The sequence below is a fragment of the Mchenga conophoros genome, linkage group LG6 (assembly GCF_057382185.1).
Source record: "Mchenga conophoros isolate Kocher_MC1m ecotype Shallow Benthic linkage group LG6, M_conophoros_male_GT1.1, whole genome shotgun sequence".
In the NCBI taxonomy this organism is placed as follows: Eukaryota; Metazoa; Chordata; class Actinopteri; order Cichliformes; family Cichlidae; genus Mchenga; species Mchenga conophoros.
This window is the reverse complement of record NC_140531.1, coordinates 13,647,140-13,718,418: the sequence shown is the minus strand read 5'-3', so window position 1 is coordinate 13,718,418 and position 71,279 is coordinate 13,647,140. Positions and strand designations below refer to the sequence as shown.

General features: G+C 41.9%; 1 protein-coding gene, 2 long non-coding RNA genes and 3 pseudogenes across 4 annotated transcripts in view; 2 read left to right on the top strand and 4 right to left on the bottom strand.

The window, feature by feature from the left end:
- Positions 1–7,389, bottom strand: part of LOC146572267 (perforin-1-like) — an 11,219-nt gene extending 3,830 nt beyond the window's left edge. Inside the window, exons 1-7 of the mRNA XM_085278620.1 lie at positions 6,993–7,389; positions 3,573–3,859; positions 3,407–3,486; positions 3,024–3,069; positions 2,530–2,654; positions 1,385–1,523; positions 1,207–1,287 (exon numbers count right to left, since the gene is read on the bottom strand). Coding sequence (XP_085134746.1) covers positions 1,207–1,287; positions 1,385–1,523; positions 2,530–2,654; positions 3,024–3,069; positions 3,407–3,486; positions 3,573–3,842 — 741 coding nt within the window. The 5' untranslated portion in view covers positions 3,843–3,859; positions 6,993–7,389. The remainder of the gene's footprint in view (positions 1–1,206; positions 1,288–1,384; positions 1,524–2,529; positions 2,655–3,023; positions 3,070–3,406; positions 3,487–3,572; positions 3,860–6,992) is intronic.
- A 24,908-nt stretch (positions 7,390–32,297) lies between these two features.
- LOC146572265 (perforin-1-like) lies at positions 32,298–51,953 on the top strand (annotated as a pseudogene). The gene is made up of 9 exons (XR_014892685.1): positions 32,298–33,841; positions 33,936–34,015; positions 34,210–34,255; positions 39,602–39,738; positions 39,823–39,961; positions 43,080–43,160; positions 43,258–43,754; positions 50,636–50,729; positions 51,050–51,953. The product of XR_014892685.1 is annotated as a perforin-1-like (transcript).
- On the bottom strand, positions 36,847–38,060 carry LOC146572266 (uncharacterized; annotated as a pseudogene).
- Positions 51,954–59,780: 7,827 nt separating the features above from the next.
- Positions 59,781–60,552, bottom strand: LOC146572264 (uncharacterized). The gene is made up of 2 exons (XR_014892911.1): positions 60,060–60,552; positions 59,781–59,978 (listed from the first exon to the last, which is right to left on the bottom strand). It is a non-coding gene; the product is annotated as an uncharacterized LOC146572264 (long non-coding RNA).
- A 5,549-nt stretch (positions 60,553–66,101) lies between these two features.
- Positions 66,102–68,303, bottom strand: LOC146572263 (uncharacterized). Its single transcript, XR_014892910.1, has 3 exons — positions 67,867–68,303; positions 66,895–66,975; positions 66,102–66,404 (listed from the first exon to the last, which is right to left on the bottom strand). It is a non-coding gene; the product is annotated as an uncharacterized LOC146572263 (long non-coding RNA).
- A 715-nt stretch (positions 68,304–69,018) lies between these two features.
- LOC146572262 (perforin-1-like) overlaps positions 69,019–71,279 on the top strand; it is a 3,600-nt pseudogene continuing 1,339 nt past the window's right edge.

Genomic DNA, 71,279 nt, shown 5'->3' with positions numbered 1-71,279 from the left:
CATCAAGATGTGTGCCACATGTATGTCAATTTTAACTCTAAAGACTGTTCTACTTACTTCTCTGTTTTCTATTGTCTTGTGTAAAGTCATCCATTTGAGCATTAATCTAAATTTTGGCAGCATTATGTAATGTTATGTCTCAAAAATTGGGTTAATTAGCCCTGCGTTAGGCTGACAACCTATGACCCTATGATAGCTGTGACTCTTATAAGGATAAGTGGAAGAGAACGGAAGGATGGATGGACAGAAAATTATGGTGACGAAATATGTAGGCTACAAATTATGTCACTAAGATATTAATCATAGCTTTATTGATCGAATACTTAATTACAGAATCAGTAAGAGTCTGGACTAAAGAAAAACTGAAGTTTCTAATAACTAAGATAATATTGGACTATAGAAGTTTATGTAAAACAAAGCAAAAACAACAACAAAAAATCATTGGCATTATTGTTCAGTATGGCACAACTTTAACAGGGTTAACTTTGGCCTTTCATGACAGAGGTACTGCCCTGTATGTATAGAAATATGTAGTCTGGTAACTGCAGGCACATGAGCCAACATACTATACAGAGCACGTGTCTCGCTATGCAAAACCCACACACACGGTTTTAGATGCAAAATTCAACTTTAAGTCTAATTTACTAAGCCCAAAATTAACCCAGGCAGTCTAGAGGCACTACAGCGGGCCAACGAACTCAGCTCGGAGTCTAACCGGCGAAAGAACTTAGCCCCACTGTCAGGCAGACTGTCAACTGTAACAGTTGACAATCTCAGCTCAGAATCGAGCCAGCAAAAGAACTTGGGCCCACTCCCATACAGGCTGTCACCTGTGGTGAATTTAACTACTCAATTTCAATCGAGATGCAACCTCGCACTTTCACATACACACGCACAGCCTAGAGGCGCTGCCCCCTTCGCACAGAATCTAGCCGGCGGAGAAAATTGGGCGGCCCCCTTTCATGTAAGCCTTTCAACTGTGGCAGGGATCCCACACCCTGTCTGGTTCTTTAGGATGTCCTCAGTTCCCAGGTTACCACCCCAGTCCTCCCTTCCCATGGGTCTCGCCCTCGCGTCCGCGAGCGAGTGGGGCAGCCAAGCCCAGAACAATTAGTCTTACTCTTACATTTTCAGTCGCTATTTTTGAGATAAAATTATTTGAAGTGCCTCAGTAATGCTATGCTTTTAATAAGTGTTATAAAGTACCTCATTTGAGGACAGTCCATTCAGTGAGGACAGACAGGTTCGTGCAGCTGTGACTCGCCTCAGTCGACCACCAAGGTGAATCTGCAATGTGGTGCAAAGTCGGTGTTATAAATCATTTTTTTGAAGAAATATAATAATAATAAGGAATAATAAGAAAATTCACAGCATGTGCTTTAACCTGGCGGATGTAGTGTGTGCCGTAGGTGTGTATAAGCTCACTGTACTGAGCTCTGGTGGAGCTGTTGTAGAAATGTGGTAGCTTGGTTAAATCCTTACTGAACTCAGAGCTGAGAGACGGACTGTTTGATACTCGGTAACTGGACACAAAGAGACAGATTAGTAAATGATCTCAACAGAAGCTTTTCAAACAAAGATTGATTGATTGATTGATTGAATCTTTATTTTGAACATGTTGAAAAAGTTTAAAAAAATAGAATTAAAAGAGACAAATGAACAAAGCAAACAAAAGGAAAACGAGCAACCACAACTCCAAATAACGTCCATGTTCAAAAAGGAGCAGGAAGAAGCATAAGCTTATTTAATCCCACCCCTTTTCCACTATCTAGTATCAATAGACTACAGAAATACCTCCTTGCAATTACATTATATGTTATGTGTAATTTTTTTTTAAAAAAATATATACACATATATGTTTCTATCTATCCATACATACGTATATACACACATACGCACATATACACATTTTCAAACACACATACGCACATATACACATTTTCAATAACCCCATTAACACCTCAAGGATACACAGCCTACAATTATATATATATATATATATATATATATATATATATATATATATATATATATATATATATATATATATATATTTATATACATACCCATACCAACAAACCCGTGCATGCGCACACACATGAAAATATTCGACAAGAACACCCTATCAAATCTCTACCTTTTCCCTGTACCCTGTAAAAACCATATCCTTAAACCGCTTTTTAAACTGCGCCATGCTTGGACATTGCTTCATATCTTTACTTAGTCTGTTCCACAGCTTCACTCCACACACAGAGATGCAAAAACTTTTTAATGTTGTACGGATACGAGGATGTTTTAAATTTAATTCCCCCCTCAAATTGTATCCCCGTTCCCTTTTAGAAAACATTTTTAGAATATTGTCAGGAAGCAGGTTATTTATTGCTTTATATATAATTTGTGCTGTGAGAAAATGAACCAGATCTGTGAATTTTAGAATTTTTGATTTTAAGAATAGTGGATTTGTATGATCTCTGTAACCAGCAACATAACCCAAATTTATATGACTATTCTGAGTTATTCACAGCCTACCTGTAATGGTTGCAGGTGACCCTGTGTGTGCTGAAGATGTGGCGGTCCTCTGCGGCCCTTTTTGATGCAAAGTTATACACAGCAGATTGCTTTCCTCCCACAAATATCCCTAAATCTAGGCCAGTCTGTTATGAAAGATAAGAAAAAGAATAAATAAATTAGTGTGTTCAACTGATTGATTTTTTTTTTTGCCAGCCAATAATGAGACATTATTTGATCTATCTGTCCCAAATTACAGATCTCGATTTATGTTCAAACATGGCCTCAGTTTCAAAGTGCAAAACACATGTTGGTGGTGGGACCATTATTCAAAAATCTGAAAAAGTATTTAAAATATGAGTTTAAAACTTCCTAATAAGACTTAAGACCATATACTTTAAAAAAAAAAAATCTATCTATATTGACATGTTTATCATTATTGTAACATTGACATTATTTGATAATACCAAAATATGTTAATTTTATGTAAATAACTGTTGTGAAATGTGCCCTACCTTCCAGTCAGTACTGTCCTGGGAGGTGTAGGTGTCAACCAGAGAGCTGTGAATACAATTCACAGTAAAGAATCACAGATAAATTTCAGTTTGATTTCAAAAATGATTTCCATTATTTTAAACAGTTAGTATTTACAGATGAGGACCTGTTTTTGTAATTAGATTAGCTCTGAATAATATGATGAAGAGAATAAAGATAATTTATACATCAGAAAAGGTGTCTAGCAGTAAAAATCCTTGAATTTCATCACTGCCAGAGACTGAACTAATCAGATATAGATTTTTAGATAGCGACTCAACTGTCACACAACATTTAACCTTCTCTCAGTAAGACACTAACTGTGAAGCAATCATAATAATATAACATAATAATAAGGCTATACCTAACAGAGGTGTGGATGCTGCTGTAAATATCGGCACTGCATCGGCTGAATGCACGCCAGTCCACTGCAGAGACTGGCAGCTGAAAATGAAGACAGATCATGAACATGTACACATAAAGTGTGTGCTACTGTTCAAATGGCTCTTTGTTGTTGCATCTTTATTTACTTTCTGCAGCATGTTGCCTTGAAGCGGGTTGGAGCAGAGAGTACATGTTTCACTTGGTGTGAGGTAGGTATTCACATCAATCACGTAGGCTCCCTTTCGTCGCAGAGTGACCACATCAAATCCCTCCCCCACCAGGTTGTGACCTGGTATAAAAGGAGCAGCCTTACACTGGCTGTAGTTTCCAGTCTGACAGGAAAGAACAGCGGAGTTGCAGGACAGAAAGAGAAGGAGGCTCAGGTAGAGAGGAGGTGGGGTTAAATAAGACAGCATAGCTGCAGTGAAAAAGACTGATATTTTGGAGAGAGAGAGAGAGAGAGAGAGAGAGAGAGAGAGAGAGAGAGAGAGAGAGAGAGAGAGAGAGAGAGAGATAAGTGATCGTCATTAAAGTTCTCAGTAAAGTAAAGAACACCAAATTTTTGCAAACATGCAGCCTCACCTGACTGCAGGTTTCCCCAACCTTATAAACAGTACAGGGCACAACAGTGTGCGTATTAGTGATTTGCATAATATTATAAGCTTGAGTAAACCTGCAGTCAGCTGAGGCTCGATGGGTGAGGAAATGTTTCTCCCACTTAAAATTCTGTGACTGGATGAACAGAATCAACTCTCTGTGATTCCTTACCTGTATTTAAAAACATTAATTAAGATAGTGTGCTTTTAAAAAAAAAAAAAATCTGGATACCTCTTTCGCAGTTTTTCCATGGCAGAGATTTCTGAAATTTGTTTTAATCATCACTGCTCAAAAATGTAATTTTCCTTTTTATTAAAATGCTGTGCTCACACACAATTTTATGTGCAGTTTCTCTTTTGTAATATGGTTTCAATATCATATACTGTAGTATCTTGTGTGAGAAGCTGTAGTCAATAAAGTATTGTTAGTTGACTCAAGTCAACATTTTTCATATTGACTTGACTCACATGTAAAATGATCTTGACTTAAAAGAAGATAAGAAAAAAAAATCACTAAATTGAAATGCAAGCACACATACATAAACAAATAAAAGGAGAGGCTTTCTTTAAACACTGTATCTCTGTCTGTCTTATTAAAATAAAGTTAACAATAACTTTGTGTACCATTAAAAATGTTTCTACCTTTTCCAAATACTGTTGAAGTTGCTGTTCCTCTGTCAGTGATGCAATTCAGACAAAAGCAGGACAATGAGCCATTGACTTGTTCAAAAACAGACAGAGAAGCACAGCTTATAAAGAATAAGATGGGTACACGTGCTACAAATCAACAAAGATAAGGATCGTTAAACAAACCAACAATGGCTTTTTGGACCCTGGATTAAGGAAGTGTCCTTGGAATAACTTCCTTGTCAATGCTGAGAAGCTGTTTGAGATTATGTGCCCTCTTAACAATAGATGTAACTGTATATGTGTCATGGTCCTGGGCCATGTTGGCCCAGTATTCTTAGTTTTCTTGTATGTTTGTATTTTTTTCCCTATTTAGGCCATGTTTCCTGAGTCGCCCTGTTATGTTGTTCCCTGTGTGCTTTCCCTTTGTGACTCTCACCTCCTGTGTGCCCCTCTATGTATTCATGAGCCCTTGTCCCCTTTCGTGTTTAATTCCATGTTTTCCCCAGCCTGTTATGTCTGTGTTCTCCCCGTGCTCTCTCCTCCTGCCTGAACCTCTGTGTACTTCCTGTTTGACTCTGCCCGTCTCCCGTCAGTGTTATGTTCACCCCGCCCTGTCTCGTTATGGTTATCTGTGTCAGCTGTGTTCCCCGTGTGTTCCCACTTTCCTCGTTAACCCTCTGTGTATTTCTGTCTGCGTCTTCCTCTGTTCGGCGTCGCGTTCTCCCTCATGTTGTGTGTAATTCTCCCCGTGGTTCGGTTCCTTGTACAGCTCATGCTTTAGTTTTCCCAGTTTTAGGTTATTTTGTATTACTTCTCGTGGCCAGCAATAAAGCTGTGTTTTTTGAGTTTATCCCTGTGTCTGTGAGTCTGCATCTTGGGTCCTTCTCCTGCCTGCCACACAGCAAACCATGACAATATGTGTAAGAGAAAGCGGGCTGTCAGCCCCCAAACCACAAAATTCCAACAACAGAGATGCCACACATGCACATTTGGTTCAAATATCAAAAATGATTTGGACCATGTATATTTTTATCTTCATTGCCAAATCTATTTATTAAAAAAAAAATTAAATAACTAACACAATTAACAATATAATTAAATAATAAACAGACTGGCGACCTGTGCCCCAACTGTACCCATATGGCACCTTGGATACGCTCCATCCCTCAGCCCTGCGACCGTGATAAAGATAAGCAGAAGAGAATGGATGAATGGATGCCAAATTTAATAATAAATGTTTAGGTAACAGAGGCGTTATCAGTGTTGTACTGCTGGCTCTGTAGTCACTAGATATAAAGTCTGTCTTCATTCTGGGTAAATGTGTCACGTTTATTATTGCGGCTCTGATTGTTTTCCCTGTTTCACTCCTTTCTTCAGTTGTTTTTCTTACACCCACAGGTGCCCTTGGACTTTAATTGCTCCTAGTGTCACTCACGTGTTTGGCATTACCTGAAGCAGCTTTGTGTGTAAACATACCTGAAATCTTTTACTAGTTGTTTTCAGCAGTGAAATGAATACATTACCTATAAATCAACTTCCTTTTGCACATTTGTATTTTTCATTTGTAAACTTGTTATGTTATTCACTATAAAACATGTTCCATCACTACCTAGGCTTACAATTTCAATTAATATCCAGACCTTTAAGTAGTCGGGCTATTCATTTTCAAACTGTAAAAACATTGCACACAGACAAAGTCTCACAAAGAGACTCTCAAAAGAGACTTAGTGTTGTGTTTGAAGTAGTATACCTTGCCTGTAGAGGTAAACACAAAGATCATTAAGCATGCATGTTATTAAAGTATCTTCCCCCCTTTCAGCTGCTCAATGGATTCATACCATGGATAATCCTCTATTTTAAGGTACAGTATGGCCAAGATTTTTTTTAACAGTTTTTACAGAATTAAATTTCATCTCTGTAATATTCTGAATATTTATAATTGAGCTATTTGTATATAGTAGAGCTATTTCCCAATTTTGTGAACTTTGTAATATATTGTATTATTTAATTTAATTCAGTCTGTTACTGTTCTTATTGTCTTGGAGCAACTGTAACCACATAATTTCCTCAGAGTTTAATAAAGCATTCTGAATCTGCTGAATCTGATGATGAGACAGCTTTGAGCTGATAGGAAGGTGACAATAACTCGCATAACCACTCATTAAAACCAGGATGCTGTCAGGGTTCCTGGGCCGTTGACCCGGTATTTTCAGTTTGTGTTCATTGTTCATTCTCTGCATGTTCTACTTCCTGTTTTATTGTGTTAGCCTTACTCTGTGCATTATGTTCTAGTTCTCTTCCCATTTATCATTAGTTCATTATGTTCAGCTGTTCACTCACCTGTCTCTAATCACTCATCATTCCGCCTGTGTATTTATGTTCCCCAGTTCCACCAGTCCAGTGCCGTGTCATTGATGTTGATGTTGCCATTATTGTCGTTCCCGTCTGTATTCAGTTATTCAGCCAGCCAGCCATTCAGTCAGTCAGTTAGTCTTGCCGTTCCTGCTTTGTTCATTCACCCGCTCCAATAAATCCTCGTCATTCTGCACCGTGAGTCCAGCGTTTGGGTCATCTCTTCCTCGCCTCCACACACCACAACCCCTGACAGGTACACAGAAGAGCATCTCTGAGCAAACAACATGCTGAACTTGCGGATGAGCACACCAGTCATGCACTACTGCAAGCTAACCCGCTATGCCAAATGAGTACTACTGAATACCTGAGTATCGTTGCCGCCCATGTCTATCTGTTTTTGATCCCAGTGTACCCATCTTATGAAGGCTGCCTCCACAATAATGTGTTGTCTCACAAAATTCAATTCATCTCAAGCTGGTTTCTTGCACATGATAATGATTTATCTTTACTCAAATGGTCTCCACAGTCACCAGATCTCAATCCACTAGAGCCTGATGGGATGTGGTGGAACAGGAGATTCACATCATTGATGTGCTGCAACTTTGTGATGCTGTCATGTCAGTATGAACCAAAAACCTCTGAGGAACATTTCCAGCACCCTGTTTAACCAATAAGAGCCAAGACCCATTTTTACTGTCAGGAAAACTGGGAGAGTCAATTTTGAAACTTCAACAGAACCTTTCCTCAATGTGTACAGGGGCATGGGTTCTTATGGGTAAATCTATGCCACGAATGATTAAGGTAGTTCTGGGATCCAGGCTATTATTAGCAAATTGTACCTAATAAAGTGAGTATAAACAATGGAAATGAGTGTCTTTGTTAAATCCAATCCAGCTGTATGCGCTAAAAGTACATTTTAGCATGATAATCTAATCTGATACCTGCTAAATATTAACTTATTACTACTGCCTTTACAATTATCATGCTAACTCACTTTACCTTTCTTTACTTTGCATGATTTATTCCAGACATGTCTCACAAATCTATTCTGGGCTTCAGACCAGATTTTATAACAATATCACCACTAATTTGTTGGGTTATTGGAGCAGCTCATGGTGTCCTTTTCTTCATTTTGGATTAATTTAGTCTTGTTATGTTTTTACTTGAACTGTGATTGTCAGTAAGTGACTTTAATTGAGAGCAGCTACAAAGCTCGCTACCATAGAGAGTATAAAAGCTTGACTATTGTGATGTCACATCCACAAATGTGAATTTGTGATTTTGCTGAAATAGAGACTCAGTGTGGTTGCAGCTTGTTGCTATGTCAGCTTACATCAGTCATGAGATTTGGAGGTGCAGCGTGTCCGTGGACCACGGAGGGTTAACATCCAACCACCTGTGTAAAATCCGAAATTCCCATGGTGTTGTTCAAAATGTGCTTTGGCACAATCATAAGCATCGCTTGTTACTGAAAACAAGAAAAAAGCTGGTCCTGCTATGGGCTGAACCATTTGTTACTGGTGCAGGGGGAAACACTATGCAATATATTCAGTTTTAGCATTTATATTCACTGTTGACTGTAACTACGCTCAAACTGTTAATGCTACCTTATTTTAATAAACAACACTGTCATATGCAAAACTGGGGTGGCACTTGGGGTGGCAAGGGAGCATTTTAGGGTGGCACTTGCCACCCCATGCCACCCTTCTAGATCCGCCCCTGGATCTAAGGGGAAAGGAGTCCAGGTCGGCATCAGCTTTCAAGCTCTGCAAAGCAGCCTGTACAGGAGCACAAGGGGATGCACAAACTGTGCGTGAACAGGGAAATGATTTGTTCTCCGTGTTATACGGAAGAGGCGCTGAGGTGGACACCGCGTCAGCCTCCCTTCCTTTCTCTCTTTCATTAACATGCACTTCTCTAGGCAATTCTTTCAAAGCTGCTTTCGTTTCCCTCCTTTCTGCTTCTATCATCCACATTTTCAAACATTCTTTCTCCTTGCTTACCCTACACAAATCTACCGTCTTAACTTTCCCTTTCTTTAACAGCTTTTCTTCCTCTTCCCGCAACTGTTCCTCTACTTTCTTTAACTGGTTAAAACTCAGCGTGTCACGGTTCTGGGTCCGTTGGACCCAGTATTTTGAGTTCATTATGTTTTGGTACTTTTGCATCATGGATTTTCCTTTATGTTTCTCTGGTACTTGGTGTTTCAGTTATCTTGGTGTTTTTCTATATTATGATTTATGATCTGATACTGTTGTGATTATGATTATCATTTAGTAGCCTTTGGTCAGTGTCAAGTCTGTCTCTGTCTAGTCTGTAAAGTGTGTTTTGTTTCCTGTTTTACTTTGAGGGTTCTTGTTCCTGTCTGATGTTAGTGTGTGCAGCTTTGTTCCCCCTGTCTCGTTAGCCCTGATCTCTCCCAGCTGTGTCTCCCTCCTGTTGCCGATTCCCCCGTTACTACCCTGTGTATATAAGCCCTGTGTTTTCCCATGCTCGGTGTCGCGTCGTACCATCAGATTATGCCTGTGTGTCCTTGGTCTCAGTGTTCCATCATCACTTCATGTTTGTTTTCCTGCCAGCAATAAAGCTGAGGTTTTTGAGTTTCAATTCTGTGTTCGAGTCCTGCATTTGGATCCTCATCTCTGCCTGCCCGCTGTTAAGGTTCAAAATATTGGGGATGGAGACAAGAGAAAAAACCACAATAACAACACTGGTCCGGCCGGGTTGAGTCAAACGATGATTTAATGATCACACACGTGGGAGATGGACACTGATGCAGACAGCCTCAAAATCTCAAAATGGTGGAGCATTGCTCAAACTTTTATAACCTCTGGTGCCTCCACCTTATCATAAAAAGCCTAAACATTCACATGCTCTCTCTCACACAGCGCCTAAGCTACGACCTTGGCTCCCTGTTTATCTGCTCCTGCTGAAATGGGGCAGAAAACTCCAGCACACTCTGTTCTCTTCTACTCAGACAAATTAGACAATAACCTTCTGCGAACAGTATTTCTTATAACTCAGCAATATAATGCATCATAAAACAATATCATTCATTCACAACAAGTCAGCAATTTAATGTAATGCAAATCAGTTTAACTAATGCAATAGTTATCAGCTTCTTCTAATTCAGGAGAATAATGCAAACTAAAACTACATAATAATTCACAATCTTTAATTAGGGGTATAACATGGCATAAAATAATATCATAATTTTACACCGCACACAGAGCCCTGACACAGTGATTCTTTTTCAGGAAACCCGTTTTCTTTTTGCCACTTAACAACATATTTCATACACCCAAACCCACATTTCTAAACCATACTGTCAAGTATTAAGTTTTGTCCCTGGCCGCCCGGTGGAATGTCTGCCGCCTTACTGGATCTAGATCCCATATTTACATTCAGAGCGTCCCCTCCAATGGGCTTCTTCCCTTCCCAGCAGAAAAGTAATAAAAAACCATCACTTCACGCACTGTAGTATGCAGAAATAATTATCAACAGTGGACTCAAACCACTGTCCCCTGTGATGGACCAGAACCAAACACAGGCCTGGGGACTTGAACCCCAGGATTTTCCCTTCGGAGACTCGAACTCTGGAGTCAGCAGCTGCTTCCCCCTCGGCCAGGCACAAAACTCTCGTGACTTGTATATAGGGTAGATACAGCTCACTGTTCTGCAGGAGTTTCCCCTCGATTTGTCAAGATGATCTTGGTGGTCTCTGAAACACGGCCCTGCAACTCCGCCTTTTTCTTTGCTTTAACCAGCCGGCAGGACCGAAGCGTTTAGCTATCTCGGGGTGATCAGCCGTCCCAGAGCCGTCCTTCAGTGAGAACACTGGACCATCCTGTTCGTGATGTCACTGAACTGTTGTGGAAGTTCACTAACAAAGCCTCCAGACATGATGAGCCATTAAAAAAAACAACACCTTTATTTCCCATGCATGAGGAGAGACTTCAGTCAGGGGGCACTGAGAGTCGTCTCAGTCAATGAACAGTTCAAGTACTCTTTTAAAACCGTTGCAGTACAAAAGCTTTCACAGTTGTCTTTCACACCTTGAGTCTAACATTTATTTTGTTTCTCACAATAAATCAGTTTATAAAGTAAAACATAGAGAGAAAAGAATGCAGTGTTTACTGTAATAACCACACGGGTTAATAGCTTTTTGGGGGGCACAGTCTGATTTGTTTTTTGCTTACAGCCCTGACACTTTGTGTGTGTTTGGTTGACTTTTAAGATTTCTGGCAGTTTTTGTCAGGAGGTTTGTTCCACACACTATCTAGCAAAGTTAGAAACTATAACAGTTCATTTCATCTTTGAATGATCCTCTGCTGAGCAGCCTCTGAACCATGAAAAAACTTTCCCTGAACTTTATCTTGTAGCACTGAAATTTTGTTTTACTCTGACTGTACAGATTGGTGTTTGTCAATTCAATGCTGGGCTGTGCTAAAATAGTTATCCTCGGTCAGAAGGAGAGGCTGACATCCAGGGAGAAGATTGTAAGAGGTGTGGTTTATTTACATTCAGATTGATGGTACAAGGAGGTATGGCATAGTGTAGAAGGATGTGATGGGGTGGTGTGGTTTCTGTGATCAAGAACAGGAAACACTTAGATCGTGAATAAAGATTTAAGGCTATATCGCTAGCATGGAATTCCTTCACTACAAACCTGCTAAGGAATTGCATCAATCTACAGTTTTTCTGAAATGATAAAACACTAAATCCCATTGTAAAAACTAAACTGTAAACTACCAAAACTCGTTCATCAAATCAATCCCACAGTTGTTAAAATTTTAAACACTATTCATCTGGTTAGGACACAATTTGCAAATCTGAATCTCCCATTTACCAAAACTCTAAACACATTCTCAAACACAAAACACATTTAGCAGTGTGGTGCACTTGTACCCAGAATGGTGCACACAGGCTACAGAAGTTTAACACAACTAACACACTGTTTTCATCATTTACACACTACCACTCAAAATTGAAAACACGTGTCCAATCAGTGAACTCAATTAGTAAACAGTATATAAGCCTAGTAAAATGCAAATTCAACTGTCAGAGATCATGTTCTGGTGCATGGTATGACTATAAGGGAGGCAGGGCAACGTATGCAACCAAACCTAAGCAGGTTCTCCGTGGCTACTATAATCTGGACCTTCAGAGAAGAAAACAGGTAAAAAGTATACTTGTCTCAGTAAGGGGACAATGAAAAATAATTTCTCCATGGTACTGCTTGAAAACATTTACTGAAAACATAGGTGTGTGTGTGTGTACTTATAACTAAATAATGCAATTCGACTGCGTGAATTTCAAGCTTAACCGGCCTCTGTGCTGCTGTAGCTTAAAGAGCAACCAGCCATATGATGTTGATTAACCTTCTGTCCACAAGGTGTCACTGTTAGGCTTCCCAACATGGATGGTAATGGACAGATTCAAGGTTTTCGATGGTTACAGCCTCGTGCAATAAGAAGGATGCTCTGGATTGAATATGAATTCTGACTGCATGGAAATTTATCAGAAAATGACCACTTGAAATAGTGACAACAGTAAGTAAGGAAACTTACTGTTGTTGATGTGTTTATGGTCTCAAATACTAGTTTCAAGTGTCCATCAGTAGAATATAATGCTTTTTTTAAAATGTTGTCTCTAATGTTAGGTGTCATAGTATTTTCTACTCAAACTATGTGTGTGTGTGTGTGTGTGTGTGTGTGTGTGTGTGTGTGTGTGTGTGTGTGTGTGTTTTATGTACATGTACTGATGGTTCTGCAGTAAATATTGAATATAAATTCAAATTAAACAGGCTTGACCTCTTTCACAAGCTGTTTTCTCCCTTGAAAATAACAAATTATAACTGTTCCCTTTACATATTTAAGCATGCATTACAACATGTAATCTTCTTTACTACTTTTAACTAGCATAGGCCTAAAATTTAAAATGAGGTCCAAAGATAGTATTTTTTTCTAACTGATCAGGCCATTGAAAACCATTACATACAGAGGCTTAGAGGCTGAAATGGTTTGTTGTATCAGACTGTATATAAAAGATATAAAAGATAGAATTAAAGCACACATTTCAGATCTGAAACACGAAACCACTGAAAATGTCTTAAATCTGCATTTTGCTTCCTACAAGGGCGTCCTCTGGATGTAGGTGGAGGATTTACATTTTTATGCTTTGTGGTTCCTCTGTGCAGCTAACTAGTGGATTAACTTTTGTTATGTCTGTTGTTGATCCATCACTCAGCTCTCCAGCCCCGAACCTGCAGACCACAGGGAAAAAACACACATCTACTGTATCTGCTGTCTGTTGTCAATGTTTTCTTGAAATTCTTTTACTTTTTTGTTTGATAAGTTTATTATTCATTTATTTACAAATCTTAATAGTGCTCTTAAAGTAGGGTGACCATATTTTGATTTCCAAAAAAGAGGACACTTGGTCCAGTCATGAAGAACTTTAATAATACTGTTTACTTAAAGAAAACTTTACCATATTTAAACAATGCCTTCTCTGTGCACTTCATGAATTCATTCATTCATTCATGAATGGTGAAATAAAAAATGTCATATAGGCTTTTACAAGTCAACAAGTGCAAAAAAAGAGGACGGTTGGTCACCCTATCATAAACAGACTAGTTGATTTATATTGTATATTAATCTACAGAGGATTAGAGTTCATAAGAGTTCATAATAAAATGTTTTCATTTGGAAATAATGAAATATTTCCATTTGTATAGTTATTTTTTATGAAGAAATTTTAAAAAGTCAGTATGAAAGAGTTGATCTATGCTACACATCAATCTTGAGGATGTGTTGACTTTTTGAAAATGCAGTTTACCAGTTTACCTACAGCTTTTATTTCTTCTCTGCACTGGTGGGTGTGCTGATTTATGACTGGCTTGACTTTAAATTAAAATAACTACAGAGCATTTTCAGTTGACCATTTCAAACTCAAAAACTTTTAGAACAGAAATTGTAAAAATTTTTACACAATTACAACAACTGCAAAACTCCATAAGCGGTGAATTGGAGGCCTAAATACAGGTTCAAAGCTGGAAACAAAACATAGTGGTGTCAATAGGTGTATTGACCACCCTAAAAAAATTCTGTTTAAAATAGTGCATAAAAATGGCTGTAATTCATCAACACTTATTAAAATATACAGCCTGTCAAATTACAGCTGCACCTCAGCTACTCTACGAGCTAAAATTATGAAAACTGAGTCATTGTCCAAACTTTTCTCAGCTGTATGAGTAGTAAAGTAGTAGTAACATACCCTGCACAGTATGTACCACCGGCAGATAGAGGAAGTGGCTGACATCCAGAAATCCTACCAGTGGCTGGACAAAGCTGGACTGAAAGACAGCACAGACGCACTAATCATGGCAGCACAGGAACAAGCTCTGAGCACAAGATCCCATTCATAACCTCGCACCTCCTTACCTTTCTGACCTGTTAAGCACTACCTTTTCTGCCCACCCACTTTGATCTTCTTCTTCTATCCAGCTTTCTGGGAATTTATTATTATCATTATTATTATTATCCATAGAAGCTGGGGTCCTTCCCACTAGGCAAGACCCGAGGTGCAGGCTGTGTAAAGATGCCCCTGAGACAATCTAGCTCATAACAGTCGGGTGCAAGATGCTAGCAGGCAGGGCATACATGGAACGCCATAACCAAGTGGCCGACATAGTATTCAGAAACATCTGTGCCGAGTATGGCCTGGAAGTCCCGAGGTACAAACAGGAGACGCCCCCAAGGGTTGTCGAGAATGACCGAGCTAAGATCCTGTGCGACTTCCAGATACAGATGGACAAAATGGTGGTGGCTAACCAACCGGACATAGCAGTGGTAGACAAGAAGAGGACGATAACCGTAGTTATAGACGTAGCGATGCCGAATGACAGCAACATCAGGAAGAAGGAACACAAGAAGCTGGAGAAGTACCAAAGGCTCAGAGAAGATCCTGAGAAGATGTGGAGGGTGAAGGTAACAGTGGTCCCAGTGGTAATGCGAGCACTCGGTGCAGTGACTCCCAAGATAGCCGAGTGGCTCCAGCAGATCCCAGGAACAATATCCGAGATTTCTGTCCAGAAGAGCAAGACCGCACTCCTAGGAACAGCTAAGATACTGCGCAGGACCCTCAAGCGCCCAGGCCTCTGCTGGAGGACCCAAGCTTGAAGGATAGACCGCCTGCAGTTCCTGGTCAAAATTGACCGGTCTGTTTTAACAGCTCTTAAATTAGCATAACAAACATTTTTCACAACCAAATTCAGTTCAGTGGGTCGTTCAGTGGTCTTTCAGTGGGCCATTCAGTGTGTCGTTCAGTAGGTGGTAAAGTGGGTCTTTCATTTGGTCATTCAAATTACCAAATGAAAGATGTCAATTTGGCGACATTTGGGCAATCATGGCTCAAGAGTTGGGTGCTCGTCTTGTAATCGGAAGGTTGCCGGTTCGAGCCTCGGCTCGGACAGTCTCAGTTGTTGTGTCCTTGGGCAAGACACTTCACCTACCGCCTACTGATGTTGGCCAGAGGGGCCGATGGCGCGATATGGCAGCCTCGCCTCTGTCAGTCTGCCCCAGGGCAGCTGTGGCTACAACTGTAGCTGCCTCCACCAGTATATGAATGTGAGAGTGAATGAATAGTGGTATTGTAAAGTGCTTTGAGGGGTCCCGAAAAGCGCTATATAAATGCAATCCATTATTATTATTATTATTATTCAGGGGGTCAGAGGCCAAAGGGTGGTATGGGGGGGTGGATTCCCATTCATTTCCTATGGTGGTCACTTTTGACCGAGAACACCACAGGGTACACACAACACAAGGTTGACTAAAACACTCAAAATTGAATGAAAACAAGTGCTCATCACTTTTGTATGTTCAAGTGCATAGTGTGGAGGATGTCCTAAGGCCTTGGGGCAATCGGATGTAAAACACAATATTTATGAGTGTTTTAAGTTGTAAATCGGACAGATTTGCCCTGGGCAGGGATCACACCAGCAACCCTCAGATTAGTAGATTACCTGTTCTATCTCCTGAACTACAGCCATCCCATCTGCAATTGTCTTGTACAAATGCAATAACTTCTGGAAGGAATAACTCAGTGCATTATTAATCTGAAAATTCAGGGATTCAAACAAGAACTTGTTATGTATGTATGTAGTGTACTGTAAACTGTACTGTGCGTAAAACATTTTCACTTTCTTTTTTTCATGCAGACACACCTGTCTCAATGGTTAGATAAGGTTTAACTTGCCAGTCAAGAATCTTAGTAACTCCTTTGTTATTTAATTCAAAAGAGAATTAACAATAGAATACAAGGGCGTAGATTTGGTTTTGACATTGGTGGGGACTGATGATTCAACCAACGAACCCTGCCCTACTTCTTATTTTTTTTTCCCTTTTGTCTTTGCTGCTTGATTAAAAAAAGGAGAAATATACTTGCCTACATATGCTATTAAATTACTATTAAACAAATGACTGACTAAGTATTTTAGACCAGCGGTCCCCAACCCCCGGGCCTCGGACCCTGAGTTGTTTGATACCGGGCTGCGAGACTTGAGGCTCAGGTGTGTTATGAATAAATCTTCTTTTTTTCGGTACCGGTACTAGTTTTATTTTGTTGTATTTATCCGCGACACATTAAAGGCCGGTCTGTGAAAATATTGTCGGGCATAAACCGGTCCGTGGCGCAAAAAAGGTTGGAGACCGCTGTTTTAGACTTTAGTTTACTTCAGCCATATTCCATATAAAAAGTGAGACATGTCAATTCAGATTCTTTGTCAAATTACATCAGAAGCCCAACAGTTGTCATGATAATAAATACTAGTTAATCAATAGTACCAAATCATGAGTCAGTCACCTGTGACCTTGCCTCTTCACCTCTGTCCGAGCTACAACATGGCAGAGCTTACTTGGCTTTAAGTGACTTGCAGGTTTCTTTGAAAAATACTTTCTTATATCCCGGTTCTTCCTTTGTGCTGCCATCCTCCAGCGCAGGCTTGCCGCTGCTAAAACTAAACAGAACTCCCTGAAAGGCTCAGCCAATCACATTGGCCATATTTGTCACATGAGGTAGGACTCCAGTAGAGAACTTATTTATCTCTTTCTGCACCGCTGGGTGAATGAGACGTTGAAAGATAGTTTTTTTTTTCTCTCTATCGGGTTTGTTTTTCTTTACTCGAAGAGACCAAATTATTGGTGGCGACAATTCAATAATCGCTGGATATTGGTGGGGACATGTCCCTTCTGTCCATGCTAAATCTACGCCTTTGATAGAATACATAGAAATCATTTCTTTAACCAGGCTACTACAACCCTAAAACTAATTTAGCTTTGCTAAAGTAACATTAAGACAACTAATGTCTGTAAGCATGGAACAGAAGCTCATTAACCACAGGTCCTAACAGACTGACTGGATGGGTCACTTTATAACAGGTACATTCATTTGTAGAATTCCTCATTCAACAGTCATTTTGAGGAGACCAGCTCCTACAAATATTACACACATTATAACAACATGAGTGTGCTCAGTCATACGTTACATCTTTGCTTAAATGGGACCTAGGCTCTTTTCACTGTTAACCTGACAATCCGTTAAATTCTGTTAATTCTATGTACTGTCTTACTCAACTCGTAAACACAACTTTTTGTCAAAGGAGGCTTGCAGCCTGCAGTGCACATATAGGATATTCCTCTTAGCCTACAGTAATATCACCAACCTGAGATAAACACTCTAACGCAAAAGTTAGCACAGGCTTTTACAGTGTTTCTCTAAAAAATATGATTGGAACAGCAAAATATTTGCCATTCTTGCAATGGACAACATTTCACGCATCATATACAAAAACTAAGAGCACACTGAAGAAGTATTTGTCAAATAGATATAGTTGATTTTGAAATGTCATGTAAACAAAAAACAATTCTATTTTTTCACTGAAAGTATCACAGGGCGGTCATCATGTGAGCCCTTTTCATGGAATGACATTTATGTCATAACAAACATCCTCTGTGATACAAATGTACCCTAGGATTCCACAGCTTTTAAGATGGTTTTCAGTATCTCCATTTTGGATTTTCACAGGATGTCAAAGCATTTTAGTTGCCAGCCACTGAGCAGTCCCACATTATATTTATTATATATTTCTGAAAAGTGAAAGTCATGAGGCCACCCAAACTAGCTGAAAGCTAATAAATGTCAAACAAAGATCTAACTAAGATTTTATATTATATAAAAGGTTTCAAAAAATGGCTATAGATACATGTGTGTTTATGTTTTAGGTCAGATGTAGAAGCCTTTTGAAGACGCCCTTCTTTGCTCTCAAAGTGGGAGAGATGAGTGGTCCTGTCTTTACTGACTCTGGAGTCCACATCATCTTGACAGGAAGACTTCACATGTTGTAATTTTCTATTTCATCATCAAGCGCACACAAAGAAAGTCCTTTATTCCATTTACATTATTGGTGTCCACCACCCTAATAAACAAAGCTTCAAGCCTGCATTGCATTATTATTTTATAAATTGACACTTAAATTGAAAAAGTATTCCATATTATTCTTTAAGACCATAAGCTCTTATTAACCGTTGAAGCAATCGTGCCAATGAAACAGTTTCATATGACTGAGGTTTAATTTAAAAAAAAAAATCTTGTTGGTATGTGCATCTCTTCAAAAGGACTACTATCTTTAAGTTTTCCTATAAGATTTTCTGTTTATATTATTTGTGTGCCAAAGCATAATGTTATTGTATTGGAGAACAGATTAAATGATTCTTCTTAAGATAGCAGCGCTCAACAGATAGAGAAAGCTCAGTGGTGCCAAATTTTTTAAAACATGTTTTATTTCATAATTGTAACAACTTAATTGTTTTTTTTCCATAATTTAGTAAGTTTTAAAAGATGAGTCAGAGTTATCACACCTTCACAGTCTTACAGCTTGAAGGTTAATCATTAGAAGCTCTTAAGCAATTACAAGCAGTAACTGTCTTATCTATTTAAACCCCTGACTTCTGCAATCACTTCTATGGTTAAAAACATAGCTTCACAAATTAAGTCAAGAACCCTGTCAAGGAAATGGGACTATCATTGTTAAGGTCTACAATCAAAATAATTATTCATAAATTTGACTGGAAAGTGCAAACCACTGGTTCCACTGAAGAACAAGAAGGCCAAATTAGAATTTGCCAGAAACATCTGAAAGAGTCTGCGCTGTTCTGGAAATCTTTTTTGGACAGATTAAACTAAAATTAGAATGATGGGAAGAGGCAATTATGGAAAAAGTGACAAACAGCTCATGATCTGAAGCATACCACATCAACTGTTAGATGTGGTGGAGGCAATGATATAGCATGAGCATGTATGGCTGCCAGTAAACCTGTGTCTGGTTGCTTGTTGATGGTGTGGCGGCAGGGTGTACAGGGCTATACTCTCTGCTCAGATTCAGCCAAATGCTGCAAAACTGATTGGACTGGGCTTCACAGTGCAAATGGATAATGCCATAAAGCAAACTGCAAAAGCAACCCAAGAGTATCTCAAGGGAAAGATGTGGCCAACAGAAGAGAGGAGCGTCATAACAGTTAAACAAACCTGAAGAATATATCATAGCTAGCATGAAGATTACAAACAGAATACTGAACTGTACAACTGCAAGCCCACGGTGTAGTGACTTGTATGTTGAGTAGCACTGGTTCACTGATTCTACGACAACATGAAGCATCTTGTTGAACAGGTTAAAGATTTAATGACATTCTAATTGACCTGCAGGCTTATGCACAAAAGAGAGAAAAAGAAAGTGAAACTGTGTGACTCAATTTGTCTTATATAATTACTCTTTGAGACAAAACAATGTACGCTTTGTCAGGATGACAGTTTCCAGTGTATCTTTTTAGTTTTAGCAGGAACAGTTTTGTTAGTTGAACAGTTTCAATTGGGAAGAAGACTAATCTAGGTGTGCTGGATAACCTCACTTCTCACACTGTGTTAAAACTCACCCTGCAGTGTGCTTAATTTAACTATCACTGCTTTACTAATTTTAATCATAGTAGCTGATGTGTCATCTACTGCCCCTTTTAAGCTGGAACAAAGCTTTCATCCAAGTAAAATTACCTGCAAATATCCACTTCTTGCTTTTTCAACTACAGTTTAAACACATATCCAAGCAATATATTTGGTGGTATTACTGTTGTTAATAGCTACAATGTCAAATAAAGATCTGCACACCAAGCTTTATGCTTTTAATTCTTTTGCCAATAAATTGTGAAAGTCGGATGTGAGACATTTACAAAATGAAAGAAATATATATATTACTGTGAAAAACTCACATTTGGGACCATTGCTGTTTTGACATATGTCAGGTTTAAGTGTTTTAGCATAATTGTCAATGCATTTAAAATAAATTTAAACTTTAATAAGTCAGACATGCTGACAAGCACTGCCTGATTTGTGCAAAAATAAAACCACACTGTCATAGTCCCAGATTTGTTGTGATTATTTTGAGTTTTGATTGTTTTTTCTTGTCTTCCCTGTGTCTCCCTGCCGTTGCCTTTCTTTGTCATCAGTGTGTTTGTTGAGTCCTCTTCCTGGTTTTTATTTGTAGTTGCTTTCCCTGGCCATTTCTGCCTGTTTCTCAACTTCTCATTTTATTTTCCCTACTTTGTTATCGCCTTTGTGCCACTGTCACTTGTATGTGTGTCAGTTATTGTCAATTTAACAAATGCAATAATAATAATAAACTGACATAACATTGGCATGTATGGCTGCCAGTGAACCTGGGACTGGTGGAATTTCAAAAACAACCCAAAAGTTTCTCAAGGGAAAGTCGTGGCCAACAGAGCAGCATCATAACAGTTAAACAAACATGAAGAAAATATCATAGCCAGCATGAAGATTACTAACAGAATACTCAACAGTGCAACTGCAAGCCCACAGTGTATTAACCTGTATATTGAGTGGGACAGTTTCACTGATTCTACAACAACGTGAAGCATCTTGTTGGACAGGTTGAAGATTTAATGAGGTGAACAGACCTACAGGCACACAAGAGTGAAAAAGAAAGTGAAACTGTGTGACCCAAATTCCTTATATAATTACTCTATGTGACAAAACAGCTTACACCTTTTCAGCACGACAGTTTCAGTGTATCTTCATAGAAGCAGTTTTAGTAGGAACATTTTTGTTAGTTCAGTTTTATTAGTTCAATAATAAAAAATAAAAACAAAATTAGGGGAAAAATACATTCAATAGAAATTTAACAAAGTTTCAGGTACCTACTTACATTAGCGTTCTTATAAAGTTCTTTTGAAGTGATACAGGTCACATCTGCATGTAAAGGATAAAGGTCTCTCTTTCGAGGATGCCAATGTTCACATTTTGGACAGAGAAGACATATGTTTTGAAAGAGGAGTAAAAGAAGCCATTTATGTCCACACTGAACAACCATCCTTGAAACGAGGGGGTAGCGTACGACACCAACTGTCCACCACCTATAATCCAGTTTTGAGATCCCTTCCCAGATGCCTCAACGCCCACTCAGACCATGTGTCAGCTCATCTCAATAAGTCACATGACAGAGTGAGGCAAGGTCTTGTAGGTTTCAGCTGAAGCTGTTGCGGTACTGGGTCTGTGACCCAGTGTTTTGCTTGTTGATTAATTTATATTCTTTGATTTAATGTTATTCATGGTTTTGGCTCTCCTTATTGTTATCCATGTGTTATATTCTTAGTGCCTAGTCTTTAGGTTTCTGTTACTATGTTTAATCATGCTTGTCTCCATATTCCCTCTTTCTCTTGGTCTCTTGGTTCCTGTTTTACTTTGAAAGTCTCGTGTCCCATGCACAGTGTTTTCAGTTTTGCTTCCTCCCTGTGTCGTTTTGTCTTATTAGTCCCAGCTGTGGTTCCCTCCTTTTTCCCCATCCACTCGTTGCTCCCTTTTGTATTTAAGCCCTGTGTTTTCCTCTGTCTGTTGTCGCTTTGTATTACCCCATGTTGCTGTGTGTTCAGGTGTTAGTGTTACTGTTATCTCTGAGCTTCTCGTTTCCCTCTCACTATTCCTACCTCCTAGTGTCTTGTTTTGGTCCCAGTCTCTAGTTTTCAGTATGTAGTGTTTAGTGGTTGGTTCTTGCATGTACAGCAATAAAGCTGCCTCCTTGAGTTTACTTTTCCATTTACGAGTCATGCAATTTAGGTCCTTCATTCTGCCTGCTGTATCACTGACCTTGACAGAAACCTCTGCTGATAATAACCCACACCCATTTTCACACCTTGGCTCGTGTGATTAGGCACCCAATCAACAGTGGGTCAACGACCCTCTTAAGGGACCACTCCCAATAGGGCTTAAAATCTGTGACTCTTCTCCCACTTGGTCATAAGATACAAAAAGCTTCTCGGATGCACTGCAAAAAAAGGATTTTCAAGAAAAAAAACAACAACAAAAACAAAACAAAACAACCACACAAACAAACAAAACCCTTGTTTCTTGTCTGAAAAGAAAACACAGGCAGAGGCATGGCAAATCAATTTCATAAAAAAAAGTTTATTAAAATAACTACAAATAATATAGAGCTGAAGAAAAGAAAATTAGGGGGCAGGACTTGCAGTACATAACCTTTAATTAAAACACTTTAGTAACAAACATTGCTTAAAAGAATGAGATTCACTGCCACTATGTTGCTCTAGTTAAAAAGAAAAAAGGGAAAAAAAGCACTTCAATAAAATAGTTAAGCAATATGGCTACGGAAGGAATGAGTGCCAAATGCCAGGAGTCACTGAGTAGGCCACAGCTGCTCCTTAGAACCAGCTTCTGATTAGACAGCTAAGGGAAGAGTAAATGTTCATGCTGCGTTCACAGACACCATGCATGAACAGAACATCTCCTACAAAATCTAATCCACTATACAAGTTGTGACATCATGACCAGAGCCTGAAACGATGCAGGGGCGTTAGTGAGTCCAAATGGCATGACCAGGTACTCAAAATATCTGAGGTGAGTGTTAAAGTCCATTTTCCATTCCCCTTCCTTATCCTGACTAGATGTTATGAGTTCTGTAAATCAAGTTTGAGTTACTACAAGGACCCACGGTGTTCACCAAAGGCTGAAGACAACAGCAGCAGGGGCTACTTGTTTTTAACAGTGATCTTGTTTAGCCCTTGAAAGTCAATACAGAGATTGAGAGGCTTGTCTTTCTTCTCTATATGGAAGCCAACACTGAGTGGGAAGTGGACGGACAAATTATCCCAGCAGCCAGGGAGTCTGTAATGCAACATTTCATAATCTCCCTCTCTGGCTCTTTTTCATCTGCTGGCTCGCTTCCTCCTGGACTCCGTTCCCTTGAAGTGGCTCGAACGCTCGATGAGAATCCCCCACTAGGCTGCTGTTAGCCGTAGTTTGGTTTGCCATATTCATGCATGTGGTCATCCATTCTAATGCACATGGACATTAGAGAACTAGGTAAATTCTTGACAGTTAACTCACGACTTAAGACGTGAGTTAGGCTATGAAGTAAAAGCCCCCCAAAGGGCTTTCTCCTCCTTCCCTGTCTCCCAATCTAATCCAAAAACCAATGGAGAAGTCAGATATGCGCCTCTTACCTTGCTTGAGAGTAAACATCTTGTGTGCTGCTGCGTGGGGTTACAAGCTTTATCAAGAACAGTGGAATTTTGTTAGAAAATCATCATATGACTAGTCAGGGTGAGCTTTTAATACCGCTTGTGCTCATTTTATTGGCATCCAGTCAGTAGCTCCACTATGAAGGAAATCTTTTCACTGTCGGATGAATAGTGCTTGCTGTGCTGGTGAAAAACAAGTGGAAATTGGGTAAGAAATCCTCCACTTGTATCTAACTCAGCGGTCCCCAACCTTTTTTGCGCCACGGACCGGTTTATGCCCGACATTATTTTTACGGTGTCGCGGATAAATACAACAAAATAAAACTAGTACCGGTACCAAAAAAAAGAAGATTTATTCACATGAAAAGACCCAGGAAAACCGAGTTAACAATAAAAACGATAACAAAATAACGCCGAAAACCGATAAAAACCCTGAAAACCATACATTTCACACCTGAGCCTCAACTCTCGCGGCCCGGTACCAAACGACTCACGGACCGGTACCGGTCCGAGGCCCGGGGGTTGGGGACCGCTGATCTAACTCACCTGCAAACTTCTCTGGGGTAGGTGGCAATGGAGGAAGACGGCTGGCGGCAACGACGGCACTAAGAGACAGAGGAGCTGGATAGTGTAGTGGTAAGACTATACACCTTTGGAACCGGATTCGCAAGTTTGATTCCCACTCGGTGTCCAGTAAGGGTCCTGCCCATATGGAAAAGAAATAGTAAAAACTTATATGTGATTACTCATGAAAGTGGCCACTTTCATGAGTAAATCATATAAGGCTTATATGATTTACTCATGAAAGTGGCCACTTTCTCATTACTTTCATACATTCTTTTAGTAAGTATCCAAAACATACAAGTTTCATCATATAATTTTTCATGGGATCTTATGTCTGTTTTCACTCTTATATGCTTATCATACAAGTTTCACACAAGACAGATACAAACTTTATAAGATTGATAATTATCTTTTCCATATGGGTGGCTAGATGCTCAAAAAAACAAAAAACAACAACACAACAAGCCCAATGCGGTTACATCTACTGCCTGTCCGCAGCTCAGACACAGGCACTCACACTTTCACTACATGTTGTACTCTGTGTATGTGACAAATAAAGGTTGTTGTTGTTAAGGGTGTGCAGGCCTGTAACATACCTTTCATTTCCATGAAGCAGCAAGCTCTGTTCCTTGGAAATGTGCTGGAGCATTCCTTTGTGGCGCTCTAGTTGGTCCCCCTGCAGCGACAGAAGGCACTGAACAGGGCTAGGGCTGGGTCTGTATCTGGCTGGATTGTTTGGTCAGGTTTACAGGAAAACAGGACCTGAACACAGGACGTCCTGAGGTCCAAAGAGGTTTCTTCTGTGGCGATTTCCCAACTTGTGTAAACTGTTGTGTGTGTTGTAACTGTGTTTTCAATAAAAGGCAACGAGCGGAGGCCTAAGTCGGGGTCATTTTGTGATAGGATTCGAAGTGGGGCCTCCCTTGTGCAAGTACAAACAATCGATCACTGATTGTCTTGCTTTCTTCATGAGGAATAAGTTTCTAAACTAGCGGGGCCTGTGGAAGCGCAGACCCAACACTTGGTAAGCTGCTAGCATATGAGTTCAGTCATGTGGCCTCATCCAAAAGCACACAATGTTCTGGTTATCTGCATTATTTTGTTCATTGTCTTGTAATTCAAACAATAAAGGGATAACTAGACAACTAGAAAGATTCTTGACTGACATGTAAACTCGTTTTCTTTCTGAATGGTCTAGTAGCAGTACAGTGCGTATTGTTGTGTAAGGATGTCATTCATCACCTTTTACAGTAACTTCCTGTTTTCTTCAAACTCCCAACATCTTGAATGCCTGAGATTTCAGATAAATGAAGCACTGTTCTTGCCTGTCCAGATTCCATTTGCATTTATCATGTGACTTTCAGTCCTAATGATACTGTTTTGGTATATTCAGAGAGAGGGTTTTAACCACAGCACAAAGTTTATTAATTTAAGAGGATTGCTTCGTAGCTATCTGTTCTCTGGAGTTATTATCAGTTTTCTACAGAACTTATGTTGTGATTTGCATAAATATATAGTTGCATTGTAGCTTTCAACAAAAAGTAATGGATTAATGTATACTTTATTGATCCCCGTGGGGGAATTTCCCCTCTCCATTCACTCAGTGAAGCAGTGGGCAGCCGATTGAGATACTATAAATTCTTTTTCCACTCTCAGTTTCCCAAAGAACAAATGTTGAGCCCCTAGCTAGTGTATTGAAGGCTAAAGCTTAATCTAATCTAGATCTAAAGCATAGTAAGTTCAAAGGCTTGCCTCTCTATCACTGCTTATGACAAAATCTTAGTATAAACTTTGCCATTGCTTTATTTTATCATAATTTTCAGAGGGCAATGTATTTGGACTCCACACCAAAAAATGTATTTTGTAATTGTCTTTTCATGCCTTCATCTACAGTTAGGGTCATAATTTGTTGGACAAAAAAACAGTTTCTCTTGTTTTGCCTGCAGTGCAGACTTTCAGCTTTAATTCAAAGGATTTTTAAAAAAGTATTACATTAAAAGTTCAGTAATTACGGCCATTTGTATACGTACTCCTCAATTTTCAGACTCAACATTATGTGGATAAGTGGACAGTAAAACAGGTTCATGGACAGGTGGGGCTTGTTCCCTTGTTACTCAATGATAAATGACAGTTTTATACCTTTTTACTGTAATTTTAAATATGAGGCCCAAAGAGACATCAGTGTGTGACCATGTTTGACATTGGCTCTACCATGGACATATATGGCTGCCAGTGTAATGAGATTTTACTGCTGATATAAGTACCAGGATGGCTCTGAAGCATGCAGAGCCATACTGTCAGCTGAGATTCAGCCAAATACAGCAAAACTGAAGCAAGGTTCATCTTTAAGGCTAAACTTCCAGTGGTTCATCAGACAACCAATAATATGCCTGACAATAAGATGACTGTAAAATGGCAGAAAAGATTGACAACTTCTCTTCTGTCACACATCACTGTGAACCTGCTCTTGATGATGGACACCTTGAAATGTAAATAATAGGTTGATGTGCGCTCGAGAAAAAAATGCGTCAATGCAAGTTTGTTCCCTGCCTAAAACAACTTTCGTTTTCTGTTTTGCTGTTGGTTTCTGCTTTTGAATGTATTGTAAATCTTTTCATGCTAAATAAGAAGAAAACATGGAGTATACACCTGCCCACACACACATACTGTTTTTATTATTATTCAGCAGATGCATTTATTAAAACAAAGAGACTGATATATATTCAGTATTACATTATTCTTATTATTATTTGTGTATGTATTATTTTAATGGTTTAAGCTGAAATAATTTAAAGTATTAAAGTAGTATTTAGGCTAAAGTTGATCATCCATCCATCCATTTTCTTCTGCTTATCTGGAGCAGGGACAGCAGCCTAAGCAGAGAAGCCCAGACCTCTCAGTCCCTGGTCACCTCCTCCAGCTTGTCCAGGGGAACACCCAGGCATTCCGAGACCAACCGAGAGATATGATCTCTCCAGTCCTGGGTCTTCCCCGGGGCCTCCTCCCGGTGGGACATGCCCAGAAGACCTCACCCAGGAGGCGCCCAGGAGGCATCTTTGTCAGATGCCCGAACCACCTCAACTGGCTTCTTTAGATGTGGAGGAGCAGCGGCTCTACTCTGAGCCCGTCCTGGATGGCCAAACTCCTCACCCTATCTCTAAGGGAAAGTCAATCTCCCACTCACCTCACTCGTGAGCAAGACCCTGAGATACCAAGGTATCTGAGGTTTGACTAACAGACAGACTCTCCTTTCCAGCATGCTGGCATAGACTTTCCCGGGGAGGCTGAAGAGTGTAATTCCCCCATAGTTATAACATCCCCCTCCTCAAATATGGGAACCATCACCCTGGTCTGCCAATCCAAAGGTACCGTTTCTGATCTCCTCACAACATTGCAGAGGCGTGTCAACCAATACAGCATTACAACATCCAGAGCACTCAGTCTTCCCAAAAGAATGTAACTCCCCTGGCAGTTCAGAGTTTTATATGAGAATGTGCAATATCTAACCGATTAAAACTGGTGGGGAGAAGCTGCTTGTTTTGTAGGCACTGAGCTAAGAGGTGGCTGTGACTGACATCAGGTGCAAGTTTTCGTGTCTACAGCTGCCCATGCACATTTCTTTATACTGGTATAGCTGCAGGTTTCTAAGTAATTATTCAATCAGTAAGAAACTAAAGTTTCTATTAATTCCAAATTAAAATCAAACCCAACACTCTCCAAACTCCGACCATATCAGAGTTTTTGCTTTAGCCTTTGCCCAAGCTGCGTTCCACTTGACCTGTTGGTAATTATTGGCTGCCTCCGAAGTCCCACAGGCTAACCAAGCCCGATAGGACTCTTTCTTCAGCTTGAAGGTTCCCTTAAAATCTGGTGTCCAACATCTGGTTCGGGTATTACCACCATGGCAGGCACCAACCACCTTGCAGCCGCAGCTCAATCCAGCAGCTTTAGCAATGGAGGTGCTGAACATGGTCTATTCAGACTTAATATCCCCCAGTCTCCCTTGGAATGCTGCCAAAGCTTTACCGGAGGTGGGAGTATGCTGCAATAGGCATAGGCTACTGGGGGACTCCCATGATGCATTGAGTTTTTCCTTTCCAGTCACCTATCTCACTCACTATGTGCTAATACACCTCTCTGCATTGAATCGTACCTGATATTAATCTCTGTCTCTCTTCCACAGCATGTCTTTATCCTGTTTTCCTTCTCTCACCCTAACCAGTCGCCACCTCTCCTTGAGCCTGGTTCTGCCGGAGGTCTCTTCCCGTTAAAGGCGAGTTTTTCCTTCCCACTGTCGCCACGATCTTGATCGTGGCTCAAGAGTTGGCAGTTCGTCTTGCAATTGGAAGGTTGCTGGTTCAAGCCCCGGCTCCAACAGTCGTTGTGTCCTTGGGCAAGACACTTCACCCGTTGCCTACTGGTCGCGCCAGTGTCCGGCAGCCTCGTCTCTGTCAGTGCGCTCCAGGGCAGCTGTGGCTACAATGTAGCTTGCCATCACCAGTGTGTGGATGACTGAATGTAGTGTAAAGTGCTTTGGGGTCCTTAGGGACTAAGTAAAGCGCTATACAAATACAGGCCATTTACCATTTACCATGCCAAAGTGCTTGCTCATAGGGGGTCATATGATTGTTGGGTTTTTCCTCTGTATCTATTATTGTAGGATCTACTGTACAATATAAAGCACCTTGAGGCGACTATTGTTGTGATTTGGTGCTATATAAATAAAATTGAATTGAATTGAATTGAATTGAATTAGAGATCTAGCCCATACCTCTCAACCTCACACACCAAGTCAGGCTCCTTCCCCACCAGATAGGTGACATTCCAATTCGCTAGTCTTGGTAGCCGGGGATTGGTATGCCAGGGTCTCCACCCCTGGCCACCGCCCAAAACACATTGCACCCGGCCCCTACAGTTTCCCCTGTGTATGGTGGGCCTAGAGGAGTATGGGCCCATGCCCCCTTTTCAGGCTGTGCCCGGCCAGACCCAATGGACTAAGGCCTGGCCACCAGATGCTTGCCCTCAGGCACCCTTTGTGGGCTCCAGGGTGGGGCCCCAGTAACCCTGGATTACCCTGGCAGGGGTAGCTGTTCCCTAGTTCTTGCACACACAGGGGTTTTTGAATCTCTCTGTCTGGTCCTACATCCAGGGCCAATTTACCATGGGAGACCATATTAGGGGATAAAAAGCCCCAAAATACATAGCCCCTGGGATCCCTGGGACACTCAAACCCCTTCACCATGATAAGGTGAATGCAATAAAATTAATTACCTCTCAATTTTGTAGCTATGATAATGTGGAAAAAAAAGAGAGAGCGAGAGAGATGCCAGAAGGTCAACAAGCGTAATGGTGGTCTAAGGAGCTTGGAAAGAAAAGCGTCTATACTTCTTTAAGTTGCTTGAAGACGTTTCACCTCTCATCCAAGAAGTTTCTTCAGTTCTAGGGTCAAATGGAGGAGAGTCCCAGATTTAAGCCCTGTGGGAGTATTCCCCCAACGAGGGACAATGGACCCCCTAATGATCCTCTACCTAATCACATGTTAACTTTGACAACACTAACATCTAATTTAAAAACAGTAACAAAGTATTTGTATGTCTACTTCAGGTTTAGTGAAATTCCGGTCTGAAAAGTTCTTCACCCATTTTTCCTGTCTGTCCTCAGGTGTGTGTTCTTCTCTGAGGAGTGAATGTTTTTGATAGCAAAGTGGCTGTGCCATGGGCTCCCCGGTGTCACCTATTGTAGCCAACCTTTACATGGAGGAAGTGGAAAGAAAGGCTCTTGGCTCTTTTAAAGGGAAAGTACCTAACGACTGGTACAGATATGTAGACAACGCCTGGGTCAAAATCAAAACAGAAGAAGTCAAATCCTTCACTGCTCACATTAACACTGTGGATAAAAACATCAAGTTCACCAGGGAAGACACAAAGGACAACTGGTTGCCTTTCCTGGACTGTTTTGTGTGCATTGAAGAGAGTGGAAACCTCAACAATGAAGTTTACCGGCAGCTCACACACATGGACCAGTACCTCCTCTTTGACTCCCACCACCTTCTGGAACACAAAATTGGAGTAATCAGGACCCTACAAAACCGGGCAGAAAATGTTTCCTCTAAGCTGAAGGGAAAAGAAGGAACACACACATGTAAAGGAAGCACTTAAAACATCCTAATTGGGCTTTCAGCAAGTCAGCAAAGAGGCACAGAAATAAAGATCAGACACCAGCTAGGGAGGATAAGAAAAACAAATGCAACAACATTGTCATCCCCTATGTAGCTGGTGTATCAGAAAAACTCAGGAGGGTTTTCTCCAAGCACGACATCCCAGTTTACTTCAGACCCAGCAACACGCTCAGACAGAAACTGGTTCATCCCAAAGACAAAACTCCTAAACACAAACTTAATAATGTAGTGTATACTGTACAGTGTAGCGAGGAATGCCCAGACATCTACATTGGAGAGACCAAACAGCCACTTCATAAACGCATGGCACAACATAGAAGAGCCACCTCCACAGGACAAGACTCGGCTGTCCATCTGCATCTAAAGTACAAAGGTCACTCTTTCGAGAATGCCAATGTACACATTTTGGACAAAGAAGACAGATGGTTTGAAAGAGGGGTAAAAGAAGCCATTTATGTCGACTGTGAGCGACCATCTTTGAACAGAGGCGGTGGCTTACGACACCAACTGTCTGCCATCTATAATCCAGTTTTGAGATCCCCTCCCAGACGCCTTAACGCCCACTCACATCCTGGGCCATCTGACCTCAGGAAATCACATGATAGGGTGGTACCAGGTTTCACAATGAGCTCACCCAAAACCTTGGCTGATTGTGACCAACACCTGTTTTCACACCTTGGCTCAGGCGATTAGGTAGAGGATCATTAGGGGGTCCATTGTCCCTCATGGGGGGGGGGACACTCACACAGGGCTTAAATCTGGGACCATTTGACCCTAGAACGGAAGAAGCTTCTCAGATGAGAGGTGAAACATATTCAAGAAACTTAAAGAAGTCCAGACACTTTTCTTTCCAAGCTCCTTAGACTACAATGACCTGGATGACTGAGAACCTTCACAGACAAGAGTAATAGTGTTTAACCTGTTGGATTGTTTCATTTCCTGTAAGTCATTTGAATGCCAAGAATTTAGCTGATGTATTGCCTCGGGTGAATGTGAAATCTCATTTTCTTTTTCTTATATGAGAGAGTCTTTCCAGCTCCGTGACAATACAGTTCTTTCTTTTTTACTGTCACCATGTCTTGTGCACCTTCTGATTTTCACATAAAGATCACAAAAATATTTTTTAACAAAAATATAGTATTGGGAATCAAAACTCATATCATGTTATCATGTATTTATAATGTGTGATCAAAATGCTAATTTTTTTGTTTTTAAGTAATAAAGCATTATTTTTCAGAGCTCCAAAATCACAAATATGTTTGTGTTCATAGCATGCTGTTTCTCAGCATCCATGCTTTATGTGTTAAAAAACAAAACAAAAACTGTCGCGTGTAGGTCACATGACCTGGGACAAAGAATAAAAGTGCTGTTGCCTGAACAGTCACAGGACATCCTCAGATGATACCCTCACCATCTCCATCTCTTGACACATTCACTGCTGAGGTTTAAACAGGTAATCTGATGTTTTTTATTTAAAAAATATTTAACACATATTTTAAATCAAATCAAAGAATGAATCTTATATTATTTACAGTAAACTTATGAATGATCCTGCTGATTTTTTGCCACCTCAGGCTGAACAAATTAATTTAATAAATTTATCTAAATTACTGATTGTGTGTGAAGTAACATAACTAGCAGAAACACATTAAATGTTGGTACTACGCAACCAATGCCAAACATCATTTTGATTTGTTAGCACAGGTAAATAAATATAAATATAAATATAAATAAATATCACAAATGTAGCTTTTTGAGCTGTTGATCTAATGAAACAAGCCTTTCAATGGAATGATGGACCCTTTCAACATGGAATGCAGTATTCTGAGTATATATAAGATAAGATAAGATAAGATAAGATAAAACTTTATTAATCCCTCGGGTGGGTTCCTCTGGGAAATTCGGTTTCCAATTGCACAGCACCGACAGAAGTTACAGAACGTAAGCAGAATATTATATACATACACATATATCAATACAGAGACATATATAAATAAAATATATAAAAGGGATAAATAGAATAAATAGAAATAAGAATACAAGGGAATTGCACATTTCAAGTATTGAAGTCTATTGCACCGTTGACTATTAACAAAACGTATTGCACAGTGAAGTGAAGAGGCACTTGTTCCCCCCTCCTTTGTCCTCCTGTTTCCCCTCCCTCTCCCCTCCAGAGAGGAGTTAAACAGTCTGATGGCGTGTGGGACAAAGGAGTTTTTAAGTCTGTTGGTTCTTGTCTTTGGGAAAAGCAACCTGTCACTGAACAGACTCCTCTGGTTGTTTATGGCCGTGTGCAGAGGATGCCCAGCATTGTTCATAATGTCCAGCAGTTTTTTTAGTGTCCTTTTCTCTGCCACTGTCACCAGAGTGTTCAGCTTCATGCCGACCACAGAGCTAGCCTTCCTGATCAGTTTCTCCAGCCTGGATGAGTCCTTCTTTGCTGTGCTGCTCCCCCAGCACACCACAGCATAGAAAAGTACTCCAGCAACCACTGACTGGTAAAACATCCTCAGGAGCTTCCTGCAGATGTTAAAAGACCTCAGCCTCCTGAGGAAGTACAGTCAGCTTTGGGCTTTTTTATACAGGTGCTCTGTGTTGCATGACCAGTGCAGTTTGTTGTCCACCCACAGCCCGAGGTACTTGTACTTGTTGACCACCTCCACCTCCTCCCCCTCTATCTGAACCGGCAGTGGACCTTCTCTGGACCTCCCGAAGTCCACAACCAGTTCCTTGGTCTTTGAGGTGTTGAGTTGCAGGTGGTTTGTGTGACTCCATGTGACGAAGTTCCTCACCAGACTTCTGTACTCCTCTTCCTGATTATCCCAGATACACCCTATGATGGCTGTGTCGTCTGCAAACTTCTGAATATGGCATAATTCAGAGATGTAGCAGAAGTCAGAGGTGTACAGGGTGAAGAGAAGAGGGGACAGCACAGTTCCCGGTGGTGCTCCTGTGCTGCTGACCACAGTGTCAGACATGATGTCCTTCAGCCTGACGTACTGTGGTCTGTCAGTTGTTAGTGATTGTTAAAAAACAAACAAACAAAAAACCAGCGGCATATTAATAAAGTTCTATCTTATCTTATCTTAGCCGGGTCATATCTACTTAAGAGAGATGAATGATTAAAAAAAACCCAAATAAAACAAAAATAGTATTTCTTGCATTTTCTTTTTGATACATTACATTACAGCTTAAAATAAAGCAACTGTTCTCCCTTCTCCCAGCCATGCTCTCCTTTTCAACTCCCACCACTCTCTACCTGAGCCTCCTCCTCCTCTTTCTGTTGTGCCTCTCCCCTGCTCTTTCTTGTCAGACTGGGACTCAGAGCCAGTGTATGTCTGCTCCCTGGTTATGACCTGGCAGGGGAGGGCTTTGATGTTGTTACACTTAAGCGAAAAGGAGCTTATGTGATTGATGTGAAGACCTACCTCACTCCAAGCAAAACCTGTACACTCTGCACCAACCCTCATAAAGGCGGCCAACTGCAGAAAGTAACTAAATATTATAGTAATTAATAAAAAACATGTCAAAAATTACTTTGGCATACCATTAACATGCTAAACCTGTTATTAATTATATTTCCAGCTACCAGTCTCTACTTTGGACTGGCGTACATTCAACCGCTGCAGTTTTCGTCTCGAGGACAGTGAACACACCTCCATCAGGTATTCTAGGACTTAGAAACATAATCACTCATTGTGCCCTGACAGGTTTCATACATTACTTTACATATTCATAGATGTCATCCCACCCACATGGCATACATTAATTAATTTTATCAAACAATCATTTAATAATTGCAAATCATTTTTTCCTACTGGAATATTTTGGGGAATTAAGCAAAATAATTTCTCTACAGTTCACTGGTCAGCACATACACCGACCAGAGCAGCATCGACTGGAAGGTAGGAAACATTCATGTTGAGTGAAACATGGATATAATGTTACTATTACTGCAAACTGTTGATCTAGTCCTGTAATCATTCCTAGCTCCATGTTTTAAAAAGTCCTATGACTGAGCATTGTAAGGACATTATTTAAAGAAAAAAAGAGAAGAGAAATACAGTAACAAGGCATATAAACATCATACAGTGTGGAACCCCTCTGTTTATTGAGGAAAATCATCCCACTTTTGCTTTAATATGTAGCTCTAGGTAAGAAAGAATTGCCTGCAATAACATACACACACACCACGCACAGTAATACACAGTAACAGAAGGTTGTGAGAACAGTGTCTATGTATAACCTATAAAAGTAACGAGAAGGTGTTCTAACTTGTAGAAGGATCTTAAAAAAGAAACATTTCGTTCTCCCAAAAATCCCGTTTCCTTGTGAGGTGTTTCTCAAGAGTCCTTAGAGTGAGACTAGTACTTCTCCTAGTTTTTTTTTTTATTATAACAATCAATAATTTAAATGCTATGACTATAATTCCCTCGAAGCAAGGCAGACGCAAGTGGTTTTCCGTCACTGGTTTATTTGAAGACTTCTCTCCAAAGTCACCGTGAAAACTACACACCATTAACAAAATAAAAACTCAATGTAAGACACAGCACCTAAAATAACACTGTACAACAAAACGAGATATATCAATAAATACCTCGTTGGCTGCATGCTGCAAAAAGGGAATTAGTCACCATTCTTCTGAAGTTTCCTTATAAGTGTGTATTTAAAGCCCATTCCACTTAGTGTGACTTTCACTAAAGAACGGCCTCATTCTTGCTCCGCGCTTACAGGTGGTTTTCTCCTTTTTTCTCCCAAAAAGGAAACAGCGCGACTTGTAAGCAAGCTTGACTTTCAAAATAAAAGCACAATAAGTTTAACTACATAAAATAGCATAGCATAAATAATGTAAAGCTTAAACAATTTACAACGATGACATGGACCTTGAGAAGATAAAGAAATAATTCAAATGATATAAACAATGTCATCATGCCAACAACAACATGACCATGCATTGTTTGGACATGGACAATAAGCTGGTCTAAGCTGGCACTACTTCCAAGAACTTTGCAACTTGTTCTCCAATGTGAGCCTTTCTCTTCTTATTGTAAATATTCCTCTTGACTGTATATATTTCTCTTGTTTGTTATTTATTCCTGCTGTCTTATTACAGTGTTTCTCAAATGCTAAAACACATGTCACACAGCAAATTCAAAAGTGTTAAATGTGTTGGTGTTAATAGTCTTCTTGCAAAAGTAGAGTTAATTTTACTCTAAGCAGAGTCACATTCTTTTAATGTAACTCTGAGGTGTAAAATGATAGTAGTTAAAATCGAGTGTTAAAAATGAGTGTTTCTCTGTCAAATCTGGAGGTGTTACAATGGAAACATTAACTCTTGACCTCTTAACTCTGAACTCCTAGAGGGGCTATGACACCAATAGAGTAAATTCACAGACTCCGCCCCCAGCACGGCTCCAATCGAAGCTGAAGTGAAGCCGTTTCAGAACATTTTGCACTACATATTTGAGTTGTTTGCCATGCTTGGTAAGTCATTCTTTCAAAGATTGTTTCAATTATTATTATGAGCTTTTACTTCTGTGGCTCTTTGGAGTTGAGACAAAGCTGTGTGAAAGGCATTAGCCATGTTGCTCGCTGATAGCATAATATTCTGTTTTAGCTAGCTGAAAGGTATTGTTTGCAGGCAAATACCACAGCCTTGAAAAAAAGCTTGCATGTGAATTTTCAGTCAAACTTTTGGTCAAATACACCTAAAACAATGTGTAGAATGTGAAATGTTGGTATAATGGTGCTACTTGAAGCCTGAAAACGATCGCCCATAAAAAACAAAAAAACAAAAAAAACCCCAAACACGAGCAAACAGCAGTAGCAGGCGTCCTGACTGGGTTCTACGTTAGCATAGATCCCTCCAGAGTTTTGTGCACACAGTTTAAGTAATAATTAAAAAGGTTGAGGTTTTACATTTAGTTCAGTATTACCTGTTGCCTGCGTCCTTGTCTTTTGGGAAAATACTTTACACAAGTAATGGCTCAAAAAGGATTCCTTTTCTTTTTTTCTACTGTGCTGCAATTGTTTACTGGATTATTTGTGCCATTAATTAGTGTCAACTAATTTTTATTCAATCTCCGCACAGGATATGCTTGTGAAGATGGAATATGGGGGAGAGCAGAAGTGCGTTGAAGTTCCACAAAGGGATGAATGAAGGACATACATATTGTATTGAAGAAATAAATGATGAGAATGCTGTTATTTGCATTTACCATGTCAGACCTTTTGATAAACAAAATTCTAATGAAAGTGAGAACATGTATACTGTTACATCTTTCAGAAAATGTTTTGAAATTGTGGTGCACAATTCAGAATAAATGTTTTTCAAAAACCATTGCATCTTTTTAGTAAATGTTTATTTCCAAAAGAAATTTCTAGAAGTTCAGAACAGTAAAATTCCCGCTTTTTAGAATGAATTAGAAGATAACTCTTACGTAGTTAAACTAAAATACTCTTTGAGAGTTAATATATAAACTCTTAACACCAAGTGTTAAATTATCAACTCGCAAATCGGGAAAAACGCCCTGGAATGGCGAATCCATCCCTGGAAGGCCTCCACTGGGATGTCAGCACAGGCCAGCTCCATTGCCCGTACGAGGTTCTCTCTTGTGTATGGCTGTCTGTCATACACCTTCCATCTCCATGATGAGAAGAACTCCTCTATAGGGTTCAGGAAAGGGGAGTAGGGTGGCAGACAGACGTTTAAAAAGTGGTCACTGTTGGTGGTGAACCACTCTCTGATTTGGTGTGTTTTGTGGAAGCGGACGTTGTCCCAAATGATCACATACATGTGATGTGCTAGCCTAGGATGGTGTTGTTGACGGTCCAGGAGGATGTCTTTTAGCTCATCTAGGAAGGTGAGGAGACGTTGTTTGTTGTAAGACCAAAGGACAGCATGCCAGTGGACAAGCCCCTCCGTACCCATAGCTGCACAAAGAGTAATATTACCCCCCCCCCCCCCCGTTGGCCAGGAACCTCAATGATGGCTCTTTGGCCAATGATGTTACGGCCTCTTCGCCTTCGTTTCTGGAGGTTGAAGCCAGCCTCATCCAGGAAGAGGTACTCATGGGGTCTGGCCATTTTGTGAACATGGAAAAGCATACAGGTGTTTAGAACGGTCAATCAGGTAGCACAGTATTGTCCAGAAGTAATGTAGGCCACTAAGCAACACAGTATGTCCACTAACTGTACTGTGGACATGGATGTATACGTACTTGCACATACTCGTAACGTTGTTCTATGTGTCGCGCAGAGTTGCGCTCAAAGGGAACCCTGTAGACCTGTTTCATCCTCATCTGTTGGCGCCGGAGAACTCGGTCTATTGTGGACAGCATCAATGTTCTCAAAGTTTACATTATCTGCAATGACTTTGTCTCTGATCTCTCGGAGTCTAATGCAGTTGTTCTCACGGACCATATCTGCAATGAGGGTTTCTTGTGCCGCTGTGAATATGGCAACCCTCCCACCTCTATGTGGCATTCTTTCAGCTCTAAAGAAAGAAACATGTGTTGTCAATTGACTGATTTATATGTAAAACTACTGTACATGTAAAGTAACAGACCACTTTCACAGGCCTGTAAAACTGTAGTGTGACAAAGAAAGCAATAGCGTACTATACCTGTTGTGTTGTCTAAATGCCTTGATAATGGTGGCCACAGTGAACCTACTCAGGTTTGGATGTACTCTTCGTCCCGCTTCAGCCATTGTCATGCCATGGACAATGACATGATCAATTACTGTTGCTCGCATATCATCTGTTATGATGGTGCGAGGTTGTCTTCTTCTCCCACCTGGACCTTCTCCTCTCTCTTGTTGGCCTCCTTCTCTTCCTCCTCTACTCCGAACTCCTCTTCTTCTTAGGCCTTCACCTCTTCCTCCTCTGATCTCAACCCCTCTTCCTCTTTGGCCTGCAGCTCTTCTCCTTCCGCACGCTCGAATGCCTTCATCCATTGTGATTGTTCGGCATCTTCACCAAACTATGCTTTTATAGGTGGGGTGACATCATTAGCAACAGGTGTCTTCAATTTTGAGTCGTTGTGTGTAGTGACTGACGCCAGGTGTGTTCCCTGTGTTCAAAGATTGGTGACTGTGGCAAGCATTTTGCATCACATGGGCTTTCATTTGTGAATATGAGCAGAGTTGTTTTGCAACATGTGTTTTAGCAAGGACAAATGTGTTTAGATTTATGAGTACAGAGGGTTGTGTTTTGTGAATTGTGTCTTCATGTGACATGTGTTTATGGTACTGGAATATGGTGGCTACATTTAGTAAATGTGTTTAGACTACTGGTCATTTGGGTTACAGGATTGGCTTTTGTGTTTTAACATTTGAGAAAAACTGTATTTATATTTTATTTGTGCACAGTTGGTGTGGAGCACACACAATTTCATTGTACATTCTACAATGACAATAAAGGACTACACACCCATTGCTCAACAACTTGTTAATTACAAGTCAGTCACTGAGTGTCTGGTTTACAATCAGCACACTTCAAAATGAGACTTCATAAACCAACATATGACATCACAATAGCTACATGCATCTTTTATACTCTCTATGGTAACAAGCTTTTTAGCTGCTTTCAATTAAAGGTACTTTTAAGGCCTATTGCAAATAAAAGTTGAACAACAGGTGAGTTGTCATCTTAATTCAATGTGGTCCTATAATTCACTCACTAACAATCACACTTCAATCAAAATATAAATACGGAATTATTTCTGACATGTCTCACAAATCACATAATATTAGCTGCGCCAAATGACTGTTCTGGGGTTCAGACCATATTTTATAACAATATATCCAAAAACTGTCAAGATATTTCAGTCCTCAATAAATCTACTCACAGCAAAGTCTGTGGGTAATTTTCACACAAACTAGTGAGTTTTAAAAAATTAAATGCGGTTGATCGTTATTGTATATCAGTGAAATATTGAATTAATGATATCACCATTAATATGTTGGGGGGTTAGGGTTAGGGTTAGTTAATATTGCAAATTAGAAAAAGTATAGTATAGTATGCTAGTTCCAATTAAAAACAGTTGTTTACAAAGGCAACAGAAATCAGTTAATATTTAGCAAGTATAATATATTTACCATGACCACACCTTACATTATCATGCTAAAATGTGCTTTAGCATTCAATATAAAAGTACAGCTGACAGCCATTTTAATGTTTTGGCTGCTAGTTTCAAGGAAATATCTATTATGCTGGGAAATCACGTAGCTCATGCCTTCATTTCTCTTAGGTTGGACTGGATATTGAGAAGCTTGGCAACCTGGAGTTTGGAGGAACAAGATCTACAGCATACAACTTTGCTGTAACCAAGAAGAGAGAGGACCGCTACACCTTCAGCACACATATAATCACCTGTAAACATTATAGGTAGAGTTTAAAGACTACTACAACATCTAATTTTTTAAATTTAAGTTTGATGTCTATTAATCTGTATTTTTTTTGTGTGTTTAGTTACCGTGTGTCCAACAGCCCTCCTCTCAGTGCTGAGTTCAGTAAAGATGTGGCCAGACTCCCAGCTACCTACAGCAATGCAACCAAAGCCCAGTACAGACACTTCATAGACACATACGGCACACATTATATTCGCCAGGTGATAAAATTAATATACACATCCCTTTAATTTTTTTTATACCATTCAGAAGTCATTAAACCCATCCATCCATCCATCCATCCATCCATCCATCCATCTTCATCCGCTTTATCCGGGGCAGCAGCCTAAGCAAAGAGGCCCAGACCTCCCTCTCCCCAGCCACCTCCTCCAGCTTATCCGGGGGAATACCAAGGCGTTCCCAGGCCAGCCGAGAGATATAATCTCTCCAGCGTATCCTGGGTCTGCCCCGGGGCCTCCTCCCGGTGGGACATGCCTGGAACACCTCACCCAGGAGGCGCCCAGGGGGCATCCTTGTCAGATGCCCGAACCACCTCAGCTGGCTCCTTTCGATGTGGAGCAGCAGCTGCTCTACTCTGAGCCCCTCCCGGATGGCCGAACTTCTCACCCTATCTCTAAGGGAGAGGCCAGCCACCCTTCGGAGGAAGCTCATTTCTGCCGCTTGTATCCGCGATCTCGTTCTTTCGGTCACTACCCACAGCTCGTGGCCATAGGTGAGGGTAGGGACGTAGATCGACCGGTAAATTGAGAGCTTCGCTTTTACACTCAGCTCCCTCTTCACCACGATGGACCGGTGCAGCGTCTGCATTACTGCAGCTGCAGCCCCAATCCGTCTGTTGATCTCCGGCTCCCTTCTCCCATCACTCGCGAACAAGACCCCGAGATACTTGAACTCCTCCACTTGGGGCAGGAACTCATCCCCGACCCGGAGTGGGCACTCCACCCTTTTCCGGCTGAGAACCATGGCCTCAGATTTGGAGGTGCTGATCCTCATTCTCGCTGCTTCACACTCGGCTGCGAACCGTTACAGTGCGAGCTGGAGGCCCTCAACCGATGAAGCCAACAGAACCACATCATCTGCAAAAATCAGAGATGAGATTCTGAGGCCACCAAAGCGAAAGCCCTCCGCCACTTGGCTGCGCCTAGAAATCCTGTCCATAAAAATTATGAACAGAACCGGAGACAAAGGGCAGCCCTGGCGGAGCCCATCACCCACCGGGAACGAGTCCGACTTATTGCCGGCAATGCGAACCAAGCTCTTGCAACGGTTGTATAGGGATCGAATGGCCCGTAGCAATGGGCCAGACACCCCATACTCCCGCAACACCTCCCACAGGACACCCCGAGGGACACGGTCGAATGCCTTCTCCAAGTCCACAAAACACATGTAGACTGGTTGGGCAAATTCCCATGCACCCTCAAGTATCCTCGAGAGGATAAAGAGCTGGTCCAGGACGAAAACCGCATTGTTCCTCCTGTATCCGAGGTTCGACTAGCGGACGTGATCCCCCTGTAGTTGGAACACACCCTCCGGTCCCCTTTCTTAAAGATGGGGATCACCACCCCGGTCTGCCAGTCCACAGGTACTGCCCCTGATCTCCACGCAACATTGCAGAGCCGTGTCAACCAGGACAGCCCTACAACGTCCAGAGCCTTCAGGAACTCGGGGCGGACCTCATCAACACCAGGGGCTCTGCCACCAAGGAGTTGTTTAACTGCCTCAGTGACCTCGCCCCCGGAAATTGGCGGGTCATTCCCCTCATCCCCAGACTCTGCTTGCTCTTCGGAAGACGTGTCAGTGGGATTAAGGAGGTCCTCGAAGTATCCCTTCCACCGCCTGACAATCTTCTCAGTCAACGTCAGCAGCGCTCCGCCAGCACTATACACAGTGCAGGTAGAGCACCGCTTTCCCCTCCTGAGATGCCTGACGGTTTGCCAGAATCTCTTCGAGGCAGTCCGAAAGTCTTTTTCCATGGCCTCTCTGAACTCCTCCCACACCCGAGTTTTTGCTTCAGCCACTGCCCGAGCCGCATTCCGCTTGGCCTGTCGATACCTGTCGGCTGCCTCGGGAGTCCCACAGGCTAACCAAGCCCGATAGGACTCCTTCTTCAGCCTGGTGGCTCCCTTCACCTCTGGTGTCCACCATTTGGTTCGGGGATTACCACCACGGCAGGCACCAACCACCTTGTGGCCGCAGCTCAATGCAGCAGCTTCGGCAATGGAGACGCTGAACATGGTCCATTCGGACTCAATGTCCCCAGTCTCCCTCGGAATGCTGTTGAAGCTCTGCGGGAGGTGTGCGTTGAAGATCTCGCGGACTGGGTCCTCTGCTAGACGTTCCCAGCACACCCTCACTACGCGTTTAGGTGCACCAGGTCTGTCCAGCGTCCTCCTGCGCCACCTGATCCAACTCACCACCAGGTGGTGATCAGTTGACAGCTCAGCCCCTCTCTTTACCCGAGTGTCCAGAACATATGGTCGCAGGTCTGCTGATACGATTACAAAATCGATCATCGACCTACGGCCTAGAGCGTCCTGGTGCCACGTGCACTTATGGACAGTCTTATGTTTGAACAGGGTGTTCGTTATGGCCAAACTGTGATTAGCACAGAAGTCCAATAACAAAGCACCGCTCGGGTTCAGATCAGGGAGGCCGTTCCTCCCCGTTCGAGGTCTCGCTGTCGTTACCCGCGTGAGCATTGAAGTCTCCCAGCAGGATAACAGAGTCTCCAGGCGGAGCACCCTCCAGCACCCCCCCAGGGACTCTAAGAAGGCTGGGTACTCTGAACTGCCACTCGGTGCATAAGCGCATATGACAGTCAGGACCCATTCCCCGACCCTAAGGCGCAGGGAACAAACCCTCTCGTCCACCGGGAAAAACCCCAACGTACCGGCAGCAAGCCGAGGGGATATTAGAATACCCACCCCAGCCCGCCGCCTCTCACCAGGGGCAACTCCAGACTGAGACAGAGTCCAGCCCCTCTCCAGGAGACCGGTTCCAGAGCCCAAGCCATGTGTAGAGGTGAGCCCGACTATATCTAGCCGGTACCTCTCAACCTCACGCACTAACTCAGGCTCCTTCCCCACCAGAGAGGTGACATTCCATGTCCCTATTGCCAGTCTTGGCAGCCGGGGGTCAGTCCGCCAGGGCCTCCGCTCCTGGCCGCCACCCGGCACACAATGCACCCGACCCCTATGGCGCCTCCTGCGGGTGGTGGGCCTGCGGGAGGATGGGCCCATGTCTCCTCTTCGGGCTGTGCCCGGCCGGGCCCCATGGACTAAACCCTTTTTTAAAAATGTTTAATAAATGTTTTTTCAGGTTGATCTTGGAGGGCAGTTCAGGCGAGTCACGTCTACACGTACCTGCTTGTCCAGTCTGAATCATCTTACTTCATCCCAGGTATGTGTAGCACATATATCTGGTTAAAGCAGTGAACATATGTACATACACTTTGTACCAACAAAAGCAATATCCAGTGTTACCTCCTTTCACACAGGTACACGACTGCTTGTCATTGGGTGTCAAGGTAGGCCTGGGGAATGTTAATCTGGGTCCTTCTTTTAACTTATGCGCCTCAGTCCTAAACAACCAAGGTGTCTCTGTTATGTACGCCTCTGGTCTTCACGGTCATTATTCAGAAGTGGTAGGAGGCAGAGGCTGGACTGGGGAGTTTTCACTCACCAGAAATGACTCACTGGGCTACCAGAATTGGCTAAAAACCCTCATAGATCAACCTGATGTGGTTTGCTACTCTCTAAGACCACTGTATGAACTGGTGCAAACGTCAGCACGGAATAAAGGACTAAAGGCTGCAATAGAGCAGTACTTAAAAGACAACAGCATCAGTCGATCAAACACACAGTCGTACTGTAGCAGCAGTGGTCCCAACCTGGATTCCAACTGTTGTCCTAAAGAGATTCAGAAAGGAACACTAAGGATAACAATGATCCAAGCCTCTGGTCTGAAAGGAGATTTTTGGGACAAGACTGACGGGTGAGTAGTGAACAAGATAAGCTTCAAAGGAAAGCCACTGTAAACATAACAGATGAATCATAGACATTAACACAAGGAGGGATATTATACCCCTTATGTCAAACAGAGTGATTTGTGGCCCCAATAAATGATTTGTGACCCTAGGAAGTAATAAAGGAAGTAATAAAACATATGGTACCCATAAAATTATTATATTCATGAAAATTATGATATTCATAAATTTGTGATATTCATCAAAATATGCTAGTTCATAGCTCATTAATTTTTCCCCAAAAATAAATGATTTGATTATTAAAAAAAAGTTTTTTATATCAAATAGCATCCTTTATTTTTAAGCATAAAAAGTTTTTACTTTTTATGCTCTTTGAGTGAGGGTTTATGTGGGTTAAAACGGCATGTAAAACCTTATTCACACTTGCCACCTGCTCCCCCTCCTCGCTTTCTTCCTGCTGGTAGTCGCGCTCATCATGTGATCTCTCACTCTGTCCCTCTTCACGCACAGCGAGGAGCCTTAGTGTTATTTGCTTGCTTTCATCTACTTTTTGTCTCTCTAGTATGAGATACTTTTGTAAAAGCATGTGATAGGTTTGTAGCTTGAACCCATCCGCTGGAACGTTGAAGACAATATAATTACACTGCTAAGCAAGACACAAGTAGGCAAACTTCTTCATGGTACTCGTGCACGGGAGAGAACCGGAAAGGCACCGTTCCTTCGCTTGACCCCAGTAGCTCTCGTCCGTTCTCCCATACACTGTCCTTTTATTGAGGTTACATGAATATGCATAGGTTCATTAACATACGACGTCTACATACAAACAAAGAGTACCATGCCTGTGTGTGTGTGTGTGTGTGTGTGTGTGTGTGTATGTGTGTGTGTGTGTGTGTGTGTGTGGACTGCTGATCAAAGGGTCAAACATCCTTGGTCAGGAAGAGGGTAGACTAGACCCCCCCCCGGTGAGGAAGTCCAGCAGTTCATCTAAACAGAAAAGCACTTAGACTAGAACAGACGTAGCTACGTTAATCCTACCATAAAACAATTAAGACAAGATGCGACCTCTTCCCGTGCTCCCAGGATGTAGGTGTGCATTCTAGTGTGGAATGCACACCAAGCCTCTGTAGCCTGTTAAAGATCACACAACTTATCACTACACAATTGATTATACACCTCTAAGCATCTATGGTTAAATATTTCTAAGCATAAATGACAATCAACAATACAAACTCTAACAGCATGTTATACTTTTTTTATTTTCTCATCGGGGTTTAGACCCTGAGTCTCCAATACACGTCTCATTTGACTGTCCAGTTCATCCTCGGCTTTGTATCTGATGCTTGGTCGAGAAGCATTTGCATGCGTTTCATGTAAGCATTTGATCTGCTCAGGCGAGATCAGATACATTTTCTGCATTTTTATTTGCGAATGGCGCCTATAGCTAAATCAGCTACGATGGGTAAGACTGTTGTGAGTAGTGGTAAGAGGAAGCCGCCTTTTTGAGTCATTACCTTCTTTTTCTTCCTGACACGTCACGTCTGTTGGCCATTTGTCTGATTTTCTCTTATGTCATTTCAACTTCTTATGTTGGCATTGTGTGATTGGAATATTTCCACACAGCTGTTCTGATGGTAGTATCCCGGATCTCAGTCTGAGTTGCTCTGGAGAGGTGGGGGTTAAACCTATCAATAAATATCCGTGTGGTTCTCTCGTGGCTTCTTCAAAACTCTCCAAGATGAAATGCAGACGTCCTGGACATATTTGTCTAGCTAGTGTATTAACTTGTAATTTATCGTGAGGTTTTTAAATAACACTGTTCAGACTGATCGTCCTGCTGTGTTTACCTTGTAGAAACACATTTTGGCTCAACATCATCACACTCATATTTTTATGGTGTCTGTACTGTGTGAAAATCCGGACCACTTTTGGATGATTTGCTGCTTGAAAAATAACATCATCCAGTACAATGAGATGACTCTGGTGTGAGGGAAACAAGCTCTCATCGTCAAAAGAATCAGGGAGACCTTCAATGAATTTAATGCTTTTATTTTTCTCTTGAAGCTCAGAATACAGAGGCTGAAAGGATGTATAAACCCACACAACATTGTCAACAAACTTGTTCGAAACGTACACAATTTTCCAATACAGATTTCACGAAAAAGGTCTTTCCCCTCTTGGTTGTTCATTTCAGCACAAGTGCGACAGAGAAGCTTGCCTGACTTTGTTTTATAGGGTAAAACGGGAAAATAGAGTCCTCTGGGTGGGTATACAACCGCTTTGATAAACCCAAAGTAGTTTTTAGGGTGCTGAAAATTTCGAAAAATTACTTGAGGATGGCCTAAGGGGTAACGACAGGTGCTATTTACAAACGGATACAACGAGGTGACATCCACATAACTAATTTTCTCACCAGGCGCTACACTGCAACGCAACTGTGCTGGGCTTGTACGGCCTCCGAAGAGGGCATGGCGAGGATTCAAAGGCTCTGGTGGATCATAACGTCTGAGGAAGTTGATTACACTCTCATCAGTACGTTTTAACTTGGTCCACTCATGCTGCCAGATTATAACAGGACACACATTATGTTCAGCTCTCAATCTAGCGAGCCTGTCTTGAGCGGCAAGGTTACTGTCTGAAAAAGAGGCCCCTAACAGAGGGTTAACATCGGCCTGATTTGAAAAACACGTAACACACCCATGGAAGTAGCAACCCAAAAATTCCCACAGGTATGTTTTACCGTTAATCTGACCATACCCATCCACATAATAACTAGTGAGCTGTTTTTCCCCTTGATTGAGTGCATGTCTGATAAAAACACCTTGTGTGTAAGAGAGATATTCGAGCCATTGAATTGAGGATGAGGAAAATGATTTGACCTGATTATGGTAATATAGAGGGCACGGTATTGCTAAAGAATTCATTGGCATGAAGTCTGTTAAATAGGTTTTAGGCACGCGCTAGCAAGGGTGTTGCGGCTGAAAGGATCTACTCCTGTCTCTTCAATAAATCCGTTTCTGAACAATGTGCAACCCCGAGCTAGAATTTCAACATCGTTTTCACAGTATAAAAGGGCCTCTTTCATGAAATTGAAGGTGCCGGAGCTGACTGAATCATACCATTTGTAAAATTCTTTCCTGCCCTGTGTTGTCATACGCTCGAGACTATAGGCGGAGGGGGAGGATAAGTGATGTTTGTTTCGAACTGAAACAATGGGGGGAAAGCCTTTAATGCTGTCTGAAAACCCCATTCCTTTTGGGATACCTGACAACGGCATCGGAAGGAAACAGCACGAGTCCATATAGCGCTGGTTTAAGTCTGTGTCTGTAAAGCTGATCAATTTCGAGCCTTGACTGATTAACTTTGGTTTTAAGCTTTGCTTAACCATAGCCCTGAGAATAATGTAAGCATCAAAACTCTTGGCATTATGAGCGATAAAGATAGATAGATAAAGATTTCTGCCAAGGCTGCTAAAGCCTGATTAAGCGCTATAAACGGATCGGATGAGGAAATGTTTTGTGTCAGACTCAGTTGAGAATGAGCCACGTCTGACTCTGTTTGGATCTCACCATGCTCAACACTCAAACATTGAGAGCTATTTTGCGAGACACTTTCACTAGGCGCTAATCGGGCTAGAGCTAAATTAAGCATTTCTAAAGGGTCATTATTATTATTATTGATCACATCAGGTTGCTCACCGCTTTGTGGAGGTGTATTCTGTGAATGAACAGTATTTTGATTTAACCTAGCTAACGCTAGAAGCAAGAAATGGGTCTGTAATATCATGTTCCTGGTTATCCATTTTTATTGAGTGACAAGAATATCTAAAAGCACAGTTGTTGAAAAAGTAAAGAAAAAAAACAGCTTTTTATATGATGAGCGAATTAATTCAGCAATGAGACATACTGCTCGAAGAGCGATAGAAGAGCTGGTGTCGTCTGCGCTTTGTCCTTGTGCTCCTTATCCTTCTGGTCCTGCTGCTTGTTCTGTTGCTCCTGAGATGTTTAAGTAGACCTAACAATTTGAGGATAACCCCCCCCCCAAAAAAAACAAACAAACAAACAGTGAGTTATGTTAAATACAAAAGGATAGTTTTTATAAAATTAGAAAAAAAGTGAGAACATAGAGAGACTGACCGTGTTTAGCTCGCAAAAGCAGGCGCCGTGAATTTCGTCTGCCTGATGGGGGAGAAGAAGCGTTGGTGGGGATGGTGCTCCGGGAGCCAGGAGCATGAGGACCGACCGCGGAGAGCAAATCTTGGTGGACAGACGAATATTTTTCCAGGAGTTTTTCAGGAGTTTTTACCCTGTTATCGAATATAAGTTTTGGGAATAGAGGGTTCCCCCTAACAAGTTATTCCTGGGGGGGTTTTTTGCGCGTGTTTTGGATAAAAATACGGAGGGTTTTTTCTGGAGGTTTCCTGCTTGTTTGCCTAAGGGTTGGGTGGGAGCCGCGGTGAGCTTATGCTTGGGGGGGATAGCGAGAGTTTTATCGAGTTATTCTAGGGGGGGGGGGGGGGTTTGCTGTTGTTGTGCGTTTTTGGAGAAAGACGGAGGGTTTTTCAGGAGGTTTTTGCTGGGAGCCGCGGTGCGCTTATGCTTGGGGTGGTTTTTTGGGGGGATCTCCAGCATTTGTGAATCAGACTTGGATTCTCATTTTCCTTGTTCGGATTAAACAAATGCAAATAAATTGAAATAAAGTTTTCCAACGAGGGATGCAGCGGGTCCAGATGGCATCAGCTCGAGGGTCGTCAGGTCCTGCGCGGACCAACTGTGTGGGGTGATGGAGCACCTCTTCAACCTGAGCCTGAGGTTGGGAAGAGTCCCACAGCTCTGGAAAACCTCCTGTGTTGTACCAGTGCCAATGACTTCACGCCCCAAGGACCTCAATAGCTACAGGCCGGTGGCTCTGACATCCCACCTGATGAAGACCCTGGAGCGGTTGGTCCTGGCTCAGCTTCGGCGCCTAACAAGCTCATCACTGGACCCACTTCAGTTTGCCTACCAGCCTGGCATTGGAGCGGATGATGCCGTCATTCACCTCCTACATCGTTCCCTCGCTCACCTGGAGACCGCTGGAAGCACTGTGAGAATCATGTTCTTTGATTTCTCCAGTGCCTTCAACACTATTCTTCCCTCGGTTCTGAAGGACAAGCTGGAGAACTCTGGAGTGGACCATCACCTCACTACCTGGATTTTGGACTACCTCACCGACCGACCACAGTATGTGAGGACTCAGGGCTGTGTGTCGGACAGGGTCGTCTGCAGTACGGGGGCCCCACAAGGAACGGTTCTGGCTCCGTTCCTCTTCACCATCTACACTGCAGACTTCTCCCACAATTCCACCCAGTGCTTCCTGCAGAAGTTCTCTGATGACTCTGCAATAGTCGGCCTCATCACTGATGGGGACGACAAGGAGTACAGAGGACTGACTCAAGACTTTGTGGACTGGTGCCAGCTGAACTACCTCCAGATCAACGCCAGTAAAACCAAGGAGCTGGTGGTAGACTTCCGCAGGCACAAGCATTCTCCACTGCAACCACTGAACATCCAGGGTATGGACATTGAGGCTGTGGACAGCTACAGGTACCTTGGTGTTCATCTGAACTACAGACTGGACTGGACTCATAACTCAGACACCCTCTACAGGAAAGGGCAGAGCAGGTTGTACCTGCTGCGGAGACTCAGGTCGTTTGGGGTGGAGGGCCCACTCCTGAAGACCTTCTATGACTCTGTGGTGGCTTCTGCTATCTTTTATGGTGTGGTCTGCTGGGGCGGCAGCATCTCTGCTGGGGACAGGAAGAGACTGAACAGGGTGATCCGAAGGGCCAGCTCTGTTCTAGGATGCCCTCTGGACCCAGTGGAGGTGGTGAGTGACAGGAGAATGGCGGCTAAGCTGTCATCCCTGTTGGACAACGTCTCCCACCCCATGCAGCAGACTGTGACAGCACTGAGCAGCTCCTTCAGTGGGAGACAGCGGCACCCACGGTGTGGGACGGAGAGATTTCGCAGGTCTTTCCTCCCCACTGCTGTCAGACTCCACAACAAAGACTTTAACTGAACAAACACACACATCCACACATGTGCAATAACACTAAGTGCAATAATCTTTTCTGGCATCGTTGTATTTTTACTCAGTTGTATATAGCATTCGTATTCTATTTTTATCTTATTGTATATTTTTATTCTATTTTATTCTACTGTATATAGTACATTATTTTATTCTATTCTGTACAGCTGTGTACTGTATTTATTCTTATTGTATTCTAATTTTTGCATCATAACTTTTGCACTGTCCACTTCCTGCTGTGACAAAACAAATTTCCCACGTGTGGGACTAATAAAGGTTATCTTATCTTATCTTATCTTATGCAGCCTGTATCTCCCGCCATACTGAACGTTACAAAAGCACAAGTGTAACTAAGCACTTTTACTCTGGTTTAACACACACACACAGACGAGCACGGGCCCAGACACAGGCACGCGCACAAGCGCGCACAGACACACACGCACGGGGGGCGCGCGCGTGCGCACACACGCACTGACCCACCACCAGATGGCAGTTTTTAAGCATAAAGAGTAAAAAAAAAAATTTAATGGCTTAAAAATGAAGAATGCTATTTGATATTAAAAAAAAATCAAATCATTTATTTTTGGGGAAAGATTAATGAGCTATGAACTAGCATATTTTGATGAATATCACAAATTTATGAATATCATAAATTTTATGAATATAATAATTTTATGGCTACCATATGTTTTATTACTTCCTTTATTACTTCCTAGGGTCACAAATCATTTATTGGGGCCACAAATCACTCTGTTTGACATAAGGGGTATAATATCCCTCCTAACACAGTAATGTTCTTTTTCCACATTTTGCCATTTCACAGATATGTTAAGATCCAGTTTCAATCGCAAAAATTCCAGACCAGTGTGATCGAATCTAACTCCCCCTCCTGGACCACCAATTACATTCTGGAAAATGTCAGTACAAAGCACTTCTATCTCACTTTTATCCACTACAACAAGTAAAACCAAGGACAGCTCTTTTTTTTCAAGATTTTGCATAATTATCTTCTCAGATAAAGAAAAGAATCACACTGTTATATCTTTATATTAAAGACTTGATTTTAATAACATGACAAATAATAATGAAGCACTGGTGAAATGCTATTTTTCCCTTCTGGAGTTTTTTTTTCTTTTAAATTATTATTGTAATAAAATGAAACATTACTTTAAATGGGCACAACATACATAATTTTATTTCACTTTGGTTTAACTTTGTCTGACTTTTTTTTAAAAAGGTGGCAACAAGCTCGCCTCTGATGATTGAAGTCTGGGACGAGGATGTGTTCTTTGATGACCAACTGGGATCGTGTGTGAAGTACCTGACTCAAGGTACAAACACAATCAGATGCTCACTTCAAAAAGGCGGCACTGTTGAGGTCCAGTATACTCTGACATGTGACAGACACCTGACTGGATCCACCTGTAACCAATACCAACCATCTTCACAATGAAAACGCATTCTGGCTGGCACACACTATGGAAATGCTGGTAGCTTATCTTTAATCAAGTATCATGTCAGGTTGGGTGATAACATTCTTTATGTGCAATATATAAAGAATAATAATTGGGCACAAAATTAACACATACCATGCACTTAGAGTTACAGCTAATTTGATGTGTCATATAGTCTGAGGCAGACAGTCATCTTGTTTAATCCTCATTTGATTTTGGTGGTGGGTCCACATTCATATCACTTTGTGTATTCATTAAAGACACTTGTGATTATTTTCTGAATTATGTGTAAAAATGGTCAGGCCTCTTCATAAGTATGATTACAAATGCATTCTTGTGTGTCATTCTTGCAAAAGCCTTCATAACATGCAAATATTTTATGTATATTTTTCAGTTCTTTGATTTGTAACAAGTATATAAAACATTAAGTTTAGCAATGCTTGCATGGGTCATATTTAGGGACTTAATGTATCATTTATAATAATGCTGATTATAAAGAAATAAATGTGAGTTCTGATTAATTGATATTTGGCTCATTAAACCTTTGGTGGTGTTTGAATGGCCATAAATAACTTTTTTCTTTCTTTTTTTTGTAGACACCAAGACTAGAATAAATAAAAAGGCACCCCCAGGTGCCTTTGGCGGTGCAAAACGTTTCGTCGACATTGTGTTTGTTACAAACATACAGTACAGCACTTCAGAGTCATACTGCTAGCGATCAAAGATTTATGTAAATTTGACAAGCTGGAAGCATTTTGTACTGTACAGGAGACACGGCACGAGATTGATTGACATTGGTCTACAGCCAATCAGGACGCAGTGCACTGTGTCCTGAAATAAAATCCACAAAACAGCGAGGCCGCGAAAGGTGAACCGCGTTATAGCAAGGGACAACTGTAGTTTCAAATCGTATAAATAGCCAAAGCTCTGTTGAAAAGGGTTACTTTTTAGGGTTTAAACCATGATTGTAAAAATGAATATGCTGTACTGAAAAACACTGAATCTGGGAAGTGAGAGAAAAAAACTTATCCAAAAGGTTTACTGAGGTCATCAAGTGAGCAGAAGAATCCCTTTCTCACTGACTTTACAGTTTTTCTGAATTGCTAAAACACTAAATCCCATTGTGAAAACTAAACTGTCAACTATGAAAACTCATTCATCAAATCAATCTCACAGTTGCCAAAATCTTAAACATTATTCATCTGGTTAGGACACCATTTGTAACTCTGAATCTCCCATTTACCAAAACTCTAAACACATTCTCAGACACAAAACACATTTAGCAGTGTGGTGCACTTGTACCCAGAACGGTGCACACAGGCTACAGAAGTTAAACACAACTAACACACTGTTTTCATCATTTACACACTACCACTCAAAATTGAAAACCCATGTTGCAACCTCTCCTTCTGCTATTTGCTAGATTGAATACAGCTTCATCCACGAAGCTGTATTCATGAGGCCTAACCATTGAATCAAGCTCAAAGATTCTCTTTATACAACAAACTAATTTTAGTTCTGTAAATGAAATAGTATGATGTATTATGTGCTATCTATACAAGTATACTTACAGTTTTTTCTGAATGCTTAAACCCTAACTGTGATTCCTGTAGCACAATCTCTAAAACTATTCAGACTTATAGCAAAACCACTCACTGAGTTTGCAAAACTAAAAGCACAAAAACTGCTTTGCACTCAGTTTGCAATTTTGTAACACACACTTTGCAAAACTGTAGGCACAATCCACTGCACAACACTCAATTACCAAATTTCCAACACACTCCTAGCAAAAGTATACACATGTATGGCTATCATTAACACTAATTTGCCAACTGTCTGGCACACTTTCACATGTGAAAACTTTTTTAGATAATTAGTTCACTTTGCAATCAGCCTAAGCACTATAATACAGGTAAGCTGTGTGTGCGGAGTACAATGGAGGGAGCAGAAAGAGTGAGAAGTAGAGGAGGCCGAGGAAGAGGACGTGGAGGTGAAGAAGTAGGATGAAGAGGACGACAAGGACAAGGAGGAGCAAGAGGAAGACAAGGAGGGGGGAGAGGAAGATGAGGAGGGGGGAGAGGAAGGGTAGGAAGAGTAAGAAATAGAATTGCTGATGACATCAGAGCTACAATAGTGGACCATGTAATCAACCGTGGAATGACCCTGAGGGTAGCTGGCCAACGGGTCCAGCCTAACTCGAGCCGCTACACTGTAGCAAGCAGAGGTGTGGACTCGAGTCACATGACTTGGACTCGAGTCAGACTCGAGTCATTAATTTTATGACTTTAGACTTGACTTGAAAAAATGTTGTAAGACTTGTGACTTGACTTGGACTTTTACACCAATGACTTGGGACTTGAATTGGACTTGAACCGGTTTACTTGAAAAGACTTGATATTTTACCCCAAATATAAAATTTAACATGCATATTATATAGAGATTGAAAATGTGACGTCATTCACGGGTAGAACCGCAAAGGATTCTGGGAACTCGTGGCAAGCGGTACTAGCGCACGCAGGCTTTCAATTAAAATCAGTCACACAGTGATAAAAAGAAACACAAAAATGTCAAGAAGCTGTTGTATTATTAACTGCAATAGCCGGTCGCATGACAGCCACGGGAAGCCGACGGGTAAAGAGATCGGTTGTTATCGGATTACGTCGTTGAAGAGAAATTGTTCTAGCCATGTTTCCGAAGTGACAAAGACGCGACGGGTGGCCTGGATTGCAGCCATTCAAAGATCAAATATAACGTCCCAGAACACTCCAGCTCACAGGTTAGTCTGCTCCAAGCATTTACACAAAGGTCAGTCTGCTGTTGTAGTTAACATAATTGGTGATATAGGTTACAAGCAAGTCTGGCGCTGAACAGAAATTGTCGCGCTATGCTCCTTTGTTTATTGTGCATAAATAGTGAATTGTCCTGACACAATATTGCGTTTCGCTTCTGTTATTATGGTACATTGACAAAAACATATACTTTTATTCACAGGATAAAACAGTTTTTTTGTATCACTAATTGTCCAGTACGATTACAGCATACAGTATTATTGTCACTGCTACATTTCTGTGATGCTACCAGAAATTATTTCCACTACTAATTACAGTTTTTTACAGTCGCTAACAAGCGTTTGTCCAAACAGTTGTCACATTTGCAAAACTCTAAACACAATTAGCACAGGATCGGTCTGTTGTGGCCATACCATTCACACATTTCATGTCGTGTTCACCCAATATGCAGTCAGTGAACACATTTCCACAATGCTTACATTTTCTTAACAGACAAGTTATACCTCCCAACAAAACTATGGACTGTTCTTGTAGTATCTACGAATGTTAACACACAACATCCCACAATAGCAAAAACAATATTCCAAACCGTAGATACAGTATAAAAACCTCTGCCCCTGCAATGATATCAGTACAAAAACAATATCAATATCAAAAATATATCTCAGCTGTAAACAAACAAACAATTGAATAATTGACACACAGCTGATTTATGTTGGGTAAATTGGGCCAACCACACCTTCTTCCATTCTGGCTTAGACTCAGTGGGGTTCATAAGGCAAGACCTTGAGGAGTGATGTTTTTGGAAACAAAAAAAAGACAAACACTGTAATGTCTGGTCGAGGAGGAGTAAGAGCAAGGGGCCCAGAGAGAAGAGCAGGCCCAAGGAGAGGGCAAGGTATAGGTGTAAGAATGCGTGGTGGTGGCATTCCAAGGGCTGCAAGAACAGTAGTCAGTGATGAAATTCGTGCCACTATCATTGACCATGTAATCAACCATGGTCTTTCACTAAGAGAGGCTGGTGAAAGAGTGCAGCCCAATTTGAGGCGGTCAACGGTTGCCTCCATTATACGCACCTTTCAACAAACCAACAGGTAAGTATTGCATTTTACATGGATTGTTCCTATTCTCACTTGACATGTCAATATGGTCATACAGTAATGCATATGTTGAATTGTCTGTCTTTCTAAAGAATGCAACGTCTTCCACCCTCTGGGGGAAGAGGAAAGCTCCTCAGTAATGATCAGGAGCTTGCCATTGTGGAAATGGTTACTGCAAATAATGCAATAAAACTGCGTGAAATACAAACCAGAATTGTGGCGGACCATGAGATATTCGACAATATCGATAGAATCAGCCTCACAACCATTTCGCGGACATTGTCCAAACATAGAGTGCGGATGAAGTAGCTCTACACTGTTCCCTTTGAGAGGAACAGTGAGAGGGTCAAGGAGCTACGACGACAATATGTCCAGGTACAGTGTATATTCAATCCAATGTCCAGTTCTATAAGCTTTGCACTTTGCAAGTAGGTAACCTACACAATACTAGGTTACAGTACAGTATGGTATACAGTACTAACATGACTTACATAAACTTTGTTTCAGAGAGTTATGGAATTGGAGGCCAACCAGGCCCCTCATGAATTCATATACATCGATGAGGCAGGATTCAATCTGGCCAAAAGGCGTCGACGTGGACGAAATGTAATTGGAAAAAGGGCCACAGTTGATGTGCCAGGACAGAGAGGGGCAAACATTACCATGTGTGCAGCAATTGCAAATGCAGGATTACTCCTTCACAAATGTCAGGTTGGACCCTATAATACAGAGCGCTTGCTTGCCTTTCTCAATGATCTCCACCAGCGCCTGGTTCCAGAGCAGGGTCAGGAGGGTGAAAACATGAGGACCTTTGTAATTACCTGGGACAATGTGGCTTTCCATCACTCGCAAGCAATAACAACATGGTTTGAAGTCCACCCAAGACTGGTGAGTCTCTTCCTTCCACCCTATTCACCTTTCCTCAACCCCATAGAGGAGTTCTTTTCTGCATGGCGGTGGAAGGTTTATGACCATCAGCCACATGACCAGATGTCCCTCCTTGAAGCCATGGATGCTGGCTCCAGGGACATCACAGTTGACAATTGCCAAGGGTGGATCCGACATACCAGGCGGTTTTATCCCAGGTGCATCGGACTTGGCTGACATCAGATGTGATGTTGATGAAAACATGTGGCCTAACCCTGAAGATCGCAGAGATTAGATGCAACTTTTTTGCCTTTTTTTTAGCCCCCCTCCCCCCCTTTTTATCTTGGCTTTTTGCTGTTGTTTTTTTGTTCAGAATGCTCTTGTGTGTTTCATGGATATTTTGTTCACTGTAAGCAATACTGTAAAACTTTCTCTGTCCTATCATACCGTTTTTCTACTGTACCTCCTGTGGTAAACAGTAAAGAAACAAAAACTTGTTTGCTTTTTACTGGAATGCTTTTGAATGTGAACATTACTGTACATGTGGACATACAGTTACCAACCAAGACATTTCTGGTGTCAATATGGTGGATTGCATGTTTCGCATGCAAATACCTGTGAAACTGAAACATAAAAGTCTATGCAGTTTTTGTAATGTCAATAATAGCCAGTATTTTGAAACCTGGTGTACTTTGATTGACTGCATGTACCTTGTGAAGTGAAAACAAGTGTTATTCTTTGACAGACTAATTTCATTTTGAGTCAGATTTATAGTGTTTTTGTACAGTTAGTGTGTGCAGAGAAAGATGTGTTCTAATTTTGAAATGAGGAGTTAGTATATATTTAACAAAGTGTATTTTTGGGAAGGATATTATCCATTTGGCCAATTGTGTTTTGTAGGTGTGGGTCTGTGTTAAGAGTTTAGAAAAAGTATCTGAAGTATGGGTAGGCGCTTGTTAGCGACTGTAAAAAACTGTAATTACCGTTGAGCTCAAAGGTCCTATTAATAAACGGTTAAGGAATGTGTATTTATGACAACAATTTGTGAGACTGGTAAACTTATGATACGTACGATGGTCTTTCGTTCTACACGGTGCATTTCAAGGTCCTGCACCCATCCGTCGGTAAACTGTACCTGGGCTTGTTGCAGTGACCTGAAGTTACTAAACTTCATGAGTGTATGCACTCACTCCAAGAACCGTATGATTATAAATATGCATATAAATATGCTACGATGAGATAGCTGACTTTATCTAACTAGCAAATGTTTTCAAGGCTACGTTGGTGATGCAGTTTTTTTTTAAATGATATTTAAAAAAAATATATCATTTATTTATGTATGATATTTTTGTCATGCGATTTCAAAGCCAGTCCTACAACCGCATCCAAGAATAACATGCAGCTTATCTCAGAACTGTCGGTGAAAATTATTCTTGGAGCTAGGTTTAATTGAGCTGCATTTTAAAGAGGTGCAATTTCACAATTTGTGTATATTTTCTAAGTTCACTATTTTGTCATGTGTTGAGAAAAACACAGATTAAAAAATTACATGGTCTAATATTTACATTTAGCATAACTGCAACATGCTTTTTTTCGTTTTTTTTTAAAGACTCGAAAGGACTTGAAATTCAAAGTTTCAGACTTGTGACTTGACTCGGACTTTTACACCAGTGACTTGAGACTCGACTCTGACTTGCCTGACATTACTTGAGACTTGACTTGAGACTTGAGGATAAAGACTTGAGACTTACTTGAGACTTGCAAAACAATGACTTGGTCCCACCTCTGGTAGCAAGTACCATAAGGACATTTTGAAATGAGAGTCGGTTAGTACAGTCACTTCGCACTAAGATTTGTAGCACTGCCATATGCCAATGAGAAACACACCAATACCATTGATGTAAAAATACTGAAATTGTTACTTTACAGAATTGCTAGATGACCAGATGCTGGGGGCAGAGGAAGCATGTTCACTGCAGACCAAGTAACCCATATAGTCATTATGGCGATTGCAAATAATCCTATACTTGGAAATAAACACTTGTGTTTGTTTTGATGTGTTTGAATAAACACCAGTACTTGAAGTTTGGATCCCTCTATGCTTATGGATCTATGACAGAAGTATGAGCTCAAACTGACATAGCCTACCTTGTGCACAGAGAAAGCAAAAGCCAGATGTGTTTTGTATTCATACCATCAGTGTGCAGTTGGTGCATTGTGTGCTTAGTAGATGATGGCTTGTGTGTACTGTTTGATACGGAAACACCATTTTTACGAAGGTGTGAAGAGTTAATCTAGCTGTGTTTGCTTTTGCAAGAGAACTACAATGTTTTGATTATTGGGTGACAGGTTTTCTTATTTGTGTGAAGAGTTTTGCAAAATTAGCCAATAGTTACAAAAAATGTGCTTAAGCAATCAGAAAAAACTGTAAGTCCTCTGTCTCCCTTTGTTCATTGTCAAGTCATTTCCCATCTCACTGTGTCTCAAAGGTTAGTGTTATCAGGATTTTTGGGTTTCATGTTATATTTTCTTCCAGTCTAGGTTTTGTTAGTTCTCGTTCTGTTTTTGTTGTTGTTTATTTTCATGTGTATTGTTGGCCAAAATGAAGACTTGCCTTGTGTTAGATTCAATTCTGCCTCCAGTGCATCTGCTTTTGGGTCCACGCCACAACTCATCGGCTACCCAGCCGTAACATTCCCTTTACATATTTAAGTATGCATGATGAATGAAGCATATGAATGTATGCATGAAGTGAGGTCCAAATTATTTTTTCTAACTAATCAGGCCATTGAAAACCATTACACAGAGACCCTCCAAAAAGGTCTGTTTTTAGAGGGTGAATTGGTCTGTTTGCATAGATTTCAGGTCTGAAACATTAGTCTACTTAAAATGTCTTAAATCTGCATTTTTTTTCTTATGACGGTGGCCTCTGGATGTAGGTGGAGGGTTTAGTTCCTACACATTTCCTGTAGCTTTTCTCTCACAAGTAGAAGATGAATTGTGTTAAATACACTTAAGAAATCAAAGAGGGCGATCCTCAGTGTGTAGGCATTGGATTGTTCTTACACTGAAAAAGTCACGACCATCTCAGTTCAGCAGCTATCTACTGTTACATCACATGTGATGATAGCTGAGAGATTTCCAGTTACTTTTTTATTCATATCACTGAAATATAAACTTAGTACTTTCAGATAGGATAGAAAGAGTTTGACAAGTGACTGATTATCAGCTGATCACACAATGGTTCACGCATGACAATAAGTTGGTACAATACAGTATTCCCTAAATGGAAATGTTAAAACCCAACTTATTAAAGTTTTGTATTTACTAATTAGATTTTTTATTTATTTCATTCTGACTTTCTGCTTTTAATTCGGTTTAGTTTCAGGTAGTTTCCAAGGTGGATTTTCTTGTTTCAGTTTAGTTTTTTTTGTTTGATATATGTTTTATTATTGGATGACCTGGAAGAGTTTGTGTGACAGGTAAGATTTTGAAAAATCAGTACAGACATTACATCTTGAAAGCAGTTGACTTGCAGTCTTGTATCCAAAGTCTCAATGAACGGATTTATGACAGCCTCATTAGGCAAGTTGTGATAAAATCTTTATCAAACTAACATATACTAAAACTAAGAATATTTCCTGCGTTTATTTTATTTTTTTCAGCTTTCTGAGTTCACAAAATTGTTTCAGTTTGTTACGGCCGAGAGGGCCCGGCTGTGGGTGTGGACTCAAATGCAGACACAGAGGGAGGCAAACGGGCGTGAACACAGTGCTTTATTTACAAGTGTCTAGTGAAATTACACAACAGGAGACTATGAATGCTATGAATTATGAAATGCTATGAACTGTGAACTGTGAGGCCAAACTGTGAACATGAAACTGAGTGCTATGGCTAGGTGCTGGATTTCACGGATGGAAAAAAGGGGCAGCGGCTTGGATGGAGGTACGCAGTCACTATAATGAGAAGAGACAAGTAGTCAGTGGCAGTCCAGTGAATCACAGCTGCAGGATTAGGCTATGGAGGTTAGGGCTTACGCGTTGCAGGTTTAAAGTGTCATGCGAGGAAGGGGTGTCCAGGGGGTTCCGGGTGAGGAGTGTCCAGAGAGGATCCAGAATATGCGTGGAGTGAGGGACTTGGCAGGGAGGCAGGCAGGTGTAGTCCGATGGTGGAGAGGAAGAAACCAGATGACAGAACCAGCGTCCAGGCGGAGATGAGAGTAGTTCGGGAAACGTGACTGCCAGGTGGGTCATGGGTTAGCAGAAGATCTGGCAGAGGTCTGTTGTGAATGCTGGTCTTATATGCAGGTGACTTGATTGGAACCAGGTGTGGAAGCTGATTGGAGTCTCTGCCTGAAGGTAGAACCCAGCGGAGTGGAAAAACCCCGTGCTCACCCGGACCATGACAGTACCCCCACCTCAACGATCGCCCCCCGGCGACCGAGCAGACCCGGACACGCGAAGAGACCTGAAAAAATCAGAAACAAGCGCCGGGTCCAAGATCAGAGACCGAGACACCCACGAACGCTCCTCAGGCCCGTACCCCACCCAGTCCTCCAGAAACTGCCGGCCCCTGCCCCACCGACGCACGTCCAGGATACGCCGCACCGAGAAGGCAGGATGACCATCGACGAGCCGGGCGGGAGGAGGGGGGTCGGAAGGAGGGCACAGAGGACTAGACAACACTGGCTTGACCTGCGAAACATGGAACACCGGATGGATCCGCAACGATGCAGGCAATGTGAGCCGGACTGCCGCAGGGCCAATCAGCTTGTCAATCACGAAAGGCCCAATATAGCGCGGAGACAGCTTGCGGGAGGTTCCCTGGAGTGGGATATCCTTAGCCGCCAGCCACACTTTTTGCCCCGGAGAGTAAGTAGGAGCCGCCGTGCGCCGCTGGTTGACGTAGTGGCATTGGCGAGACAGAGCGCGCAACAGCGCCTCACGAGTCCGCGTCCAGGCCCGGCGGCAATGCTGCAGATGATGCTGGACAGAAGGCACCGCAAGCTCAGCTTCTTGCTCGGGGAACAGAGGTGGCTGGTAACCTAAGGACGCCTCAAAAGGTGAAAGACCTGTGGCCGAGGCGGTGAGTGTGTTATGCGCATATTCAACCCACGGCAAGAATGTGGACCAAGAGGCTGGATTATGGGCAGTGACGCAGCGAAGAGTGGTCTCGAGTTCTTGGTTCAGGCGCTCAGTTTGGCCATTGGTCTGTGGATGGTAGCCTGAGCTCAAACAGGGCTTGGCCCCCAGGGCCGTACAAAAGGCTCCCCAGGCCTGAGAAGCAAACTGGGGACCCCTGTCAGACACTATTTCCATAGGGATCCCATGGAGTCTGAAAACATGTTCAACCAACAGTTTAGCTGTTTCTGAAGCAGTGGGCAATTTATCTAGAGCTATGAAATGTGCTGCCTTGGAAAATCTGTCAACTATGGTAAGTATGGTAGTCTTTCCTGCAGAGTTTGGAAGCCCTGTTACAAAATCCAACGCAATATGTGACCATGGCCGGTGTGGGGTGGTTAGTGGGTGAAGCAGTCCGTAAGGACGGTGATTCCTGGACTTATTACGAGCACAAACCGTGCAAGCAGCTACGTATTCACGTACATCCCTATCCAACGTCTCCCACCAAAAGTGTCTCTTCAGTAGCATAGCTGTCCTACCTCAGCCCGGGTGACCTGCGAACTTGGCCGTGTGAACCCATTCCAAAACCTTGGTGCGGGCTGCTGTGGGTACATAGCGCTTGTTAGCTGGACCGGTGCCCGGATCAGGTTCTGCTTGCAGAGCCCGCTGAATGACAGAGTCTACTTCCCATGTGACAGCCCCTACACGACAGCTGGCAGGGAGTATGGAGGGCACCCCTGACCGCTCTGAGGCAGCTTCGAACTGGCGGGAGAGAGCATCTGGCTTAACATTCCGGGTACCTGGGCGATATGAGATAGAAAAGTTGAAACGGGCAAAAAACAGTGACCAACGGGCTTGGCGTGTATTTAGTCTCTTTGCATTCCGTAGGTATGTTAAATTTTTATGGTCTGTCCAGACTATGAATGGGTGCTCAGCCCCCTCCAGCAGGTGCCGCCACTCCTCCAATGCTAGTTTCACAGCAAGCAGCTCACGGTCCCCAATATCGTAGTTTCTCTCTGCTGGAGACAAGCGACGCGAGAAGAAAGAGCAGGGTTGTAACTTTGCTGATGGACCAGTATGTTGAGACAACACTGCCCCCACTCCAACATCTGATGCGTCCACCTCAACGATGAAGGGCTTGCTGGTGTCGGGCTGAATTAGCACGGGAGCTGTTGTAAACAGTTGTTTCAGCTTGTTGAAAGCTCTGTCGGCTTCGGTAGGCCACGTGAATGGGTGCTTTGTAGACGTGAGGCGTGTTAGAGGTGCAACTACCTGACTGTAGTTCCTGACGAATCGCCTGTAGAAGTTGGCAAAGCCCAGGAATCTCTGGAGAAGCTTACGGGATGTGGGCACCGGCCACTCTGACTGCCTTGACCTTTGCTGGATCAGTCTTCAGTTGCCCCCCTGCCAGGATATAACCAAGAAAAGAGACTGACGATGCATGAAACTCACACTTTTCTGCCTTTATGTACAGTTTGTTCTCCAATAAGCGCTGGATGACAGCACGGACATGAGCGTGATGTTCCTGGAGCGATCTGGAAAATACGAGTATGTCATCCAGATATACAAACACAAATCTGTTCAGAAAGTCCCTGAGAACATCATTCACCAAAGCTTGAAATACAGCTGGGGCGTTCGTTAGTCCAAAGGGCATGACCAGGTACTCAAAGTGGCCCAGTGGCGTGTTAAAGGCCGTCTTCCACTCATCTCCCTGCCTAATGCGAACCAAATGATAAGCATTACGAAGATCCAGCTTAGTGAAGATAGTGGCGCCTTGCAGGGACTCTGACACAGAACTGATGAGTGGCAATGGGTATTTATTCTTTATAGTTATGTCGTTGAGACCACGGAAATCAATACATGGTCGTAGCGACCCGTCCTTCTTACCCACAAAGAAGAATCCGGCAGCAACAGGTGAAGACGACGGTCGAATTATTCCAGCAGCAAGTGACTCTCTGATGTACTCCTCCATAGCAACACGTTCTGGTTTAGATATGTTGTATAATCGACTGGAGGGCAAAGGAGCACCGGGGAGAAGGTCTATGGCACAGTCATATTGTCTGTGAGGCGGCAAAGCTTGCGCCCTACTCTTACTAAAAATCTCTTTGAAATCGTGATATTCCATGGGCACACCAGTGAGATCGGGGGTTGTTTCTTCCAACGCATAGGGCTCCTCGGGGCCCGGGGGACACGCCGACCTCAAACAATTAGCATGGCAGAATACACTCCAGCTTACTATCTTCCGTCCAGACCAATCCAAGTGTGGATTGTGTAGCTTTAACCAAGGGTAGCCGAATGTGAGGGGAGTGTCAGGCGATGAGAGGGCGAAGAAAGTGAGCTCCTCCCTATGATTTCCTGAAGTGATTACAGTCACTGGCTCAGTGTGGTGAGTTATTTGTGCAAAGACCTGGTTATTAAGTGCTTTCGCAGAAATGGGCGGATCTAAAGGCACAAGGTGCAATCCCAACCGTGTGGCGTGGTCAAAACTGATTAGGTTTTGCTCTGAACCGGAGTCGACCAGGGCCTGAAAGGTGTGCGTGGCACGGTTGATAACTAAACTGACTGTGAGAAGCAAACGGGGTTTATCATCACTATGAGAACCGCCCACCCGTATCCCCGAATCTACTGGCGGGCTGGCCCTTTTCCCCTCTTGGGACATGCTGCGATTAAATGTTCTGTCGACCCGCAATAAAAACACGCGCGTGCACGAAAGCGACGCTCTCTCTCCTCCGGCGGCAGCTGAGCGCGGCCGATCTGCATCGGTTCCGGCGCCGCGTCCACGACGGAGGGAGAGGCGGCCGACACAGGCGACTGCATTATGGGTGGGGCCGGCGTAAACGAACACGGAAGAGGGCGGAGGAGGGGACGTTGGGGTTTGTAGTTCCTTTCATTCTCCCTCTCTCTCAGCCTGATGTCAATACGGAGAGAAAGGGAGACTAACTCCTCAAACGTAGCGGGCTCATCCCGTGAAGCAAGCTGATCTTTCATGTTATCATTCAGGGACTGTAGAAAGATTCCCTGCAACGCGTGATCTGGCCACCCCGTCTCCGCGGCGGCCGTTCGAAAATCTATGAGGTAATCAGCAACACTACGGCGACCCTGGCGCAGCTTTAACAACTTACGGGCCGAACTGCCCTCAGAGACAGGATGAGTGAATGTCTTTTTAAACTCACCCAGGAAGTCATCATAAGAGCAAGTTCGCAGGGGATGGCTTGACAGGTATGCTTCTGCCCATTTCAGAGCACGGTCCCGTAATTTCCCTATGAAATAGGAAATCCGAGCGGCGTTGTCAATGAAGGTGCGCGGTGAGCGGCCAAATACCAGATCGCACTGAAGTAGGAACCCCGTGCAGCTCCCCGGATCCCCAGAAAAAGGTTCGGGCTCCGGGGATGATGCGTCGCGAAAAATCGGCCCACTTTGGAGCGCGTAAGCCGAGGCAGGGGACGAAGTGGATGGCTGTGTGTCTTGTGCGGGGGGCGAGGGTTCGGGGGCAGGACGCGGCACGGAAGCGAGGTTAGCTTGTAGAGTCTCTAGGGCAGCAAAGATCTTAGCCTGTCCCTCACCAAGGTCTTTTTGTGAAGCCAGGAGATATTGAATGGATTGCTCGTGGTGACCTAGGATTGCACCTTGTTTCTGAATGGCTGTCCGCTCTGCGTCTGCTGAGTCCATATTGTGGCCAGATCTTACTGTTACGGCCGAGAGGGCCCGGCTGTGGGTGTGGACTCAAATGCAGACACAGAGGGAGGCAAACGGGCGTGAACACAGTGCTTTATTTACAAGTGTCTAGTGAAATTACACAACAGGAGACTATGAATGCTATGAATTATGAAATGCTATGAACTGTGAACTGTGAGGCCAAACTGTGAACATGAAACTGAGTGCTATGACTAGGTGCTGGATTTCACGGATGGAAAAAAGGGGCAGCGGCTTGGATGGAGGTACGCAGTCACTATAATGAGAAGAGACAAGTAGTCAGTGGCAGTCCAGTGAATCACAGCTGCAGGATTAGGCTATGGAGGTTAGGGCTTACGCGTTGCAGGTTTAAAGTGTCATGTGAGGAAGGGGTGTCCAGGGGATTCCGGGTGAGGAGTGTCCAGAGAGGATCCAGAATATGCGTGGAGTGAGGGACTTGGCAGGGAGGCAGGCAGGTGTAGTCCGATGGTGGAGAGGAAGAAACCAGATGACAGAACCAGCGTCCAGGCGGAGATGAGAGTAGTTCGGGAAATGTGACTGCCAGGTGGGTCATGGGTTAGCAGAAGATCTGGCAGAGGTCTGTTGTGAATGCTGGTCTTATATGCAGGTGACTTGATTGGAACCAGGTGTGGAAGCTGATTGGAGTCTCTGCCTGAAGGTAGAACCCAGCGGAGTGGAAAAACCCCGTGCTCACCCGGACCATGACACAGTTAGTTACATTTTTCAAAAGTCTAGTTCTTATTTTAGTTCATTAATATGTTTTTTTTTCCACATTTCAAGTTTATTTCTTATTATTTTTATTATAATCATTATTATAATAAATGGTGGCGATTTTGAAAAGACAAAATCATGACGATCGTTTTCGTCAGATCATGTGTCCTATTCTTAAATGAAAGACCAATTAACAAGTGCAAATGAAAGAGCAAGTGTGGCACAGACACATACACAGTTTTTTTTTTAAACAAGATGTTCAGTGTTCATCGGCCTGTTATTAAATTTTTTTAAACATTTTAATATCTAAGAAGAAATAAGAGCAACTTTGAGACAGCAAAAATTATTACAAAATTTAAAATAAAATTCAATGAATGTGGATATCCTGAGTGATGTGTAACCAACTTTAAGGTATAAGGGTAAATTACAGCACAATAAGTACTTGGGCTCGTAATAAGACCCTGGCCAGAATCAGAAGACACCAAATTCATATGGAGCCAAAGTATTGAGCAGCAATAATGACCTGGACACAATGTTAACTTTTGAGTAGCCACTCTTGTATTGTTACGAGGTATAACAGATATTTGTCCAATTTGTACAGATAAAGTATAAAATAAAATAAATAGTGTGCACACTCAAACAAAATAAAAGTACTCGTTGAGGCCCTTTAAGAATTTAGAGTTAAGCTGGCGATAGCCAACTTCAAAGGTCCTTGTGAGTGTAACTGGAATGTATGAGTGTGTGGGTGTGTATCTTCTTTGGGGTAGATCGTCCTCAAAGTGGTTGGCTCACCATCTATCACAATCGGAATATCGTCCTGGTCCTTGGACTTTTCTGTCCTCTCCAAAAAAACCTGACCTATAATCCAGGTCATAAAATGTACATTCTAATCAGCCTGTTTCAGATGCACTGTTTAAGGTTAAAATGTAATATCAAAATATTGCATCAACCTCATATTCATTGCATCAACATCTTAAATCTTATCAAATCTCACAGTTCTCTTGTACAACATTCAATTTTCAAGTATATCAAATATGAGAACTAAACATCTAAGTTGCTCAAATATTTCTCTATTCATGTAAACATCAATTAAACAGTACTTATGGTAAGTAACCATTGACATTCAAAATACAATACACCATAACAATTTCAGAACTATGTGCAAATAAGCAACAAAATATACATGTGAGTTCAGTTCAGAGGCATTAAAGCAGTGGGCTTAATTTCTCCACACTATAGGCCTATTCGTCAGAGAGAAATGCACTAAAAATTACCCTCTAGGTTACTTTAAACTCACAGTGAACTGACAAAAATTAGCTTTAGAGCGGCTGAGAAACATGTTGCTCACCGTTGCTCTGTTTCACAAAAGCCCAACACACACTGGTGTCGGAATTGCAGCAGCTCTCCGGATGAAAGGTGAGTGGTTAGCCTGTGAGACACCGAGCTAGCATTAGCGTGATCACAACAGTAAGTCTCTACAAGTTTTTTTCCTTTGGAATGACACTTGTCTTACCGACGTTGCTTCTCTCCTTCATCCACAGTGTTGGGTGTAACACATTACTAAGTAACTAAGGCTTTTTAGCCTCGGCAATCTTGTGCTTACACCCAGAAGGAACAGACTGTTAAGTGAACGCTTTGAGAGACTTACATTAATGAGATACAACAACTTTTTCAAAAACAACACAGCTAAGTAGTACAAAAAATGTTTTGGAAAACATGAGTGCATGCAGGAAATATGGTGCTCATTGGTTTGAGGAAGTTTCAGAGGAATTCTATTTGTTAACCAAAGTTCAGAGTTAACTTCACTTTGTTGAATCACATGACATGATTACATACATTATGTATGAATATGTTACTCATTGCTTTGAAAATGTAAAAATTTTAATGTTTACTGTGTGAAATATGTCATGTATAACATTTCTTAAGTTAAGCTTTTTTGTTATTCAGATATGTTGCAGAAAAATATATTTGTTATTCTGGAATTGTGTTTCTTAGCTAAAGAAAGTTACATTCCTTACTAAAAAATTTAATTATTAAAGAATGTTTTTTATAGAATGTAATAAAGATGATTCAGGAAGCAAAAAGGCTAAACTATTTCATGTTGACTCGTATTTTTTTTTTAAATTATTTATTATTTAAAGAGTTTAATTTCTATTGTTTGTCCACTCAAGGTTTATGGGGATTTTAATAAGTATTTAGTTAAATTACTTATTGAGTAATTGAGTTACTTTTCAGACACAGTAATTAGATAAGTATTTTAAATACAATATTGATTAAGTAATTAGTAATAGTAATTAATTACTTTTTTAAAGTAACTTACCCAACACTGTTCATCCAGCCACTCGACTCCAGACTTCCAGCAGGTAAGTATGCTGGCTTCCCTTCCTCTCAATTCTGGGTTTTTCCTCTCTTTTGTCCGGGTTTGAGTAGCAGATGCCTCCACTCCTCTTGCTGAGATGAGAAAAAACCCGGGAGCTCCATGCACCTCACCTCACTTCCTGGCTGACAGGGTCAATGCGGCCTGGGTAGGCTCTGATTGGTTGCTGAGCTAGGTGCCCTCACGTGGGGTGAACTGAGAGGTGCATTCAATGGTCATAGGAAATATGATGCTTTGTTGATGTGGACAGTTAAAATAAAGAGAATAAATACACTCTCTTCTCTATCATTGGTGTAAATATGATTTTTTTCATCTGGACTACAGATGCAAGAGTTAATTCGAAGGCAGCTGGTGGACTTTAACACCTGTGACAGACTTTAAATTTTGTCGCTGCTGCAGTTCACAAACAGAATTTCACTTTGCATTTGGATGCATTTTTTATAACGGCTTGCCAGTTCATGAGAATGTAAGTACTAATTATATTTATAAGTTATTTATTTATTAGCACACATAATCTCATTCTGAGTGGTTCTGGGGCAAGTGGAAGGATATTAACAAAATAAAGGTATTTTGCCTTCCAGTAGAACTGCTAACGAGTTGAACCTGGAATTTGAGTGCGTTTCAGGTTTGTTGGTGGGTTGTTGGACTCAAAGCACCAGTGGATCACACCACGGGCAAATCCTTCGCTCCACACTCAGCCGAGTCTTCTACATTTGATCTGTCGGCCAGCACTGCAAACTTACCTCTCAGCCAATCATATGCCAACTTGGCCTGACCTGGCTCCATGTCTTTGGGCCAAGTGTTTTTGTTCTGGCACGCAATGTTAGGCTCACAACAGATAAAATTTTGTTATCTGTAGCTTTAGCTGAGAACAGTCTGAACTGATTACAACAGCATGACTCTTAGTGAAAGACTCAGGGTTTCAAATGGACCTGCCAGGAGTCCAGACTTATCACCCAAAGCAATGCAAAAAATGACTGAGGAGATGCCAAACTATCTGGCAGCAGAAACCCTTTCAGAAAATATGACAAAACCAACTAAACAAACAAAAAAATTTTGAATTTCAAAACCAAAAACAAAGAGTGTTATTGAAAGATGAGGTGATGCAACACAGTGGTGAATGTGCTGCTGTCCCTCCACTTCTCTAGAGTTCAGTAGTGGTGTGCTTTACACCACAGCTTCTGAGGCTTTGCATAGTGCTTGGTGATGTAAGACTTAGATGCAGTTGCTCAGCCATAGAAACCCATTCCATAAAGCTCTCTATGCACTGTTCTTGAGGTTATTTGAAGGCTACATGAAGTTTGGAGATCTGTAGACTCTGCAGAAAGTCAGCGACCTCTGTGCACTATAGGGAGTGCAGAATTATTAGGCAAGTTGTATTTTTGAGGAATAATTTTATTATTGAACAACAACCATGTTCTCAATGAACCCAAAAAACTCATTAATATCAAAGCTGAATGTTTTTGGAAGTAGTTTTTAGTTTGTTTTTAGTTTTAGCTATTTTAGGGGGATATCTGTGTGTGCAGGTGACTATTACTGTGCATAATTATTAGGCAACTTAACAAAAAACAAATATATACCCATTTCAATTATTTATTTTTACCAGTGAAACCAATATAACATCTCCACATTCACAAATATACATTTCTGACATTCAAAAACAAAACAAAAACAAATCAGCGACCAATATAGCCACCTTTCTTTGCAAGGACACTCAAAAGCCTGCCATCCATGGATTCTGTCAGTGTTTTGATCTGTTCACCATCAACATTGCGTGCAGCAGCAACCACAGCCTCCCACACACTGTTCAGAGAGGTGTACTGTTTTCCCTCCTTGTAAATCTCACATTTGATGATGGACCACAGGTTCTCAATGGGGTTCAGATCAGGTGAACAAGGTGGCCATGTCATTAGTTTTTCTTCTTTTATACCCTTTCTTGCCAGCCACGCTGTGGAGTACTTGGACGCGTGTGATGGAGCATTGTCCTGCATGAAAATCATGTTTTTCTTGAAGGATGCAGACTTCTTCCTGTACCACTGCTTGAAGAAGGTGTCTTCCAGAAACTGGCAGTAGGACTGGGAGTTGAGCTTGACTCCATCCTCAACCCGAAAAGGCCCCACAAGCTCATCTTTGATGATACCAGCCCAAACCAGTACTCCACCTCCACCTTGCTGGCGTCTGAGTCGGACTGGAGCTCTCTGCCCTTTACCAATCCAGCCACGGGCCCATCCATCTGGCCCATCAAGACTCACTCTCATGTCATCAGTCCATAAAACCTTAGAAAAATCAGTCTTGAGATATTTCTTGGCCCAGTCTTGACGTTTCAGCTTGTGTGTCTTGTTCAGTGGTGGTCGTCTTTCAGCCTTTCTTACCTTGGCCATGTCTCTGAGTATTGCACACCTTGTGCTTTTGGGCACTCCAGTGATGTTGCAGCTCTGAAATATGGCCAAACTGGTGGCAAGTGGCATCTTGGCAGCTGCACGCTTGACTTTTCTCAGTTCATGGGCAGTTATTTTGCGCCTTGGTTTTTCCACACGCTTCTTGCGACCCTGTTGACTATTTTGAATGAAACGCTTGATTGTTCGATGATCACGCTTCAGAAGCTTTGCAATTTTGAGACTGCTGCATCCCTCTGCAAGATATCTCACTATTTTTGACTTTTCTGAGCCTGTCAAGTCCTTCTTTTGACCCATTTTGCCAAAGGAAAGGACGTTGCCTAATAATTATGCACACCTGATATAGGGTGTTGATGTCATTAGACCACACCCCTTCTCATTACAGAGATGCACATCACCTAATATGCTTAATTGGTAGTAGGCTTTCGAGCCTATACAGCTTGGAGTAAGACAACATGCATGAAGAGGATGATGTGGACAAAATACTCATTTGCCTAATAATTCTGCACTCCCTGTATGTGTTTCAACATCCACTGACCCTGCTCTTTGATGTCATGCTGTTCTACTCCTACCACTTAGTGGCTGAGTTGCTGTCGTCCACCACAATCGATACCACTTTGTTACACTACTACTAACAGTTGGCTTTGGAATATTTAGTAGTGAGGAAATTTCCTGACTGGACTTGCACAGGTGGCATCCTATTATGGTACCACAATGGAATTCACTGAGCTCCTGAGAGAAAACCATTCTTTCACAAATGTTTGTACAAGCAGCATCCCTAGGTGCTTGATTTTATACACCTGTGGCCATAAAAGTTATTAGAACACCTGAATTCAGTGATTTGGATGACTGAATGACTTTTGGCAATATAGTTAGTTTCTGTTAAAATAATTGTCTAATTAGTCTCTTTGTGTCTAGTTTGCGTTTAGCAAACAGACCACTTCTTAGCCCGGAGTTCAA